Source organism: Canis lupus, unplaced genomic scaffold, assembly GCF_011100685.1.
Source record: "Canis lupus familiaris isolate Mischka breed German Shepherd unplaced genomic scaffold, alternate assembly UU_Cfam_GSD_1.0 chrUn_S1763H1960, whole genome shotgun sequence".
Classification (NCBI taxonomy): Eukaryota; Metazoa; Chordata; class Mammalia; order Carnivora; family Canidae; genus Canis; species Canis lupus.
Window position 1 is genome coordinate 304 of NW_023330616.1, and position 72,089 is coordinate 72,392.

At 47.9% G+C, this 72,089-nt stretch overlaps 1 long non-coding RNA gene and 1 pseudogene across 1 annotated transcript; both read right to left on the minus strand.

The window, feature by feature from the left end:
* Positions 1-4,032: 4,032 nt before the first annotated feature.
* On the minus strand, positions 4,033-7,276 carry LOC119878637 (annotated as a pseudogene).
* A 2,157-nt stretch (positions 7,277-9,433) lies between these two features.
* LOC119878638 lies at positions 9,434-35,620 on the minus strand. The gene is made up of 5 exons (XR_005387033.1): positions 35,546-35,620; positions 33,192-33,268; positions 25,259-25,335; positions 17,361-17,437; positions 9,434-9,512 (listed from the first exon to the last, which is right to left on the minus strand). It is a non-coding gene; the product is annotated as an uncharacterized LOC119878638 (long non-coding RNA).
* Positions 35,621-72,089: the final 36,469 nt, after the last annotated feature.

The window sequence follows — 72,089 nt, forward strand, 5'->3', positions numbered from 1 at the left end:
GCGCAGCGGTTTGGCGCCTGCCTTTGGCCCAGGGCGCGATCCTGGAGACCCGGGATCGAATCCCACGTCGGGCTCCCGGTGCATGGAGCCTGCTTCTCCCTCTGCCTGTGTCTCTGCCTCTCTCTCTCTCTGTGACTATCATAAATAAATAAAAATTAAAAAAAAAAATAACATTTTCTTTTCCCTAGCTCACTTCATTGTAAGATACATATTAATCTACTGGTTATATCATCGGTAAGGTTCCAATCAACAGTGGGCTACTAACTAACAGTCAAGTTTTGGCAGAATCAAAAATTATACGTGGATTTTCAGCTGTGCTGGGGGATGCTGTCGGGACCCCTAATCCCCACGTTGCGGGGAGGTCAGCTATATTCTAGTGAATTTGTAGTTCTTTACGGTATTACACTGTCCAATTTTGTCACTTCTACAAAAACCTGAAGCAGAGAATACAATGTTCATTGAAACCTGTTTCAGTAACTAAATTTGAGCTACTGTTGATGAAATTGAGTACTGTATATTTCCTGTTATGAGAGTATCTCATGCGCACGCATGCACACACACCATCCCTACAGAGCCTTGTGTGCCACTCGATGCCAGAGAAACTTCCCTGTTTTATCCACAAAGTTCACATTTCCAAAGCCAACCAACAGCACTGCACACATGGACTAGCGGTAATAGAAGTGAGGGATGTCTCGGTCCAGTTAGACCAGAGGAGTGGCAAACATTGTTGCCGCCAAAACCAACGGAAAACCTATTTACAAATATGACGGTCACAAATGACACTTCCCTACAAAACAAAAGTGGCACATCCTGCTGTCTTGTCCAAACTCTCTGTGGCCACAACCAATCGAGAGCTTCCAGCTTTCCTGCACTTGCTTGCTTCCCTTACGTTTGTCACCTCAGATACATGACTTTTCTTTTTTGCAGCTCAGGTTTTGATTTTTTGGTAACTTCTAAAACTTTCTAAGGTTTGGTTGTATTGATTTCTTCAAAGAATATTAAAACTTTCTAGCTAAGGATCTCCTACAAATGACTGTGTTGTCTTTACTTCAAATAATTAATAAACTTCCTTTGTACTTAAGAGTCATTAGGCACACACACACACACACACACAAGAGTCATTAGGCACCATGACAACCCACTGGTTAGTTCTCAACATTTTGCAATTCAGATCACTAGTCAGCTTTCTTCCTGGTCTTCAGACCTGCTTCAATACAACAGGGAAGTATAAAAACAACTTTCATCAGTGAAAAATCCCTAGGAGTTCAGGATTGTTGCACTCTAATGGATACATGGAAGCAAATGTGTATTTCTAGAAATCAATGAATTTATGACTATAAAATATACAGCACCTGTAAATTGAAGAGCTTCTTCCTCAAAAATATAGCCAATAAAAAAGACAGTGCATACATACAAAAAAGCCTTAAATAATAGGGAGGAAAATAAGTAGAACATGTTAAAAAGCTGGCCAAATGAGAGAGGCATCCTGCCTCTCAGGATGGTTTCCTTATCTTTTACTGCATTTTATAAATGTCATAAAATAATGATGATTTTTTTATTGGAGTTCAGTTTGCCAACATATAGCATAACACCCAGCACTCATCCCATCAAGTGTCCCCCTCAATGTTCGTCACCCAGTCACCCCACACACCCCCCCTACCTCCTTTTCTTCCACCCCTTGTTCATTTTCCAGAGTGAGGAGTCTGTCATGTTCTGTCTCCCTTTCTGATATTTCCCACTCATTTTTTCTCCTTTCCCCTTTATTCCTTTTCACTATTTTTATATGCCCCAAAAGAATGAGACATTATAATGTTTGCCCTTCTCCGATTGACTTACTTCACTGAGCGTAATACCCTCCAGTTCCAAATGATGACTATTTTACAGGAGAAAAAAACACTTTTTTTTTAAATTAAGAGGTATCACACTGGGAGAATCCTTTCAATGACTGGGAAAAAAATACGGTCACACAATACAGTTTGCGAACAGCAGACATATACAATGCCTGTTGTCAACTTTCTCCATCATTAACCCCATGACAAAACTCTTTTAAAAGTACAAGGGGAGGCTACAGAAGGAGTTGCTTCCACCTGTATTCCTGTTTGCAGTTTCTTCCTCATGTTTGTCAAGACAGAAAGAAGCATTTTTTTCTTTTCTTGCTTTTAAGTCTTTAGTTTAAAAAAAAAAGGCAAACCTATAGGATTTTCAATTTTTGGTGACAGTCATGGAAATCTGGAGACTCATGAGTTCTACGACTAGGGTTTCTGAACTGAAATTAAGAATTCAAGGATTACAGTTAAAGTCTCAGAGCAAAAGATATGAGGCTGAGTATTTTTCAACGAAAGCCCAAAGAGAAAAACAGAGGCTGACGACAGAGAAGAGCTGTGACATAAACCACAGATGATGTCGGAATTGTGATTTCTGTTAAATCTTGCCATGTATGCATGGATGTATGTACAGATACACACACATAGATCTCCGACAGTTCTTGTTCCTCAACGGTTATGCTCAAGGTTTGGTGGGGGGGGAACCATCATTCTTTGTCTTGGGATATTTTGCTTACTTTTTGCTATGAATGGACATAGAAAATTAAGTATAAAGATAATTTACAGATTTCAATTATAAAAGAAAATATCAGCTTTTTAGTCCATAAAATCCAGACACCTACTGATAAAGCATCCTAGGAGAATCATCACTAGAAAAGTCCAATGGGACACACGGAAAAACTGCACGTTAACTACTTCCAAAGACAAAATTATTTTCACACTTTCTAGAGGTATTCAATATTTAATGTTGATGCCTGATGGAAAGGTCTTAAGTACTACAAACACTCAGACATTGTAGAAAAGGATGTAGTACTGCCACGTCTACCATCAATTCTATCTAAATAAGTGCTATTTTATGGTGTTAGTTATTACTGTATATAAAAGTATTGAAGACCAAGATTCTTTGGACATATTCTTACAGTTTCCCCAAATGTGTAAGATGGCAATAGGACTTTTTTGAGCATTTATTTTTTCCCTCCTGATTCACTAGCACCTCTCAAAAATAAGCTCTAGAGAATCATGAAGTCCATTCAATAATTTCCTACTAAACACCCTAAATTACATATAAGACCACCATGATGATATAGATCTACTCAGATTGTCAAGGAATTATTTAACTTAGATTATGAGCAGCTACATTTACCAGTGCTTCCAGTCTGGGACCTCATTTCTAAGTGTGTGAGTTGGTTCTCCTGTTTCCATAATAACCAATTTAACAATCAGCTTGGCAGTCAACTACTTTAGAGGTAGTTTCATTAATGTTAGCCCTCTTCTCATTTATACATGAATCGACTGATACTGTGGGACTACTTATTTTTCTAATATACTTGTAAAAGGGCTCTGAATTCAAAGTAACAAACCTTCTGGAAGAATTAGCTCAGGCTCTTTTGTTTAAACTCAATCTTTTCCTTGTAGAACCTCAATGTATATTTTAGAATTTTCTTCCAATACTTTAGGACTCACTTAAAGTTCTAGTCCTAATATGACAATCTCCTTTTGTTGCTGCAAGGACCTAGAAATGCAACAAAGTTATGAGCTAGAAGTTTTTCAGTTTTTGAATGTCAGTAAAAACCAAAAAGAAAGGAAACAATTAAGAAATTCAAGAAATTAAATTGGAATACAAAGTGGTCTTCATTTCACAGGACTCCCTCTATCGTTAATCCTCACGAGAATGAAGGAAGCTACTCCCTTACTGTATAATGAAAATCGTGATTTTTGTAATGCTTTTTCCAAATCAAAAAGCTCTCAAAACTAGTTCTTTCTCTCTCCTCTTTCCTGGTTTTGGGTAAAAGACTATTCTTAGTAGATGATCTGGTACATAATGAGCACTGCTGGTTGGCTGCACACACACGTACAACAACATGAACCCAACAAGTAGACAAACATCACTCTCCTTTCATGGCATTTGTCGTTTCTAATGGCTGAGTAATATTCCATTGTATCATAGACCACAGATTCTTGTTGTTGTTGTTGTTGTTTTCTCAACTTTATTGAGGTGGTGGGGGGAGTCAGGGAAGGAAGAGGTGTGGACTTGAAGGTTTTTGTTTTTTTAATGCAAAATAATTTATTTTGTGTTTGATACCAGATGAGACGATAAGGGTGATGGTGCTCATGCCCATACGCCGGCTCCAGGTGAAGTGCTCTAGGCTTCGGGCTCACTCTGCTACCTAAGAAGGTCTTTCTCAGCTTTAGCTCTACACAATGCTTGTGACTCAGCGCCTTGCAGGTTTGGGCATTATGGAAACTTTCACAGACTTGCTGAAGGGGATGGTGCCCTCGATGCTGGTTTCCACCTGGGGTGACACTTCGCCACCGTCAATCCAGGGGGATTTGGGAATGCGGGAATTGGAGTTGTAGGCCAGCAGCAGCCTCACATCCACCTGGCATGGTTCTGTCCAGGCAGTATGGGAGGGGTACACCTGAGTGATAAGCCGGTGGCGCCCTGGGCCAGGATTCTGCAAGTCTGCCGGCTTAGGATGAATCATCTGAGCCTGGCCATCTGGATAGAAGACCTGGACCTTCACAGCACTCTGAGGGTCCTGGACATTTTCCAGGGTCACATCGACATGCAGGGCCACAACCAATCCAGATGTAAACTGCAAGGGGTTGTCTGACTCACCTGCTGGCTCAATGATGCTGGCTGAAGTGTGTGGATCTGCTCTGGAAGGGGGAGGTGCAAGAAGGTACTCTGCCTCAGCATGGTCCGTAGAATTTTGACCACTTCCACAGGTTTGGATGTCATGAGTCGGGGCATAAGGTCAAGAAGTTTGTCCACAAAGCTGTCCTTTAGGTGGGGCAAATCCGCAATAAAACACCTCTGAAAAAAGTCCACTTCCTGTAAAAAGTTTTGACACATCCCAAATAAGGGGTCAACTCCTCGAGTAGTCCGTGCTGTTACTATAAGTTGCAAGGCTTTGGCCTGCAGCCTCAGGTGATGTATAATCACCACCTGTTTATTCTCCACACCACTGTACATGAACTCCATTTGGTAGGTCTCTTCCATGATCTGTTTTGCTGCTGTGGAGGCCAAGTCACTCTGCTTCAAATATAAAGGGGCAGCCACATTCCAGAGCTTTTCTTGCAAGGCCTTGAGGAGAAGAAGCTGACACCAAAGATAGGTAGCCGAGAACTCCTGGCAGCGACTCCTGCTAGTTCAGACTGAAGTTCTCCACGTTTTTGAAGATCCTGGATGGTGAACTCCAGCAGCTTCTGGGTTCCCTGAGGGTTCCGGTGCTCTGAAGACTGTACACCCTTTCAGAGCTCTGCTGCAGGAACTGATGGGACGGGTCCTCATGGGGCGCAATACCGGGAGAAATGGCCGATGACACTAGTTTTCTACCTGGTAACCTTAAGGCAGGAACAAGATGAGAAAGACTGTCTCAGAGGTAGGCATAATGCCTGAAGGTATGATCTGAGAACAGTGCTGGCATTGTTGAACAGGTTTTAGCAGCATTAAAAATAAGAACCAAAACTGCAATGTAAGCTGGTTCATCCATGTCTGGTTCAGCTGTGTCAAAAAATGGATGGGTGCTCAGGAGCTCTGGCACCAAGGGAAGCACCAGGGTTGGATGCCGACTTCCCAGAAACTTCAAGCACTTCCATATAGAGTCCCTATCAGTAGGGTACTTGGTTAAATTTTTCAGCAGCTCCGCCAGTGCAAGATGAATCCCTTCTTTAGTCGAAACATTAGTACAGCATAAAAGTTCATGAAGAGCCTCTCGAATATCTCTGGATGAATCCTCTAACACAGCCAGGACAGTGTCAAGCTGATCCTCTCGGAGAGTGATATTATTAGAAATTTTTCTCATGCTGTGTATGGGCTGCAGATGTACTTCCTCAATTTCATCATTAAACATGTCAACCAGGAAATCAGGGCGGCACTTCTCCGCAAAAGAAGGTGAAGATTGGGCCAGCACGCAGAGAGCCTCCACAGCAGCAATGAGGACCTCATACATCTCATCTTCCAATCCCTGAACAAAGGCTCCACAAGCTCCTGACTCAATCAAGTTCACAGCTCCTGTATCTATTTCTTCTTTGGGAGCATCACCTCCTCACTTTCTGCCACTGGAAAACTCTCCTGACCTGTAAAGTTCCTTGGCATGTTCATGTGCAGTGCATTTTCTCCTGAGATCGGACATGAGCTTCTTGTCGAGTGTTTGCTCCAGGAAATGAGAACTGACTTGTTCCATTGAGCCCAACAGCTTTGCAGCCTGAACTCGAACCACCCAGGAGCCATCATTGACCATGGGGCAAATTTTTCCAAATGCATCACCAACTAAGCGAATTTCTTCATTAGAAGAAGGAATGGGGACAACGCTTTCAGGATAGAGCTGACTGACAACCCAGATAAGTTGGACTGCAGCACTGCGCCCTTGTTCATAGTCATCAGACAACAATTTACAGGCCTGATTATAAATTGCTTGGTGTAATTTCAGTCCTCTCTCATGAAGCTGCAACATGGCTTTTATAGCTGCTGTTCTGACACGTGGGTCTTGGTCACTGAAGTAATCCCCTATCATCTTCTGGACATCTCTGACAGCTAGGCCTTCTCCATCTTTTGTGACACTTTTCTCCAAAGAGCCAAGATTGCCAAGTAATTGCAGGCACTTATTTCTTACACCATGAGACGTATCTGTGAGGTGCTTGCAGGCTACATCAACTAATCCCATCTGGATAGCTTGATTCTCTGGGAGTCTGGTGCCAGTTGCAAGCAAGCTGTCCAACAGTTGAGCAAGGACTTGATGAGACTTTTCATTCTGCAGGATGTTAATGGCATCATCCATAATGCAGTCTGGTGAAAATCCTGCAGTCTTTGATAATAAACCCAACAATGATGCAATTTTCAGTCTCACAGATGGATCATTCTCCATAATAATGTTCCAAGAGAATCCTAACTACTCCTTCCACACTTTCTGCTTCAACAGGCTTTCTGGCAAACTGGAGTAGATACTGCAAAGCATCCGCTGGGAAGGGAGCTTTACACAGATCTACGTGGAGTGCTGCAGATTTACTTGGTTTTGTCAATCGCAGTTTCTTGGTTGCAATTTCCTCCTGTTGTTGCTGGACCTCCTTAGTGAATTCGTCGTACACTCGTTTCTTTAGGTGAGCCGCCATGACTTCCCGCCAGACCACAGCTTCTTGATCCATCATCTTTCGATGGACACCGAGGTTCCTTCCACAGTTTGGCTATTGTGGACATTGCTGCTATAAACATTGGGGTGCAGCTGTCCCGGGTATTATGCTGAGTGAAAACAGTCAATCGGAAAAGGACAGACATTATATGGTCTCATTCATTTGGGAAATATAAAAATTAGTGAAAGGGAATAAAGGCAAAGGAGAGAAAATGAGTGAAAGTATCAGTGAGGGTGACAAAACAGGAGACACCTAACTCTGGGAAACAAACAAGGGGTAGTGGAAGGGGAAGTGGGTGGGGGTGGGTGACTGGGTGATGGGCAATGAGGGGGGCACTTGGCGGGATGAGCACTGGGTGTTGTGCTATATGTGGACAAATTGAACTCCAATAAAAAATTAAAAATTCTGGGGATCCCTGGGTGGCGCAGCGGTTTGGCGCCTGCCTTTGGCCCAGGGCGCGATCCTGGAGACCCGGGATCGAATCCCACATCGGGCTAGCGGTGCATGGAGCCTGCTTCTCCCTCTGCCTGTGTCTCTGCCTCTCTCTCTCTCTCTCTCTCTCTCTCTCTCTGTGACTATCATAAATAAATAAAAATTTAAAAAAAAAATTAAAAATTCAAAAAAAAAAAGAAAATGGGCCCTTTATGTAAAATAAGCAAACATTTAACTGATGTATTCAGTAGGTCCAATAAATGGAAATGTATGACACTAAAAAAAAAAAAAAAACCAGGGAAATCTTCAGGGTTCTAAAGTATGTCATTGTTTTTCAAAAGATATCCGAGTGATATAAACAGGAACACCACAAGTACAGAAGTAAAAGCTGCTGAAGGCACAGATACGAACAATTTCACTACTATGTTAAATGCCGTAGATCATCATGAGAAAGATTTAAATGCATCAGTAAATAAGAATCTTTAAGTTTTGGACACAGTTTTTTTTTTTTAACATAAGCAAATATGCAATAATGTATTTCAAATGTGAAAAAGTACCTGTACCCATGGCCACCCTGGAGGAAGAGCATGCCAAGGGGCATGCTATCGGGATCCCCCACATGACAGAGCAGCCACCTGCCTCAGTGAAGCAACCGACTTCGGCCACTGAGCAACATCCTAAACGAAATCAAGAGCCCGCCAGAGCTACTACACTGGGGCAAGCTGAAACTTATGGGCCTGAGCAGTTTGAGCCGGGCATGGCAGTTGGTGCTGAGTGCATGGCCCGAGCCGAGAAGCTAGCTGCTGAGGCCAAGTCAATTTACAAGGCAGTCACACCTCTGATTCACTGTCCCGACCTGGAGGAGCCACCTACACACTTGGCCACCCTGCAACAAGAGCTCCCCCAGGTGCCCACTATCAATGTCCCCGGCATGCCATGCCAAAGGAATCACCTGCCTCAGTGCAGCAACCAGCTTTGGCCCCTGAGCAACATCATGTCAGCAGCCCACCCCAGCTCTGAAGGTGGGGCCTGATGAAGCTTCTGGGCCTGAGGTGATCGAGCTGGGCAGGGCTGTCGGTGCTGAGTGCTTGGCCAGAGTAGAGATACCAGCTGCTGAGTTGAAGCCAATGCATGAGGTGGTCAAATCTCTGATTCACTCTCCCAACAAGGAGGACCCACGTGCAATCTTGGCCACCCTCGCAGTAGATCATGTCCCAGCGCATGCTATCAGGGTCTGCCACATGCCGGAGCAACCACTCGTCTCAGTGGAGCAAATAGTGTCCACCCCTGTGCAATATCCTGAACCACCTCAACAACTGGCCCCAGCTCCTACCTTGGGGCCTGCTAAAGCTTCAGGGCCAGAGGTGATTGAGCTGGTCATGGCTCGAGCCGAGAAGCCAGCTGCTCAGACCAAACCAATGCATGTGGTGGTAACACCTCTGACTCACTGTTCCGACATGCAAGAGCTACCTGTACCCGTGGCCACCCTGGAGGAAGAGCACGCCCAGGTGCATGCTATCGGGTTCCCGCACATGCCGGAGCCGCCACCTGCCTCAGTGGAGCAAATGACTTTTGCCACTGAGCAACATCCTGAACCAAATCAAGAGCCTGCCAAAGAGACTACAGTGAGGCCAGCTGAAGCTTCTGGAGATGGAATACTTCCAAACTCGTTCTATGAGACCAGCATCACCTTAAGTCCAAAAGCAGACAAAGACCCCACCCGACCAAAAAGGAGTTATAGACCAATGTCTCCGATGAACATGGATGCAAACGTTCTCAACAATATACGACCCAATAGGATCCAACGGTACATTGAGAAGTTACTCACCGTGACCAGGTAGCATTTATCCCCGGGATGCAAGGCTGGTTCAACACTTGTCAAACACTCCATGTGACTGATCAGATCTGCAAGAGAAAAAACGAGAACCAGATGATCCTCTCAATAGATGCAGAGAAAGCATTTGACAAAATACGGCATCCATTCCTGATCCAAACGCTTCAGAGTATAGGGATAGAGAGAACATTCCTCAGCATCTTCAAAGCCATCTATGAAAAGCCCGCGGCAAATTATCATTCCCAAGGGGGAAATGCTGGGAGCCTTTCCCCGAAGAAGATCAGGAACGAGACAGGGATGTCCACTCTCATCACTGCAATTCAACATAACACTAGACGTCATAGCCTCAGCAATCAGGCAACAAAAAGAAATAAAAGGCATTCAAATCGGCCTAGAAGAAGTCAAACTCTCCCTGTTCACAGATGACATGATACCATACACCTGGAAAACCCAAAAGACTCGACCCCAAGACTGCTAGAACTCATACAGCAAATTCGGCAGTGTGACAGGGTACGAAATCAATGCCCAGAAACCAGTGGCCTTTCTACACGCTAACGATGAGACTGAAGAAAGAGAAATTAAGGAGTCAACCCCATTTGGGATGGCACCCGAAAGCATGCGCTACCTAGGAATAAACCTAACCAAAGAGGTCAAGGATCTCTATCCGAAAAATGACAGAACACGTCTGAAAGAGACTGAGGAAGACACAAAGAGATGGCAAACTATTCCATGCTCATGGATCCGAAGAATGAATATTGGGAAAACGTCAACGTGACCCAGGGCAATTTACACAATGCAATCCCTATCAAAATACCATGGACTCTCTTCAGAGAGCTGGAACAGATCATCTGAAGATTTGTGTGGAATCAGAAAGGACCCCGAATGGCCACAGGAAGAGTAGCCAAGAAAACCACAGCGGGGGGCAGTACAATGCCGGATTTCAGGTTGCACTGCAAAGCTGTGCTCACCAAGACAGTGTGGTACAGGCACAAAAACAGACACATCCATCAATGGAACAGAAGAGGAATCCAGAAGTGGACCCTCCACTCAGTGGTCAAGACCACATATTCGACCAAGCAGGAGAGACCATCCACTGGAAAAAAAGACAAGTCTCTTCCATAAATGCCACTGGGAATGCTGGACAGCCACATGCAGAGGAGTGAACCTGGACCACTGTCTCACACCAGACACAAAGATAAACTCAAAATGGATGAAAGATGTAAATGTGAGATTAGATTCCATCAAAACCCTAGGGGAGATCACAGGCAACACCTTCCCGAACTTGGCCACAGCAACTTCATGCAAGATACACCCACAAAGGCCAGAGAAACAAAAGCAAAGATGAACTATTGGGACTTCATCGGGATGAGAAGCTTCCGCACAGCCAAAGAGACACTCAACAAAACCAACAGACAACCTCCAGAATGGGAGAAGCTACGTGCAAATGACCCGTCGATAAAGGGCCAGCATCCACGATCTCTAAAGAACCCATTCAACTCAACAGCAGAGAAACCAACCATCCAATCCGGAAATGGGCAAAAGACACGAACCGAAATGGCACAGAGCAAGACGTCGACGTGGCCGACAAGCCCATGAGAAAATGCGCCGCATCACTGTTATTTCCATCAGGGAAACACACGTCAAAAGCACAACGAAATCCCACCTTACACCGGTGAGAATGGGGAACATTGGCCAGACAGGAAACCACAAATACTGGACAGGATGTGCAGAAAGGGGAACGATTTCAAAATTCAACAATTTCAGAGGTAGCCATATTCACCTGAAAGGGACCAAGGGGGAGGGGGGCATGCTGCCGGCCAGGCTGGGGAGCTTAGGGAGGGACCTGAGAGCGGGGAGGGGTGGGGGGAGGAGGAACAGCCAAGGGCCTTGGGGGGCCTGGGGGGGGGCCCAGCAGCCCAGGCCCTCAAGCCACCGCCCCAAGGCCCTGCCCTGACATCGCAAGGTGCCTGCATCCTAACCCCTCTGAGCAGCCGCGGATGGGTTCGGCGGCACCTCCCCCCCCGGTGGAGGGGCCCCACACCCTCCCTGAGCCGCTCCTGTGAGACCTGACCTGACACGTAGGAGGCCCCGCCGCCGCCCCCCCCGAGAACAGGTGCCACCACTCCTCCCCCGCGCAGCCCTCTGCCCGGCACCCTGGCGGCCCAAAGGGTGTCCGCCGGGCTCGCCACGGGGGCGCCTCCATGCGGCCCCCAAGACTCACTGTCCCCCTCCGGTCCCTCCCAGGCACCCGCCGCGCCACCAGCGAGGGCCAGATGCCTCTCGCACAGCCACCCCGGGGCCCGTCACGCCTCCCGGGGCCCACGCTGACCTGCGCGCCGGGGGCCGAGGCCTGCAGAGCCGCTGCCGCGAGCCCGGAGCGCGGGGAACCGCGGGGAACCCCGGGGAACCGCGGGCCTGGACTGGGGGCGCGGCCGCGCAACCTCCTGCCGTGCCCAGGTCGCCGCATCTGCGCACAGCTCCTCCTGCGGCCACGCCCCGGCCCCCTTCAGGTCACGCTCGGGCTCAGGCGCCTGGGCAAGCTCCCGCCCCGCCCCCCCACGCCCCCCGCAGACCTGCCACACAGAGGCCCGCCCTCCGCGGAGCCTACAGGGGACCCGAGACCGCCTCTGCCTCCCCCCGCTAGTCTAGTCGGGGCGCCGGGGCCGAGGCCTTGCGCCCCGGCTCAGTCCCGAGGGACACCTGCTCACGGAGGCACGGAGCCTCTCTCTGGCTCTGTGTCTCCATCCCTGTCCCTCCGTCCCGGTCTCTGTCTCTCCCTCACTGTCTCCCTCGCTCTCCCTCCCGGTCTGGCCCTGTCTCCCTCCCAGTCTCTCTGCCTCTGCCCCCACCCCCATCTCTCTCTCTCTCCCTCTCGCCCTCCCAGTCTCTGTGTCCCTCCCAGTCTTTCTTCTCTTACTGCCTATCATGGCCTGTCCCTCGCTGTCTCTCTCTCCCTGTCTCTGTGCCTACCTTCTTGTCTCTCGGACTCTCACTTGTCTCCCTCCCTGTCTCATTCTCTCCATCCTGTCTCTGTCTCGCTGTCTCCTCCCTCCCTGTCTCTGACTCTCCCCTCCTGTCTCTCGGTCTCCCTCCCTGCACCTTGGTCTCTCCCCTCTGTCTCATCTCTCCCTCTCTGTCTCTTGGTCTGTCTGTCCCTCCCTGTCTCTGGATCCTTCCTTCCCTGTCCTGTGTCTCTCCCCCATCTCGATCTCTCACCCCCGTCGTCTCAGTCACTCCTCCCTGTCTCCATCTCTCTCTCCCTCCCTGTCTCTCGGTCTCCCCCTCGCTTTCTCTCCGTCTCCCTGCCCACCTCTATCTATCTCTCCCTCCCTGTCTCTGTCCATCCCTCCACTTCTGTCTCTCCTTCCCTGCCTCGGTCTCTCCATCCCTGTCTCTCGCCACCCGTCTCCATCTGTCCCTCCCTGTCTGTGTGTCTCCATCCCTGTCTCTCTCTCATCCTGTCTCTCGGCCTCTCCCTCACTGTATCTCGGTCTCCCTCCATGGCTCTGGCTCTCACTCCCTGTCTCTCTGTCTCCCCCTGCCTGCTCTCTGTCTCCCCCTCCTGTCTCGGTCTCCCCTCCCTGTCTCTGGGTCTGTCCCTCCCTGTGTCTCGGTCTCCCTCCCTCTCTGTCTCTCCCACGGTGTCTAGATCTCACCCTCCTTCTCTCTGTGTCTCGGTCTCTCCCTCCCAGGCTCTCGGTGTCTCCCTACCTGTTTCCCTGCCTCTCCCTGCCTGTCTTTCTGTATCTCCCTCGCTGTCTCTGTCTCTCCATCCCTGTCTCTCTGACTCTCCTTCCCTGTGTCTGTGTCTGTCTCTCCCCGCTGCCCCATCTCAGTCTGTCCCCGCCCTGCCCCCCACCCCGTCTCCTCTCCCGCCCTCTCTCTGACTCTCGCTCCCTGTCTCGCCGACTCTCCCTTCCTGTGTCTCTGTCTCTCTTTGCGTCTCTGTCTCTCTGCCAGTCTCTGTGTGTCTCCCTTCGTGTCTCCCAGTCTCTCACTCCGTCTCGTTCTCTCCATCCTGTCTCTGTGTTCCCCTCTCTGTGTCTCAGTCTCCCTCCCTTTCTCTCTGACTCTTCCTCCCTGTCTCTCAGTGTATCCCTCCCGGGCTCTCGGTGTCTCTCTGTCTCTGTCTCTCCCTCCCTGTCTCTCTGACTCTCCTTCCATGTCTGGCTCTCTCCCTCCCTTCCTCATTCTTCCTCCTTGTCTCGGTCTCTCCCTCACCATCTCTCTGTCTCTCCCTCCCCATCCCTATCTCTCCCTCCCTGTCTGTGTCCCCCCCGTGTCTGTCCATCCCTCCAGTTCTGTCTCTCCTTCCCTCTCCACGTTAATGAAACAAAGGATGAGAACCGTAGGATTCTCTCAATAGATGCAGAAAAAGCATTTGACCAAATAGACCATCCTTTCATGATGAAACCTTCTGCTGGGTACGCATACTGGGAAAAAAACCTCAATTATCATAAAACCCATGTACAAACGACCCAGAGAGGGAACGTGCTCTTCATTGGGAAAAACCTGGAGCTTTTCCCTTAAGGTCAGGAACACGACAGGGTGTCCACCCTCACTCTCGTTCGGCAGAATAGTAGTGGTCCTCGCTTTCCCAGCGACATTCCGAAACAGAAAAAAAAGGCATCCGGATCGGCAAAGAAGTCACTCTCACTCTTCACAGAGGACATGACACTCTATGTGGGAAACCTCACACAATCACTAGACTAGATCGTACGTAAGGGATCTATCCAACAAGACGACCTAACTAACGATCGTGGGTATCTATGCCCTGAATGTGGGAGTTGCCACGGATATCAATCAATCGCTAAGCAAAGTTAAGACATACTTAGATAATAATACCCTTTTACTTGGAGACTCGAATACGGCGCTTTCTGCAATTGACAGGTCTTCCAGGCACAGCATCTCCAAAGAAACAAGAGCACTAAAGGATACAGTGGACCAGGTGGATCTCACAGATATTTACAGAACTTTACATGCAAATGCAACTGAATTCACATTCTTCTCAATTGCACGTGGAACTGTGTCCAGAAGAGACCACATACTGGGTCACAAATCAGGTCATAATCGATACCAAAACTTTGGGATCGTCCCCTGCATATTTTCAGCCCATAATGCTCTGAAACTAGAGCTCAACCACAAGAAGTTTGCAAGGATTTCAAACACGTGCAGGTTAAGGACCATCCTGCTAAAAGGTGAAAGGGTCAACCAGGACATCAGAGAAGAATTAAGAAAATTCACGGAAACCAATGAGAACGAAGATACACCAACCGTTCAGAATCTCTGGGATACAGCAAAAGCGGTCCCAAATAGGGGAAACATCGCAATACAAGCATCAATCCAAACACTGGAAAGAACTCAAATACGAAAACTAACCTGGCACCTAAAGGAGCTGGAGAAGGACCAGCAAATGAAACCTTCACCCAGCAGAACGACGGTTAATAAAAATTCGAGCAGAACTCAATGAAATAGAGAGCAGAAGAACTGAGGAAACACATCCACAAAACCAGGTGGTGGACCTCTGAAAGAACCAATAAGAAGAGAAAAACCATGAAGCCAGCCTTATTAAAAGAAGAGAGAAAAGACTCCAATTAACAAAAACACGAATGAGAAAGGAGAGATCACCACCACCACGTAGGAAATACAAGCGATCTGAAAAACTCATCCTGAGCAGCTATACGCCAATAAATTGGGCAATCGAGAAGAAACGAACGCATTTCCGGAAAACCACAAACTACCAAAAACGGAACAGGAAGACACAGAAAACCCCAACAGGTCAATATCCAGGGAGGAAATTAAAGCAGTCATCATCAAAGACCTCCCAGGACACAAAAGTCTAGGGCCGGGTGGCTTCCTGAAACACTGTGGAACACGTCGGAAAGAAACTGAGGAAGACACAAAGAGATGGAAAAGGGTTCCACGCTCCTGGGTTGGAAGAATTGATATTGGGGAAAATGTCAACGTGACCCAGGGCAATATACACAACTAATGCAATCCCTGTCAGAAATAGCACGGACTCTCTTCAGAGAGCTGGAGCAAGTCCTCTGAAGGCTGGTGTGGAATGCGAAAAGACCCCGAACGGCCACGGGAAGAGTCGCCAAGAAAACCACTGCGGGGGCAGCACAATGCCGGATTTCACGTTGTGCCACGAAGCTGTGACGGGCAAGACAGTGGGATACTGGCACAAAAACAGACACGCCGATCAATGGAACAGAAGAGAGCATCCAGAGGTGGACCCTCAACTCTATGGGCAACTAATATTCAGCCAGGCAGGAAAGACCATGCACGGGGAAAAAGAAAAGACAGTCTCTTCAATAAATGCTGCTGGGAACACTGGACAGCCACACGCAGAAGAATGAAACTGGACCATTCCTCTCACACCATACACAAGGATAAACTCAAAATGGATGAAGGATCTCAATTTTGCAAGACAAGAGTCCATCAAAATCCTAGGGCAGGACAAAGGCAACAACACCCTTCTTGAACTGGGCCACAGCAACTTCGTAGAAATGACATCAGCCACGAAGGCCAGAGAAACAAGAGCGAAGAAAAGGATTGCTGGGACTTCACCAAGATGAGCAGGTTCCACACAGCAAAAGAAACACCCGACAAAACTCAAAGCCAACCCACAGAGTGGGAGAAGACATGTGCAAATGACCCTGTCAGGTAAAGGGCCAGTATCCAAGATCTCTGAAGAACTTCTGCAACTCCACAGCAAAGAGACCAACGATCCAATCCGGAAGACGGGCAAGAGACATGAATGGAAATGTCACAGAGGAAGACTAGGCATGGCCGACAAGCACGTGAGACAATGCTCCGCATCACTGGCCGTCAGGGAGATATGGGTCAAAAGCACCACGAGATCCCACCTGACACACCAGCGACTGCGGTGAACGTTAACAAGATAGGAAACAGCGAAGGTCGGCGAGGATGTGGCGAAAAGGGAACCCTCTTGCACTGCTGGTGGGAATGTGACCTGATGCAGCCACGCCTGGAAAACCGTGTGCAGGTGCCTCAGAGAGGTAACAACGGATCTGCCCTGCGATCCAGCATGGGGGTGCACTGGTGGAGATGTACCCCAAAGATACAGATGCGGGGAAACACCGGGACACGTGCACCCTGAGGTTTCGAGTTGCAATGCCCACGATAGCCACACTGCGGAAGGAGCCTCGGTGCCCATCGAAAGATGAATGGATAAGGAGGGCGAGTGGTCTCTGTACACGATGGAAGATTACTCAGCCATCAGAAACGACAAACACCCACCATTTGCTTCGATGTGGATGGAACCAGAGGGTATTATGGCTGAGTCAAAGAAAAAGAAGGCAGTCGGCGAAGGACAAACATTCTATGGTCTCGTTCTTTTGGGGAGTATGAAAAAAATAGTGAAAGGGAACAGAGGAGAAAGAAGAAAAAAATGAGTGGGAGATGGCAGAAAAGGAGACAGAACAGGAGAGACTCCTAACCCTGGGAAATGAACAAGGGGTGGAAGAAAGGGAGGAACGCGGGGGGCGGGGTTGACTGGGTGACGGGCACAGAGGGGGGCACTTGATGCGATGAACACTGGGGGAGTTACACTCGATGTTGGCAAAATGACCTCCAATAAGAAAGAAACCTATAAACAAACACACAAACCTCCCAAGACACAAAAGTCCAGGGCCAGATGGCTTCCCAGGGGAATTCTATCCAGCGCTTCAAGAAGAAAGACTACCTATGCTACTAAAGCTGCTCCGAAAGATAGAAAGAGATGGAATACTTCCAAGCTCGTTCTTGGAGGCCAGCATCACCTTAACTCCAAAACCCAAGACCCCAAAAGGGGACAATGCTGGACCGATGTCCCTGATTAAGGCGGACGCACACCTTCTCCACAAGATATGAGCCAACAGGATCCGACGGGACATGATTAAGAAGTTACTCACCACGACCCAGTGGGGTTAATCGCCAGGGTGCAAGGCTGCTTCAGCACTCGGAGAACACTCGATGGGCTTCATCAGATCTGCAAGAGAGAAAACAAGAACCAGATGATCCTCTCAAGAGACGCAGAGGAAGCATTTGACAAAATACGGCATCCATGGCAGATCCAAACCCTTCAGAGTACAGGGATAGAGGGAACGTCCCTCAGCATCTTCAAATCCATCTACGAAAAGCCCGTGGCAAATTATCATCCACAATGTGGAAACACTGGGAGCCTTTCTTCGAACATCAGGAACGAGAGACAGGGATGTCCACCCTCACCACGTCTTCTCAACATACTACTAGACATCTCGGCCTCAGCAATCAAGCGACAGAAAAAATAAAAGGCATTCACATTGGCAAAGAAGTAGTCAAACTTGCCCTCTTCACCGATGGCATGCATGGTACTGTACCCGGAAAACCCAAAAGACTCCACCCCAAGATCGTAGAACTCATACAGCAAATTCGGCAGCGTGGCAGGATCCTAAATCTATGCCAAGAAATCAGTCACCTCTCTATACGCCAACGATGACTCTGAAGAAAGAGAAATTAAGGAGTCGGTTCCAGTGACAACTGCACCCAAAAGCATGAGATACCCAGGAATACACCTAACCAAAGAGGTAAAGGATCTCTACCCGAAAAACCACGGAACACATCTGAAAGAAATTGAGGAGGACACTAAGAGATGGAAAACTATCCCATGCTCCTGGATTGGAAGAATTCATATATTGGGAAAATGTCAACGTGACTGACCCAGGGCAATTTACACATTGATTGCAATCCCTATCATCAAAAATACCAAAGGCTCCCTTCAGAGAGTCGCCACAAATCATCTGAAGATTAGTGTGGAATCAGACAAGACCCCGAATGCCCAGGGCAATATTAGAAAAGAAAACCACAGCTGGCGGCATCACAACGCCGGACTTCAGGTTGTGCTACAAAGCTGTGCTCATCAAGACAGTGTGCTACTAGCAGAAAAACAGACACACGGATCAATGGGACAGAAGAGAGAAATCCAGAAGTGGACCCTCAACTCTACGGTCAGGACCATATATTCGACCAAGCAGGAGAGACCATCCACTGGAAAAAAGACAGCCTCCTCACTAAAGGCTGCTGGGAACGTTGGACAGCCACATGCAAAAGAATGAAACTGGACCATTCTCTCACACCATACACAGAGAAAACTCAAAATGGATGAAAGATGTAAATGTGAGATGAGATTCCTCAAAACCCTAGGGGAGAACACAGGCAACGTCCTTCCCGAACTTGGCCACAGTAACTTCTTGCAAGATACACCCGTGAAGGCCAGAAAACAAAAGCAAAGATGAACTATTGGGACTTCATCGGGATGAGAAGCTTCCGCACAGCCAAAGAGACACTCAACAAAACCAACAGACAACCTCCAGAATGGGAGAAGCTACGTGCAAATGACCCGTCAGATAAAGGGCCAGCATCCACGATCTCTAAAGAACCCATTCAACTCAACAGCAGAGAAACCAACCATCCAATCCGGAAATGGGCAAAAGACACGAACCGAAATGGCACAGAGCAAGACGTCGACGTGGCCGACAAGCCCATGAGAAAATGCGCCGCATCACTGTTATTTCCATCAGGGAAACACACGTCAAAAGCACAACGAAATCCCACCTTACACCGGTGAGAATGGGGAACATTGGCCAGACAGGAAACCACAAATACTGGACAGGATGTGCAGAAAGGGGAACGATTTCAAAATTCAACAATTTCAGAGGTAGCCATATTCACCTGAAAGGGACCAAGGGGGAGGGGGGCATGCTGCCGGCCAGGCTGGGGAGCTTAGGGAGGGACCTGAGAGCGGGGAGGGGGTGGGGGGAGGAGGAACAGCCAAGGGCCTTGGGGGGCCTGGGGGGGCCCAGCAGCCCAGGCCCTCAAGCCACCGCCCCAAGGCCCTGCCCTGACATCGCAAGGTGCCTGCATCCTAACCCCTCTGAGCAGCCGCGGATGGGTTCGGCGGCACCTCCCCGAGCCCCGGTGGAGGGGCCCCACACCCTCCCTGAGCCGCTCCTGTGAGACCTGACCTGACACGTAGGAGGCCCCGCCGCCGCCCCCCTCCGAGAACAGGTGCCACCACCCCCCCCGCGCAGCCCTCTGGCCCCACCCTGGCGGCCCAAAGGGTGTCCGCCGGGCTCGCCACGGGGGCGCCTCCATGCGGCCCCCAAGACTCACTGTCCCCCTCCGGTCCCTCCCAGGCACCCGCCGCGCCACCAGCGAGGGCCAGATGCCTCTCGCACAGCCACCCCGGGGCCCGTCACGCCTCCCGGGGCCCACGCTGACCTGCGCGCCGGGGCCGAGGCTGCAGAGCCGCTGCCGCGAGCCCGGAGAGCGGGGAACCGCGGGAACCGGGGAACCGCGGGGAACCGCGGGCCTGGACTGGGGGCGCGGCCGCGCAACCTCCTGCCGTGCCCAGGTCGCCGCATCTGCGCACAGCTCCTCCTGCGGCCACGCCCCGGCCCCCTTCAGGTCACGCTCGGGCTCAGGCGCCTGGGCAAGCTCCCGCCCCGCCCCCGCCACGCCCCCCGCAGACCTGCCACACAGAGGCCCGCCCTCCGCGGAGCCTACAGGGGACCCGAGACCGCCTCTGCCTCCCCCCGCTAGTCTAGTCGGGGCGCCGGGGCCGAGGCCTTGCGCCCCGGCTCAGTCCCGAGGGACACCTGCTCACGGAGGCACGGAGCCTCTCTCTGGCTCTGTGTCTCCATCCCTGTCCCTCCGTCCCGGTCTCTGTCTCTCCCTCACTGTCTCCCTCGCTCTCCCTCCCGGTCTGGCCCTGTCTCCCTCCCAGTCTCTCTGCCTCTGCCCCCACCCCCATCTCTCTCTCTCCTCGCCCTCCCAGTCTCTGTGTCCCTCCCAGTCTTTCTTCTCTTACTGCCTATCATGGCCTGTCCCTCGCTGTCTCTCTCTCCCTGTCTCTGTGCCTACCTTCTTGTCTCTCGGACTCTCACTTGTCTCCCTCCCTGTCTCATTCTCTCCATCCTGTCTCTGTCTCGCTGTCTCCTCCCTCCCTGTCTCTGACTCTCCCCTCCTGTCTCTCGGTCTCCCTCCCTGCACCTTGGTCTCTCCCCTCTGTCTCATCTCTCCCTCTGTCTCTTGGTCTGTCTGTCCCTCCCTGTCTCTGGATCCTTCCTTCCCTGTCCTGTGTCTCTCCCCCATCTCGATCTCTCACCCCCGTCGTCTCAGTCACTCCTCCCTGTCTCCATCTCTCTCTCCCTCCCTGTCTCTCGGTCTCCCCCTCGCTTTCTCTCCGTCTCCCTGCCCACCTCTATCTATCTCTCCCTCCCTGTCTCTGTCCATCCCTCCACTTCTGTCTCTCCTTCCCTGCCTCGGTCTCTCCATCCCTGTCTCTCGCCACCCGTCTCCATCTGTCCCTCCCTGTCTGTGTGTCTCCATCCCTGTCTCTCTCTCATCCTGTCTCTCGGCCTCTCCCTCACTGTATCTCGGTCTCCCTCCATGGCTCTGGCTCTCACTCCCTGTCTCTCTGTCTCCCCTGCGTCTCTGTCTGTCCCTCCGGTTCTCGGTCTCTCCCTCCCTGTCTCTGGGTCTGTCCCTCCCTGTCTCTCGGTCTCCCTCCCTCTCTGTCTCTCCCACGGTGTCTAGATCTCACCCTCCTTCTCTCTGTGTCTCGGTCTCTCCCTCCCAGGCTCTCGGTGTCTCCCTACCTGTTTCCCTGCCTCTCCCTGCCTGTCTTTCTGTATCTCCCTCGCTGTCTCTGTCTCTCCATCCCTGTCTCTCTGACTCTCCTTCCCTGTGTCTGTGTCTGTCTCTCCCGCTGCCCCATCTCAGTCTGTCCCCGCCCTGCCCCCCACCCCGTCTCCTCTCCCGCCCTCTCTCTGACTCTCGCTCCCTGTCTCGCCGACTCTCCTTCCTGTGTCTCTGTCTCTCTTTGCGTCTGTCTCTGCCAGTCTCGTGTGTCTCCTTCGTGCCAGTATCGTATCGTTTCTCTGTCTCTGTGTCTATCGTCTTCCCTTTCTCTCTGACTCTTCTCCCTGTATCTCAGTGTATCCTCCCGGGCTCTCGGTGTCTCTCTGTCTGTCTGTCTCTCCCTCCCTGTCTCTCTGACTCTCCTTCATGTCTGGCTCTCTCCCTCCCTTCCTCATTCTTCTCCTTGTCTCGGTCTCTCCCTCACCATCTCGCTGTCTCTCCCTCCCCATCCCTATCTCCCTCCCTGTCTGTGTCCCCCTCCCTGTGTCTGTCCATCCCTCCAGTTCGGTCTCTCCTTCCCTCTCCACGTTAATGAAACAAAGGATGAGAACCGTAGGATTCTCTCAATAGATGCAGAAAAAGCATTTGACCAAATAGACCATCCTTTCATGATGGAAACCTTCTGCTGGGTACGCATACTGGGAAAAAAACCTCAATTATCATAAAACCCATGTACAAACGACCCAGAGAGGGAACGTGCTCTTCATTGGGAAAAACCTGGAGCTTTTCCTTAAGGTCAGGAACACGACAGGGTGTCCACCCTCAACACTCTCGTTCGGCAGCAGAATAGTAGTGGTCCTCGCTTTCCCAGCGACATTCCGAAACAGAAAAAAAAGGCATCCGGATCGGCAAAGAAGTCAACTCTCACTCTTCACAGAGGACATGACACTCTATGTGGGAAACCTCACACAATCACTAGACTAGATCGTACGTAAGGGATCTATCCAACAAGACGACCTAACTAACGATCGTGGGTATCTATGCCCTGAATGTGGGAGTTGCCACGGATATCAATCAATCGCTAAGCAAAGTTAAGACATACTTAGATAATAATACCTTTTACTTGGAGACTCGAATACGGCGCTTTCTGCAATTGACAGGTCTTCCAGGCACAGCACTCCAAAGAAACAAGAGCACTAAAGGATACAGTGGACCAGGTGGATCTCACAGATATTTACAGAACTTTACATGCAAATGCAACTGAATTCACATATTCTCAATGCACGTGGAACTTTGTCCAGAAGAGACCACATATGGGTCACAAATCAGGTCATAATCGATACCAAAACTTTGGGATCGTCCCTGCATATTTTCAGCCCATAATGCTCTGAAACTAGAGCTCAACCACAAGAAGTTTGCAAGGATTTCAAACACGTGCAGGTTAAGGACATCCTGCTAAAAGGTGAAAGGGTCAACCAGGACATCAGAGAAGAATTAAGAAAATTCACGGAAACCAATGAGAACGAAGATACAACCAACCGTCAGAATCTCTGGGATACAGCAAAAGCGGTCCCAAATAGGGGAAAGACATCGCAATAAGCATCAATCCAAACACTGGAAAGAACTCAAATACGAAAACTAACTGGCACCTAAAGGAGCTGGAGAAGGACCAGCAAATGAAACCTTCACCCAGCAGAAGACGACGGTTAATAAAAATTCGAGCAGAACTCAATGAAATAGAGAGCAGAGAACTGAGGAAAACATCCACAAAACCGGTGGTGGACCTCTGAAAGAACCAATAAGAGAGAGAAAAACCATGAAGCCAGCCTTATTAAAAGAAGAGGAAAAGACTCCAATTAACAAAAACACGAATGAGAAAGGAGAGATCACCACCACCACGTAGGAAATACAAGCGATCTGAAAAACTCATCCTGAGCAGCTATACGCCAATAAATTGGGCAATCGAGAAGAAACGAACGCATTTCGGAAAACCACAAACTACCAAAAACGGAACAGGAAGACACAGAAAACCCCAACAGGTCAATATCCAGGGAGGAAATTGAAATTAAAGCAGTCATCATCAAAGACTCCCAGGACACAAAAGTCTAGGGCGGGTGGCTTCCTGAAAACACTGTGGAACACGTCGGAAAGAAAATGAGGAAGAACACAAAGAGATGGAAAAGGGTTCCACGCTCCTGGGTTGGAAGAATTGATTGGGGAAAATGTCAACGTGACCCAGGGCAATATACACAACTAATGCAATCCCTGTCAGAAATAGCACGGACTCCTTCAGAGAGCTGGAGCAAGTCCTCTGAAGGCTGGTGTGGAATGCGAAAAGACCCCGAACGGCCACGGGAAGAGTCGCCAAGAAAACCACTGCGGGGGCAGCACAATGCCGGATTTCACGTTGTGCCACGAAGCTGTGACGGGCAAGACAGTGGGATACTGGCACAAAAACAGACACGCCGATCAATGGAACAGAAGAGAGCATCCAGAGGTGGACCCTCAACTCTATGGGCAACTAATATTCAGCCAGGCAGGAAAGACCATGCAGGGGAAAAAGAAAAGACAGTCTCTTCAATAAATGCTGCTGGGAACACTGGACAGCCACACGCAGAAGAATGAAAACTGGACCATTCCTCTCACACCATACACAAGGATAAACTCAAAATGGATGAAGGATCTCAATTTTGCAAGACAAGAGTCCATCAAAATCCTAGGGCAGGACAAAGGCAACAACACCCTTCTTGAACTGGGCCACAGCAACTTCGTAGAGAAATGACATCAGCCACGAAGGCCAGAGAAACAAGAGAGAAGAAAAGGATTGCTGGGACTTCACCAAGATGAGCAGGTTCCACACAGCAAAAGAAACACCCGACAAAACTCAAAGCCAACCCACAGAGGGGAGAAGACATGTGCAAATGACCCTGTCAGGTAAAGGGCCAGTATCCAAGATCTCTGAAGAACTTTCGGCAACTCCACAGCAAAGAGACCAACGATCCAATCCGGAAGACGGGCAAGAGACATGAATGGAAATGTCACAGAGGAAGACTAGGCATGGCCGACAAGCACGTGAGACAATGCTCCGCATCACTGGCCGTCAGGGAGATATGGGTCAAAAGCACCACGAGATCCCACCTGACACACCAGCGACTGCGGTGAACGTTAACAAGATAGGAAACAGCGAAGGTCGGCGAGGATGGTGGCGAAAAGGGAACCCTCTTGCACTGCTGGTGGGAATGTGACCTGATGCAGCCACGCCTGGAAAACCGTGTGCAGGTGCCTCAGAGAGGTAACAACGGATCTGCCCTGCGATCCAGCATGGGGGTGCACTGGTGGAGATGTACCCCAAAGATACAGATGCGGGGGAAACACCGGGACACGTGCACCCTGAGGTTTCGAGTTGCAATGCCCACGATAGCCACACTGCGGAAGGAGCCTCGGTGCCCATCGAAAGATGAATGGATAAGGAGGGCGAGTGGTCTCTGTACACGATGGAAGATTACTCAGCCATCAGAAACGACAAACACCCACCATTTGCTTCGATGTGGATGGAACCAGAGGGTATTATGGCTGAGTCAAAGAAAAAGAAGGCAGTCGGCGAAGGACAAACATTCTATGGTCTCGTTCTTTTGGGGAGTATGAAAAAAATAGTGAAAGGGAACAGAGGAGAAAGAAAGAAAAAAATGAGTGGGAGATGGCAGAAAAGGAGACAGAACAGGAGAGACTCCTAACCCTGGGAAATGAACAAGGGGTGGAAGAAAGAAAGGGAGGAACGCGGGGGGCGGGGTTGACTGGGTGACGGGCACAGAGGGGGCACTTGATGCGATGAACACTGGGGGAGTTACACTCGATGTTGGCAAAATGACCTCCAATAAGAAAGAACCTATAAACAAACACACAACCTCCCAAGACACAAAAGTCCAGGGCCAGATGGCTTCCCAGGGGAATTCTATCCAGCGCTTCAAGAAGAAAGACTACCTATGCTACTAAAGCTGCTCCGAAAGATAGAAAGAGATGGAATACTTCCAAGCTCGTTCTTGGAGGCCAGCATCACCTTAACTCCAAAACCCAAGACCCCAAAAGGGGACAATGCTGGACCGATGTCCCTGATTAAGGCGGACGCACACCTTCTCCACAAGATATGAGCCAACAGGATCCGACGGGACATGATTAAGAAGTTACTCACCACGACCCAGTGGGGTTAATCGCCAGGGTGCAAGGCTGCTTCAGCACTCGGAGAACACTCGATGGGCTTCATCAGATCTGCAAGAGAGAAAACAAGAACCAGATGATCCTCTCAAGAGACGCAGAGGAAGCATTTGACAAAATACGGCATCCATGGCAGATCCAAACCCTTCAGAGTACAGGGATAGAGGGAACCCTCAGCATCTTCAAATCCATCTACGAAAAGCCCGTGGCAAATTATCATCCACAATGTGGAAACACTGGGAGCCTTTCTTCGAACATCAGGAACGAGAGACAGGGATGTCCACCCTCACCACGTCTTCTCAACATACTACTAGACATCTCGGCCTCAGCAATCAAGCGACAGAAAAAATAAAAGGCATTCACATTGGCAAAGAAGTAGTCAAACTTGCCCTCTTCACCGATGGCATGCATGGTACTGTACCCGGAAAACCCAAAAGACTCCACCCCAAGATCGTAGAACTCATACAGCAAATTCGGCAGCGTGGCAGGATCCTAAATCTATGCCAAGAAATCAGTCACCTCTCTATACGCCAACGATGACTCTGAAGAAAGAGAAATTAAGGAGTCGGTTCCAGTGACAACTGCACCCAAACAAGCATGAGATACCCAGGAATACACCTAACCAAAGAGGTAAAGGATCTCTACCCGAAAAACCACGGAACACATCTGAAAGAAATTGAGGAGGACACTAAGAGATGGAAAACTATCCCATGCTCCTGGATTGGAAGAATTCATATATTGGGAAAATGTCAACGTGACTGACCCAGGGCAATTTACACATTGATTGCAATCCCTATCATCAAAAATACCAAAGGCTCCCTTCAGAGAGCGCACAAATCATCTGAAGATTAGTGTGGAATCAGACAAGACCCCGAATGCCCAGGGCAATATTAGAAAAGAAAACCACAGCTGGCGGCATCACAACGCCGGACTTCAGGTTGTGCTACAAAGCTGTGCTCATCAAGACAGTGTGCTACTAGCAGAAAAACAGACACACGGATCAATGGGACAGAGAGAAATCCAGAAGTGGACCCTCAACTCTACGGTCAGGACCATATATTCGACCAAGCAGGAGAGACCATCCACTGGAAAAAAGACAGCCTCCTCACTAAAGGCTGCTGGGAACGTTGGACAGCCACATGCAAAAGAATGAAACTGGACCATTCTCTCACACCATACACAGAGAAAACTCAAAATGGATGAAAGATGTAAATGTGAGATGAGATTCCATCAAAACCCTAGGGGAGAACACAGGCAACGTCCTTCCCGAACTTGGCCACAGTAACTTCTTGCAAGATACACCCGTGAAGGCCAGAAAACAAAAGCAAAGATGAACTATTGGGACTTCATCGGGATGAGAAGCTTCCGCACAGCCAAAGAGACACTCAACAAAACCAACAGACAACCTCCAGAATGGGAGAAGCTACGTGCAAATGACCCGTCAGATAAAGGGCCAGCATCCACGATCTCTAAAGAACCCATTCAACTCAACAGCAGAGAAACCAACCATCCAATCCGGAAATGGGCAAAAGACACGAACCGAAATGGCACAGAGCAAGACGTCGACGTGGCCGACAAGCCCATGAGAAAATGCGCCGCATCACTGTTATTTCCATCAGGGAAACACACGTCAAAAGCACAACGAAATCCCACTTACACCGGTGAGAATGGGGAACATTGGCCAGACAGGAAACCACAAATACTGGACAGGATGTGCAGAAAAAGGGGAACGATTTAAAAAACAATTTCAGAGGTCAACAGAGGAAAGGGAGGAGGGGGCGAGGGGGGAGGGGGGCAGGTGGGGCAGGCTTAGGGAGGGACCTGAGGCGGGGAGGGGGGGGGGGGAGGAGGAGCCAGCCAAGGGCCTTGGGGGGGGGGGGGGCCCAGCAGCCCAGGCCCTCAAGCCACCGCCCCAAGGCCCTGCCCTGACATCGCAAGGTGCCTGCATCCTAACCCCTCTGAGCAGCGCGGATGGGGTTGCGGCGGCCGGCCCCGGTGGAGCGGTGGAGGGGCCCCACACCTCCCTGAGCCGCTCCTGTGAGACCTGACCTGACACGTAGGAGGCCCCGCCGCCGCCCCCCCTCGAGAACAGGTTGCCACACTCCTCCCCCGCGCAGCCCTCTGCCGGCACCCTGGCGGCCCAAAGGGTGTCACGGGGCTCGCCACGGGGGCGCCTCCATGCGGCCCCCAAGACTCACTGTCCCCCTCCGGTCCCTCCAGGCACCGCCGCGCACCAGCGAGGGCCAGATGCCTCTCGCACCACACCCCGGGGCCCGTCACGCCTCCGGGGCCCACGCTGACTGCGACCTGCGGCCGGGGGCGGGCGAGGCCGGAGCGCTGCCGCTGAGCCGCGGAGCGCGGGGAACGGGGGAAGGGCGCGGGCCTGGGACTGGGGGCGGCGGCCACGCGCAACCTCCTGCCGTGCCCAGTCGGCATCTGCGCACAGCTCCTCCTGCGGCCACGCCCCGGCCCCTTCAGGTCACGCTCGGGCTCAGGCGCCTGGGCAAGCTCCCGCCCCGCCCCCGCCCCCCCCCGCAGACCTGCCACACAGAGGCCCGCCCTCCGCGGAGCCTACAGGGGACCCGAGACCGCCTCTGCCTCCCCCCGCTAGTCTAGTGGGCGCCGGGGCCGAGGCCTTGGCCCCGGCTCAGTCCCGAGGGACACCTGCTCACGGAGGCACGGAGCCTCTCTCTGGCTCTGTGTCTCCATCCCTGTCCCTCCGTCCCGGTCTCTGTCTCTCCCTCACTGTCTCCCTCGCTCTCCCTCCCGGTCTGGCCCTGTCTCCCTCCCAGTCTCTCTGCCTCTGCCCCCACCCCCATCTCTCTCTCTCCCTCGCCCTCCCAGTCTCTGTGTCCCTCCCAGTCTTTCTTCTCTTACTGCCTATCATGGCCTGTCCCTCGCTGTCTCTCTCTCCCTCTCTGTGCCTACCTTCTTGTCTCTCGGACTCTCACTTGTCTCCCTCCCTGTCTCATTCTCTCCATCCTGTCTCTGTCTCGCTGTCTCCTCCCTCCCTGTCTCTGACTCTCCCCTCCTGTCTCTCGGTCTCCCTCCCTGCACCTTGGTCTCTCCCCTCTGTCTCATCTCTCCCTCTCTGTCTCTTGGTCTGTCTGTCCCTCCCTGTCTCTGGATCCTTCCTTCCCTGTCCTGTGTCTCTCCCCCATCTCGATCTCTCACCCCCGTCGTCTCAGTCACTCCTCCCTGTCTCCATCTCTCTCCCTCCCTGTCTCTCGGTCTCCCCCTCGCTTTCTCTCCGTCTCCCTGCCCACCTCTATCTATCTCTCCCTCCCTGTCTCTGTCCATCCCTCCACTTCTGTCTCTCCTTCCCTGCCTCGGTCTCTCCATCCCTGTCTCTCGCCACCCGTCTCCATCTGTCCCTCCCTGTCTGTGTGTCTCCATCCCTGTCTCTCTCTCATCCTGTCTCTCGGCCTCTCCCTCACTGTATCTCGGTCTCCCTCCATGGCTCTGGCTCTCACTCCCTGTCTCTCTGTCTCCCCCTGCCTGTCTCTCGGTCTCTCCTCCCTGTCTCTGGGTCTGTCCCTCCCTGTCTCTCGGTCTCCCTCCCTCTCTGTCTCTCCCACGGTGTCTAGATCTCACCCTCCTTCTCTCTGTGTCTCGGTCTCTCCCTCCCAGGCTCTCGGTGTCTCCCTACCTGTTTCCCTGCCTCTCCCTGCCTGTCTTTCTGTATCTCCCTCGCTGTCTCTGTCTCTCCATCCCTGTCTCTCTGACTCTCCTTCCCTGTGTTGTGTCTGTCTCTCCCCGCTGCCCCATCTCAGTCTGTCCCCGCCCTGCCCCCCACCCCGTCTCCTCTCCCGCCCTCTCTCTGACTCTCGCTCCCTGTCTCGCCGACTCTCCCTTCCTGTGTCTCTGTCTCTCTTTGCGTCTCTGTCTCTCTGCCAGTCTCTGTGTGTCTCCCTTCGTGTCTCCCAGTCTCTCACTCCGTCTCGTTCTCTCCATCCTGTCTCTGTGTTCCCCTCTCTGTGTCTCAGTCTCCCTCCCTTTCTCTCTGACTCTTCCTCCCTGTCTCTCAGTGTATCCCTCCCGGGCTCTCGGTGTCTCTCTGTCTCTGTCTCTCCCTCCCTGTCTCTCTGACTCTCCTTCCATGTCTGGCTCTCTCCCTCCCTTCCTCATTCTTCCTCCTTGTCTCGGTCTCTCCCTCACCATCTCGTCTCTCCCTCCCCATCCCTATCTCTCCCTCCCTGTCTGTGTCCCCCTCCCTGTGTCTGTCCATCCCTCCAGTTCTGTCTCTCCTTCCCTCTCCACGTTAATGAAACAAAGGATGAGAACCGTAGGATTCTCTCAATAGATGCAGAAAAAGCATTTGACCAAATAGACCATCCTTTCATGATGGAAACCTTCTGCTGGGTACGCATACTGGGAAAAAAACCTCAATTATCATAAAACCCATGTACAAACGACCCAGAGAGGGAACGTGCTCTTCATTGGGAAAAACCTGGAGCTTTTCCCTTAAGGTCAGGAACACGACAGGGTGTCCACCCTCAACACTCTCGTTCGGCCAGCAGAATAGTAGTGGTCCTCGCTTTCCAAGCGACACAGTCCGAAACAGAAAAAAAGGCGATCGGATCGGCCAAAGAAGTCATAATCTCTCACTCTTCACAGAGGACATGACACTCATGTGGGAAACCTCACACAATCCACTAGACTAGATCGTACGTAAGGGATGCTATTCCAACAAGACGCCTACCTAACTGATTCGTGGGGTAATCTGATGCCCTGAATGTGGGAGTTGCCACGGTATAGTCAATCAAGTCGCTAAGGCATAGAGTTAAGACATACTTAGCTAATAATACCCTTTTACTTGGAGACTCGAACTACGGCCGCTTTTCTGCAATTGACAGGTCTTCCCGGCACCAGCAATCTCCACAAGAAAAAGAGCACTAAAGGATACAGTGGACCAGGTGGATCTCACAGATATTTACAGAACTTTACATGCAAATGCAACTGAATTCACATTCTTCTCAATTGCACGTGGAAACTGTGTCCAGAAGAGACCACATACTGGGTCACAAATCAGGTCATAATCGATACCAAAACTTTGGGATCGTCCCCTGCATATTTTCAGCCCATAATGCCTCTGAAACTAGAGCTCAACCACAAGAAGTTTGCAAGGATTTCAAACACGTGCAGGTTAAGGACCATCCTGCTAAAAGGTGAAAGGGTCAACCAGGACATCAGAGAAGAATTAAGAAAATTCACGGAAACCAATGAGAACGAAGAGAAGATACGACCAAACCGTTCAGAATCTCTGGGATACAGCAAAAGCGGTCCCAAATAGGGGAAAGACATCGCAATACAAGCATCAATCCAAACACTGGAAAGAACTCAAATACGAAAACTAACCTGGCACCTAAAGGAGCTGGAGAAGGACCAGCAAATGAAACCTTCACACCAGCAGACGACGACGGGTTAATAAAAATTCGAGCAGAACTCAATGAAATAGAGAGCAGAAGAACTGAGGAAACACATCCACAAAACCAGGTGGTGGACCTCTGAAAGAACCAATAAGAGAGAGAAAAATCCATGAAGCCAGCCTTATTAAAGAAGAGAGAAAAGACTCCAATTAACAAAAACACGAATGAGAAAGGAGAGATCACCACCACCACGTAGGAAAATACAAGCGATCTGAAAAACTCATCCTGAGCAGCTATACGCCAATAAATTGGGCAATCGAGAAGAAACGAACGCATTTCCGGAAAACCACCAAACTACCAAAAACGGAACAGGAAGACACAGAAAACCCCAACAGGTCAATATCCAGGGAGGAAATTAAAGCAGTCATCATCAAAGACCTCCCAGGACACAAAAGTCTAGGGCCGGGTGGCTTCCTGAAACACTGTGGAAACACGTCGGAAGGAAACTGAGGAAGACACAAAGAGATGGAAAAGGGTTCCACGCTCCTGGGTTGGAAAGAATTGATAATTGGGGAAAATGTCAACGTGACCCCGGGCAATATTACACAACTAATGCAATCCCTGTCAGAAATAGCACGGACTCTCTTCAGAGAGCTGGAGCAAGTCCTCTGAAGCTGTGGGAATGCGAAAAGCCCCGAACGGCCACGGGAAGGGTCGCCAAGAAAACCACTGCGGGTGGCAGCCACAATGCCGGATTTCACGTTGTGCCACGAAGCTGTGACGGGCAAGACAGTGGGATACTGGCACAAAACAGACACGCCGATCAATGGAACAGAAGAGAGCATCCAGAGGTGGACCCTCAACTCTATGGGCAACTAATATTCAGCCAGGGCAGGAAAGACCATGCACGGGGAAAAAGAAAAGACAGTCTCTTCAATAAATGCTGCTGGGAAACACTGGACAGCCACACGCAGAAGAATGAAACTGGACCATTCCTCTCACACCATACACAAGGATAAACTCAAAATGGATGAAGGATCTCAATTTGCAAGACAAGAGTCCATCAAAATCCTAGGGCAGGACAAAGGCAACAACACCCTTCTTGAACTGGGCCACAGCAACTTCGTAGAAATGACATCAGCCACGAAGGCCAGAGAAACAAGAGCGAAGAAAAGGATTGCTGGGACTTCACCAAGATGAGCAGGTTCCACACAGCAAAAGAAACACCGACAAAACTCAAAGCCAACCCACAGAGTGGGAGAAGACATGTGCAAATGACCCTGTCAGGGTAAAGGGCCAGCATCCAAGATCTCTGAAGAAACTTCGGCAACTCCACAGCAAAGAGACCAACGATCCAATCCGGAAGACGGGCAAGAGACATGAATGGAAATGTCACAGAGGAAGACTAGGCATGGCCGACAAGCACGTGAGACAATGCTCCGCATCACTGGCCGTCAGGGAGATATGGGTCAAAAGCACCACGAGATCCCACCTGACACACCAGCGACTGCGGTGAACGTTAACAAGATAGGAAACAGCGAAGGTCGGCGAGGATTGTGGCGAAAAGGGAACCCTCTTGCACTGCTGGTGGGAATGTGACCTGATGCAGCCACGCCTGGAAAACCGTGTGCAGGTGCCTCAGAGAGGGTAACAACGGATCTGCCCTGCGATCCAGCATGGGGGTGCACTGGTGGAGATGTACCCCAAAGATACAGATGCGGGGAAACACCGGGACACGTGCACCCTGAGGTTTCGAGTTGCAATGCCCACGATAGCCACACTGCGGAAGGAGCCTCGGTGCCCATCGAAAGATGAATGGATAAGGAGGGCGAGTGGTCTCTGTACACGATGGAAGATTACTCAGCCATCAGAAACGACAAACACCCACCATTTGCTTCGATGTGGATGGAACCAGAGGGTATTATGGCTGAGTCAAAGAAAAAGAAGGCAGTCGGCGAAGGACAAACATTCTATGGTCTCGTTCTTTTGGGGAGTATGAAAAAAATAGTGAAAGGGAACAGAGGAGAAAGAAGAAAAAAATGAGTGGGAGATGGCAGAAAAGGAGACAGAACAGGAGAGACTCCTAACCCTGGGAAATGAACAAGGGGTGGAAGAAAGGGAGGAACGCGGGGGGCGGGGTTGACTGGGTGACGGGCACAGAGGGGGGCACTTGATGCGATGAACACTGGGGGAGTTACACTCGATGTTGGCAAAATGACCTCCAATAAGAAAGAAACCTATAAACAAACACACAAACCTCCCAAGACACAAAAGTCCAGGGCCAGATGGCTTCCCAGGGGAATTCTATCCAGCGCTTCAAGAAGAAAGACTACCTATGCTACTAAAGCTGCTCCGAAAGATAGAAAGAGATGGAATACTTCCAAGCTCGTTCTTGGAGGCCAGCATCACCTTAACTCCAAAACCCAAGACCCCAAAAGGGGACAATGCTGGACCGATGTCCCTGATTAAGGCGGACGCACACCTTCTCCACAAGATATGAGCCAACAGGATCCGACGGGACATGATTAAGAAGTTACTCACCACGACCCAGTGGGGTTAATCGCCAGGGTGCAAGGCTGCTTCAGCACTCGGAGAACACTCGATGGGCTTCATCAGATCTGCAAGAGAGAAAACAAGAACCAGATGATCCTCTCAAGAGACGCAGAGGAAGCATTTGACAAAATACGGCATCCATGGCAGATCCAAACCCTTCAGAGTACAGGGATAGAGGGAACGTCCCTCAGCATCTTCAAATCCATCTACGAAAAGCCCGTGGCAAATTATCATCCACAATGTGGAAACACTGGGAGCCTTTCTTCGAACATCAGGAACGAGAGACAGGGATGTCCACCCTCACCACGTCTTCTCAACATACTACTAGACATCTCGGCCTCAGCAATCAAGCGACAGAAAAAATAAAAGGCATTCACATTGGCAAAGAAGTAGTCAAACTTGCCCTCTTCACCGATGGCATGCATGGTACTGTACCCGGAAAACCCAAAAGACTCCACCCCAAGATCGTAGAACTCATACAGCAAATTCGGCAGCGTGGCAGGATCCTAAATCTATGCCAAGAAATCAGTCACCTCTCTATACGCCAACGATGACTCTGAAGAAAGAGAAATTAAGGAGTCGGTTCCAGTGACAACTGCACCCAAAAGCATGAGATACCCAGGAATACACCTAACCAAAGAGGTAAAGGATCTCTACCCGAAAAACCACGGAACACATCTGAAAGAAATTGAGGAGGACACTAAGAGATGGAAAACTATCCCATGCTCCTGGATTGGAAGAATTCATATATTGGGAAAATGTCAACGTGACTGACCCAGGGCAATTTACACATTGATTGCAATCCCTATCATCAAAAATACCAAAGGCTCCCTTCAGAGAGTTGCCACAAATCATCTGAAGATTAGTGTGGAATCAGACAAGACCCCGAATGCCCAGGGCAATATTAGAAAAGAAAACCACAGCTGGCGGCATCACAACGCCGGACTTCAGGTTGTGCTACAAGCTGTGCTCATCAAGACAGTGTGCTACTAGCAGAAAAACAGACACACGGATCAATGGGACAGAAGAGAGAAATCCAGAAGTGGACCCTCAACTCTACGGTCAGGACCATATATTCGACCAAGCAGGAGAGACCATCCACTGCAAAAAAGACAGCCTCCTCACTAAAGGCTGCTGGGAACGTTGGACAGCCACATGCAAAAGAATGAAACTGGACCATTCTCTCACACCATACACAGAGATAAAACTCAAAATGGATGAAAGATGTAAATGTGAGATGAGATTCCATCAAAACCCTAGGGGAGAACACAGGCAACGTCCTTCCCGAACTTGGCCACAGTAACTTCTTGCAAGATACACCCGTGAAGGCCAGAAAACAAAAGCAAAGATGAACTATTGGGACTTCATCGGGATGAGAAGCTTCCGCACAGCCAAAGAGACACTCAACAAAACCAACAGACAACCTCCAGAATGGGAGAAGCTACGTGCAAATGACCCGTCAGATAAAGGGCCAGCATCCACGATCTCTAAAGAACCCATTCAACTCAACAGCAGAGAAACCAACCATCCAATCCGGAAATGGGCAAAAGACACGAACCGAAATGGCACAGAGCAAGACGTCGACGTGGCCGACAAGCCCATGAGAAAATGCGCCCCATCACTGTTATTTCCATCAGGGAAACACACGTCAAAAGCACAACGAAATCCCACCTTACACCGGTGAGAATGGGGAACACTTGGCCAGACAGGAAACCACAAATACTGGACAGGATGTGCAGAAAGGGGAACGATTTCAAAATTCAACAATTTCAGAGGTAGCCATATTCACCTGAAAGGGACCAAGGGGGAGGGGGGCATGCTGCCGGCCAGGCTGGGGAGCTTAGGGAGGGACCTGAGAGCGGGGAGGGGGTGGGGGGAGGAGGAACAGCCAAGGGCCTTGGGGGGCCTGGGGGGGCCCAGCAGCCCAGGCCCTCAAGCCACCGCCCCAAGGCCCTGCCCTGACATCGCAAGGTGCCTGCATCCTAACCCCTCTGAGCAGCCGCGGATGGGTTCGGCGGCACCTCCCCGAGCCCCGGTGGAGGGGCCCCACACCCTCCCTGAGCCGCTCCTGTGAGACCTGACCTGACACGTAGGAGGCCCCGCCGCCGCCCCCCTCCGAGAAACAGGTGCCACCACTCCTCCCCCGCGCAGCCCTCTGCCCGGCACCCTGGCGGCCCAAAGGGTGTCCGCCGGGCTCGCCACGGGGGCGCCTCCATGCGGCCCCCAAGACTCACTGTCCCCCTCCGGTCCCTCCCAGGCACCCGCCGCGCCACCAGCCAGGGCCAGATGCCTCTCGCACAGCCACCCCGGGGCCCGTCACGCCTCCCGGGGCCCACGCTGACCTGCGCGCCGGGGGCCGAGGCCTGCAGAGCCGCTGCCGCGAGCCCGGAGCGCGGGGAACCGCGGGGAACCGCGGGGAACGCGGGAACCGCGGGCCTGGACTGGGGGCGCGGCCGCGCAACCTCCTGCCGTGCCCAGGTCGCCGCATCTGCTGCACAGCTCCTCCTGCGGCCACGCCCCGGCCCCCTTCAGGTCACTGCTCGGGCTCAGGCGCCTGGGCAAGCTCCCGCCCCGCCCCCGCCACGCCCCCCGCAGACCTGCCACACAGAGGCCCGCCCTCCGCGGAGCCTACAGGGGACCCGAGACCGCCTCTGCCTCCCCCCGCTAGTCTAGTCGGGGCGCCGGGGCCGAGGCCTTGCGCCCCGGCTCAGTCCCGAGGGACACCTGCTCACGGAGGCACGGAGCCTCTCTCTGGCTCTGTGTCTCCATCCCTGTCCCTCCGTCCCGGTCTCTGTCTCTCCCTCACTGTCTCCCTCGCTCTCCCTCCCGGTCTGGCCCTGTCTCCCTCCCAGTCTCTCTGCCTCTGCCCCCACCCCCATCTCTCTCTCTCTCCCTCGCCCTCCCAGTCTCTGTGTCCCTCCCAGTCTTTCTTCTCTTACTGCCTATCATGGCCTGTCCCTCGCTGTCTCTCTCTCCCTGTCTCTGTGCCTACCTTCTTGTCTCTCGGACTCTCACTTGTCTCCCTCCCTGTCTCATTCTCTCCATCCTGTCTCTGTCTCGCTGTCTCCTCCCTCCCTGTCTCTGACTCTCCCCTCCTGTCTCTCGGTCTCCCTCCCTGCACCTTGGTCTCTCCCCTCTGTCTCATCTCTCCCTCTCTGTCTCTTGGTCTGTCTGTCCCTCCCTGTCTCTGGATCCTTCCTTCCCTGTCCTGTGTCTCTCCCCCATCTCGATCTCTCACCCCCGTCGTCTCAGTCACTCCTCCCTGTCTCCATCTCTCTCTCCCTCCCTGTCTCTCGGTCTCCCCCTCGCTTTCTCTCCGTCTCCCTGCCCACCTCTATCTATCTCTCCCTCCCTGTCTCTGTCCATCCCTCCACTTCTGTCTCTCCTTCCCTGCCTCGGTCTCTCCATCCCTGTCTCTCGCCACCCGTCTCCATCTGTCCCTCCCTGTCTGTGTGTCTCCATCCCTGTCTCTCTCTCATCCTGTCTCTCGGCCTCTCCCTCACTGTATCTCGGTCTCCCTCCATGGCTCTGGCTCTCACTCCCTGTCTCTCTGTCTCCCCCTGCCTGTCTCTCGGTCTGTCCCTCCCGGTCTCTCGGTCTCTCCCTCCCTGTCTCTGGGTCTGTCCCTCCCTGTCTCTCGGTCTCCCTCCCTCTCTGTCTCTCCCACGGTGTCTAGATCTCACCCTCCTTCTCTCTGTGTCTCGGTCTCTCCCTCCCAGGCTCTCGGTGTCTCCCTACCTGTTTCCCTGCCTCTCCCTGCCTGTCTTTCTGTATCTCCCTCGCTGTCTCTGTCTCTCCATCCCTGTCTCTCTGACTCTCCTTCCCTGTGTCTGTGTCTGTCTCTCCCCGCTGCCCCATCTCAGTCTGTCCCCGCCCTGCCCCCCACCCCGTCTCCTCTCCCGCCCTCTCTCTGACTCTCGCTCCCTGTCTCGCCGACTCTCCCTTCCTGTGTCTCTGTCTCTCTTTGCGTCTCTGTCTCTCTGCCAGTCTCTGTGTGTCTCCCTTCGTGTCTCCCAGTCTCTCACTCCGTCTCGTTCTCTCCATCCTGTCTCTGTGTTCCCCTCTCTGTGTCTCAGTCTCCCTCCCTTTCTCTCTGACTCTTCCTCCCTGTCTCTCAGTGTATCCCTCCCGGGCTCTCAGTGTCTCTCTGTCTCTGTCTCTCCCTCCCTGTCTCTCTGACTCTCCTTCCATGTCTGGCTCTCTCCCTCCCTTCCTCATTCTTCCTCCTTGTCTCGGTCTCTCCCTCACCATCTCTCTGTCTCTCCCTCCCCATCCCTATCTCTCCCTCCCTATCTGTGTCCCCCTCCCTGTGTCTGTCCATCCCTCCAGTTCTGTCTCTCCTTCCCTCTCCACGTTAATGAAACAAAGGATGAGAACCGTAGGATTCTCTCAATAGATGCAGAAAAAGCATTTGACCAAATAGACCATCCTTTCATGATGGAAACCTTCTGCTGGGTACGCATACATGGGAAAAAAACCTCAATTATCATAAAACCCAGGTACAAACGACCCAGAGAGGGAACGTGCTCTTCATTGGGAAAAACCTGGAGCTTTTCCCTTAAGGTCAGGAACACGACAGGGTGTCCACCCTCAGCACTCTCGTTCGGCAGAATAGTAGTGGTCCTCGCTTTCCCAGCGACATTCCGAAACAGAAAAAAAAGGCATCCGGATCGGCAAAGAAGTCAAACTCTCACTCTTCACAGAGGACATGACACTCTATGTGGGAAACCTCACACAATCACTAGACTAGATCGTACGTAAGGGATCTATCCAACAAGACGACCTAACTAACGATCGTGGGTATCTATGCCCTGAATGTGGGAGTTGCCACGGATATCAATCAATCGCTAAGCAAAGTTAAGACATACTTAGATAATAATACCCTTTTACTTGGAGACTCGAATACGGCGCTTTCTGCAATTGACAGGTCTTCCAGGCACAGCATCTCCAAAGAAACAAGAGCACTAAAGGATACAGTGGACCAGGTGGATCTCACAGGTATTTACAGAACTTTACATGCAAATGCAACTGAATTCACATTCTTCTCAATTGCACGTGGAACTTTGTCCAGAAGAGACCACATACTGGGTCACAAATCAGGTCATAATCGATACCAAAACTTTGGGATCGTCCCCTGCATATTTTCAGCCCATAATGCTCTGAAACTAGAGCTCAACCACAAGAAGTTTGCAAGGATTTCAAACACGTGCAGGTTAAGGACCATCCTGCTAAAAGGTGAAAGGGTCAACCAGGACATCAGAGAAGAATTAAGAAAATTCACGGAAACCAATGAGAACGAAGATACAACCAACCGTTCAGAATCTCTGGGATACAGCAAAAGCGGTCCCAAATAGGGGAAAGACATCGCAATACAAGCATCGATCCAAACACTGGAAAGAACTCAAATACGAAAACTAACCTGGCACCTAAAGGAGCTGGAGAAGGACCAGCAAATGAAACCTTCACCCAGCAGAAGACGACGGTTAATAAAAATTCGAGCAGAACTCAATGAAATAGAGAGCAGAAGAACTGAGGAAACACATCCACAAAACCAGGTGGTGGACCTCTGAAAGAACCAATAAGAGAGAGAAAATCCATGAAGCCAGCCTTATTAAAAGAAGAGAGAAAAGACTCCAATTAACAAAAACATGAATGAGAAAGGAGAGATCACCACCACCACGTAGGAAATACAAGCGATCTGAAAAACTCATCCTGAGCAGCTATACGCCAATAAATTGGGCAATCGAGAAGAAACGAACGCATTTCCGGAAAACCACAAACTACCAAAAACGGAACAGGAAGACACAGAAAACCCCAACAGGTCAATATCCAGGGAGGAAATTAAAGCAGTCATCATCAAAGACCTCCCAGGACACAAAAGTCTAGGGCCGGGTGGCTTCCTGAAACACTGTGGAACACGTCGGAAAGAAACTGAGGAAGACACAAAGAGATGGAAAAGGGTTCCACGCTCCTGGGTTGGAAGAATTGATATTGGGGAAAATGTCAACGTGACCCAGGGCAATATACACAACTAATGCAATCCCTGTCAGAAATAGCACGGACTCTCTTCAGAGAGCTGGAGCAAGTCCTCTGAAGGCTGGTGTGGAATGCGAAAAGACCCCGAACGGCCACGGGAAGGGTCGCCAAGAAAACCACTGCGGGGGCAGCACAATGCCGGATTTCACGTTGTGCCACGAAGCTGTGACGGGCAAGACAGTGGGATACTGGCACAAAAACAGACACGCCGATCAATGGAACAGAAGAGAGCATCCACAGGTGGACCCTCAACTCTATGGGCAACTAATATTCAGCCAGGCAGGAAAGACCATGCACGGGGAAAAAGAAAAGACAGTCTCTTCAATAAATGCTGCTGGGAACACTGGACAGCCACACGCAGAAGAATGAAACTGGACCATTCCTCTCACACCATACACAAGGATAAACTCAAAATGGATGAAGGATCTCAATTTTGCAAGACAAGAGTCCATCAAAATCCTAGGGCAGGACAAAGGCAACAACACCCTTCTTGAACTGGGCCACAGCAACTTCGTAGAAATGACATCAGCCACGAAGGCCAGAGAAACAAGAGCGAAGAAAAGAATTGCTGGGACTTCACCAAGATGAGCAGGTTCCACACAGCAAAAGAAACACCCGACAAAACTCAAAGCCAACCCACAGAGTGGGAGAAGACATGTGCAAATGACCCTGTCAGGTAAAGGGCCAGTATCCAAGATCTCTGAAGAACTTCTGCAACTCCACAGCAAAGAGACCAACGATCCAATCCGGAAGACGGGCAAGAGACATGAATGGAAATGTCACAGAGGAAGACTAGGCATGGCCGACAAGCACGTGAGACAATGCTCCGCATCACTGGCCGTCAGGGAGATATGGGTCAAAAGCACCACGAGATCCCACCTGACACACCAGCGACTGCGGTGAACGTTAACAAGATAGGAAACAGCGAAGGTCGGCGAGGATGTGGCGAAAAGGGAACCCTCTTGCACTGCTGGTGGGAATGTGACCTGATGCAGCCACGCCTGGAAAACCGTGTGCAGGTGCCTCAGAGAGGTAACAACGGATCTGCCCTGCGATCCAGCATGGGGGTGCACTGGTGGAGATGTACCCCAAAGATACAGATGCGGGGAAACACCGGGACACGTGCACCCTGAGGTTTCGAGTTGCAATGCCCACGATAGCCACACTGCGGAAGGAGCCTCGGTGCCCATCGAAAGATGAATGGATAAGGAGGGCGAGTGGTCTCTGTACACGATGGAAGATTACTCAGCCATCAGAAACGACAAACACCCACCATTTGCTTCGATGTGGATGGAACCAGAGGGTATTATGGCTGAGTCAAAGAAAAAGAAGGCAGTCGGCGAAGGACAAACATTCTATGGTCTCGTTCTTTTGGGGAGTATGAAAAAAATAGTGAAAGGGAACAGAGGAGAAAGAAGAAAAAAATGAGTGGGAGATGGCAGAAAAGGAGACAGAACAGGAGAGACTCCTAACCCTGGGAAATGAACAAGGGGTGGAAGAAAGGGAGGAACGCGGGGGGCGGGGTTGACTGGGTGACGGGCACAGAGGGGGGCACTTGATGCGATGAACACTGGGGGAGTTACACTCCGATGTTGGCAAAATGACCTCCAATAAGAAAGAAACCTATAAACAAACACACAAACCTCCCAAGACACAAAAGTCCAGGGCCAGATGGCTTCCCAGGGGAATTCTATCCAGCGCTTCAAGAAGAAAGACTACCTATGCTACTAAAAGCTGCTCCGAAAGATAGAAAGAGATGGAATACTTCCAAGCTCGTTCTTGGAGGCCAGCATCACCTTAACTCCAAAACCCAAGACCCCAAAAGGGGACAATGCTGGACCGATGTCCCTGATTAAGGCGGACGCACACCTTCTCCACAAGATATGAGCCAACAGGATCCGACGGGACATGATTAAGAAGTTACTCACCACGACCCAGTGGGGTTAATCGCCAGGGTGCAAGGCTGCTTCAGCACTCGGAGAACACTCGATGGGCTTCATCAGATCTGCAAGAGAGAAAACAAGAACCAGATGATCCTCTCAAGAGACGCAGAGGAAGCATTTGACAAAATACGGCATCCATGGCAGATCCAAACCCTTCAGAGTACAGGGATAGAGGGAACGTCCCTCAGCATCTTCAAATCCATCTACGAAAAGCCCGTGGCAAATTATCATCCACAATGTGGAAACACTGGGAGCCTTTCTTTGAACATCAGGAACGAGAGACAGGGATGTCCACCCTCACCACGTCTTCTCAACATACTACTAGACATCTCGGCCTCAGCAATCAAGCGACAGAAAAAATAAAAGGCATTCACATTGGCAAAGAAGTAGTCAAACTTGCCCTCTTCACCGATGGCATGCATGGTACTGTACCCGGAAAACCCAAAAGACTCCACCCCAAGATCGTAGAACTCATACAGCAAATTCAGCAGCGTGGCAGGATCCTAAATCTATGCCAAGAAATCAGTCACCTCTCTATACGCCAACGATGACTCTGAAGAAAGAGAAATTAAGGAGTCGGTTCCAGTGACAACTGCACCCAAAAGCATGAGATACCCAGGAATACACCTAACCAAAGAGGTAAAGGATCTCTACCCGAAAAACCACGGAACACATCTGAAAGAAATTGAGGAGGACACTAAGAGATGGAAAACTATCCCATGCTCCTGGACTGGAAGAATTCATATATTGGGAAAATGTCAACGTGACTGACCCAGGGCAATTTACACATTGATTGCGATCCCTATCATCAAAAATACCAAAGGCTCCCTTCAGAGAGTCGCCACAAATCATCTGAAGATTAGTGTGGAATCAGACAAGACCCCGAATGCCCAGGGCAATATTAGAAAAGAAAACCACAGCTGGCGGCATCACAACGCCGGACTTCAGGTTGTGCTACAAAGCTGTGCTCATCAAGACAGTGTGCTACTAGCAGAAAAACAGACACACGGATCAATGGGACAGAAGAGAGAAATCCAGAAGTGGACCCTCAACTCTACGGTCAGGACCATATATTCGACCAAGCAGGAGAGACCATCCACTGGAAAAAAGACAGCCTCCTCACTAAAGGCTGCTGGGAACGTTGGACAGCCACATGCAAAAGAATGAAACTGGACCATTCTCTCACACCATACACAGAGATAAAACTCAAAATGGATGAAAGATGTAAATGTGAGATGAGATTCCCTCAAAACCCTAGGGGAGAACACAGGCAACGTCCTTCCCGAACTTGGCCACAGTAACTTCTTGCAAGATACACCCGTGAAGGCCAGAAAACAAAAGCAAAGATGAACTATTGGGACTTCATCGGGATGAGAAGCTCCCGCACAGCCAAAGAGACACTCAACAAAACCAACAGACAACCTCCAGAATGGGAGAAGCTACGTGCAAATGACCCGTCAGATAAAGGGCCAGCATCCACGATCTCTAAAGAACCCATTCAACTCAACAGCAGAGAAACCAACCATCCAATCCGGAAATGGGCAAAAGACACGAACCGAAATGGCACAGAGCGAGACGTCGACGTGGCCGACAAGCCCATGAGAAAATGCGCCGCATCACTGTTATTTCCATCAGGGAAACACACGTCAAAATCACAACGAAATCCCACCTTACACCGGTGAGAATGGGGAACATTGGCCAGACAGGAAACCACAAATACTGGACAGGATGTGCAGAAAGGGGAACGATTTCAAAATTCAACAATTTCAGAGGTAGCCATATTCACCTGAAAGGGACCAAGGGGGAGGGGGGCATGCTGCCGGCCAGGCTGGGGAGCTTAGGGAGGGACCTGAGAGCGGGGAGGGGGTGGGGGGAGGAGGAACAGCCAAGGGCCTTGGGGGGCCTGGGGGGGCCCAGCAGCCCAGGCCCTCAAGCCACCGCCCCAAGGCCCTGCCCTGACATCGCAAGGTGCCTGCATCCTAACCCCTCTGAGCAGCCGCGGATGGGTTCGGCGGCACCTCCCCGAGCCCCGGTGGAGGGGCCCCACACCCTCCCTGAGCCGCTCCTGTGAGACCTGACCTGACACGTAGGAGGCCCCGCCGCCGCCCCCCTCCGAGAACAGGTGCCACCACTCCTCCCCCGCGCAGCCCTCTGCCCGGCACCCTGGCGGCCCAAAGGGTGTCCGCCGGGCTCGCCACGGGGGCGCCTCCATGCGGCCCCCAAGACTCACTGTCCCCCTCCGGTCCCTCCCAGGCACCCGCCGCGCCACCAGCGAGGGCCAGATGCCTCTCGCACAGCCACCCCGGGGCCCGTCACGCCTCCCGGGGCCCACGCTGACCTGCGCGCCGGGGGCCGAGGCCTGCAGAGCCGCTGCCGCGAGCCCGGAGCGCGGGGAACCGCGGGGAACCGCGGGGAACCGCGGGCCTGGACTGGGGCGCGGCCGCGCAACCTCCTGCCTTGCCCAGGTCGCCGCATCTGCGCACAGCTCCTCCTGCGGCCACGCCCCGGCCCCCTTCAGGTCACGCTCGGGCTCAGGCGCCTGGGCAAGCTCCCGCCCCGCCCCCGCCACGCCCCCCGCAGACCTGCCACACAGAGGCCCGCCCTCCGCGGAGCCTACAGGGGACCCGAGACCGCCTCTGCCTCCCCCCGCTAGTCTAGTCGGGGCGCCGGGGCCGAGGCCTTGCGCCCCGGCTCAGTCCCGAGGGACACCTGCTCACGGAGGCACGGAGCCTCTCTCTGGCTCTGTGTCTCCATCCCTGTCCCTCCGTCCCGGTCTCTGTCTCTCCCTCACTGTCTCCCTCGCTCTCCCTCCCGGTCTGGCCCTGTCTCCCTCCCAGTCTCTCTGCCTCTGCCCCCACCCCCATCTCTCTCTCTCTCCCTCGCCCTCCCAGTCTCTGTGTCCCTCCCAGTCTTTCTTCTCTTACTGCCTATCATGGCCTGTCCCTCGCTGTCTCTCTCTCCCTGTCTCTGTGCCTACCTTCTTGTCTCTCGGACTCTCACTTGTCTCCCTCCCTGTCTCATTCTCTCCATCCTGTCTCTGTCTCGCTGTCTCCTCCCTCCCTGTCTCTGACTCTCCCCTCCTGTCTCTCGGTCTCCCTCCCTGCACCTTGGTCTCTCCCCTCTGTCTCATCTCTCCCTCTCTGTCTCTTGGTCTGTCTGTCCCTCCCTGTCTCTGGATCCTTCCTTCCCTGTCCTGTGTCTCTCCCCCATCTCGATCTCTCACCCCCGTCGTCTCAGTCACTCCTCCCTGTCTCCATCTCTCTCTCCCTCCCTGTCTCTCGGTCTCCCCCTCGCTTTCTCTCCGTCTCCCTGCCCACCTCTATCTATCTCTCCCTCCCTGTCTCTGTCCATCCCTCCACTTCTGTCTCTCCTTCCCTGCCTCGGTCTCTCCATCCCTGTCTCTCGCCACCCGTCTCCATCTGTCCCTCCCTGTCTGTGTGTCTCCATCCCTGTCTCTCTCTCATCCTGTCTCTCGGCCTCTCCCTCACTGTATCTCGGTCTCCCTCCATGGCTCTGGCTCTCACTCCCTGTCTCTCTGTCTCCCCCTGCCTGTCTCTCGGTCTGTCCCTCCCGGTCTCTCGGTCTCTCCCTCCCTGTCTCTGGGTCTGTCCCTCCCTGTCTCTCGGTCTCCCTCCCTCTCTGTCTCTCCCACGGTGTCTAGATCTCACCCTCCTTCTCTCTGTGTCTCGGTCTCTCCCTCCCAGGCTCTCGGTGTCTCCCTACCTGTTTCCCTGCCTCTCCCTGCCTGTCTTTCTGTATCTCCCTCGCTGTCTCTGTCTCTCCATCCCTGTCTCTCTGACTCTCCTTCCCTGTGTCTGTGTCTGTCTCTCCCCGCTGCCCCATCTCAGTCTGTCCCCGCCCTGCCCCCCACCCCGTCTCCTCTCCCGCCCTCTCTCTGACTCTCGCTCCCTGTCTCGCCGACTCTCCCTTCCTGTGTCTCTGTCTCTCTTTGCGTCTCTGTCTCTCTGCCAGTCCCTGTGTGTCTCCCTTCGTGTCTCCCAGTCTCTCACTCCGTCTCGTTCTCTCCATCCTGTCTCTGTGTTCCCCTCTCTGTGTCTCAGTCTCCCTCCCTTTCTCTCTGACTCTTCCTCCCTGTCTCTCAGTGTATCCCTCCCGGGCTCTCGGTGTCTCTCTGTCTCTGTCTCTCCCTCCCTGTCTCTCTGACTCTCCTTCCATGTCTGGCTCTCTCCCTCCCTTCCTCATTCTTCCTCCTTGTCTCGGTCTCTCCCTCACCATCTCTCTGTCTCTCCCTCCCCATCCCTATCTCTCCCTCCCTGTCTTTGTCCCCCTCCCTGTGTCTGTCCATCCCTCCAGTTCTGTCTCTCCTTCCCTCTCCACGTTAATGAAACAAAGGATGAGAACCGTAGGATTCTCTCAATAGATGCAGAAAAAGCATTTTACCAAATAGACCATCCTTTCATGATGGAAACTTTCTGCTGGGTACGCATACAGGGAAAAAAACCTCAATTATCATAAAACCCAGGTACAAACACCCAGAGAGGGAACGTGCTCTTCATTGGGAAAAACCTGGAGCTTTTCCCTTAAGGTCAGGAACACGACAGGGTGTCCACCCTCAGCACTCTCGTTCGGCAGAATAGTAGTGGTCCTCGCTTTCCCAGCGACATTCCGAAACAGAAAAAAAAGGCATCCGGATCGGCAAAGAAGTCAAACTCTCACTCTTCACAGAGGACATGACACTCTATGTGGGAAACCTCACACAATCACTAGACTAGATCGTACGTAAGGGATCTATCCAACAAGACGACCTAACTAACGATCGTGGGTATCTATGCCCTGAATGTGGGAGTTGCCACGGATATCAATCAATCGCTAAGCAAAGTTAAGACATACTTAGATAATAATACCCTTTTACTTGGAGACTCGAATACGGCGCTTTCTGCAATTGACAGGTCTTCCAGGCACAGCATCTCCAAAGAAACAAGAGCACTAAAGGATACAGTGGACCAGGTGGATCTCACAGATATTTACAGAACTTTACATCCAAATGCAACTGAATTCACATTCTTCTCAATTGCACGTGGAACTTTGTCCAGAAGAGACCACATACTGGGTCACAAATCAGGTCATAATCGATACCAAAACTTTGGGATCGTCCCCTGCATATTTTCAGCCCATAATGCTCTGAAACTAGAGCTCAACCACAAGAAGTTTGCAAGGATTTCAAACACGTGCAGGTTAAGGACCATCCTGCTAAAAGGTGAAAGGGTCAACCAGGACATCAGAGAAGAATTAAGAAAATTCACGGAAACCAATGAGAACGAAGATACAACCAACCGTTCAGAATCTCTGGGATACAGCAAAAGCGGTCCCAAATAGGGGAAAGACATCGCAATACAAGCATCGATCCAAACACTGGAAAGAACTCAAATACGAAAAACTAACCTGGCACCTAAAGGAGCTGGAGAAGGACCAGCAAATGAAACCTTCACCCAGCAGAAGACGACGGTTAATAAAAATTCGAGCAGAACTCAATGAAATAGAGAGCAGAAGAACTGAGGAAACACATCCACAAAACCAGGTGGTGGACCTCTGAAAGAACCAATAAGAGAGAGAAAATCCATGAAGCCAGCCTTATTAAAAGAAGAGAGAAAAGACTCCAATTAACAAAAACACGAATGAGAAAGGAGAGATCACCACCACCACGTAGGAAATACAAGCGATCTGAAAAACTCATCCTGAGCAGCTATACGCCAATAAATTGGGCAATCGAGAAGAAACGAACGCATTTCCGGAAAACCACAAACTACCAAAAACGGAACAGGAAGACACAGAAAACCCCAACAGGTCAATATCCAGGGAGGAAATTAAAGCAGTCATCATCAAAGACCTCCCAGGACACAAAAGTCTAGGGCCGGGTGGCTTCCTGAAACACTGTGGAACACGTCGGAAGGAAACTGAGGAAGACACAAAGAGATGGAAAAGGGTTCCACGCTCCTGGGTTGGAAGAATTGATATTGGGGAAAATGTCAACGTGACCCAGGGCAATATACACAACTAATGCAATCCCTGTCAGAAATAGCACGGACTCTCTTCAGAGAGCTGGAGCAAGTCCTCTGAAGGCTCGGTGTGGAATGCGAAAAGACCCCGAACGGCCACGGGAAGAGTCGCCAAGAAAACCTACTGCGGGGGCAGCACAATGCCGGATTTCACGTTGTGCCACGAAGCTGTGACGGGCAAGACAGTGGGATACTGGCACAAAAACAGACACGCCGATCAATGGAACAGAAGAGAGCATCCAGAGGTGGACCCTCAACTCTATGGGCAACTAATATTCAGCCAGGCAGGAAAGACCATGCACGGGGAAAAAGAAAAGACAGTCTCTTCAATAAATGCTGCTGGGAACACTGGACAGCCACACGCAGAAGAATGAAACTGGACCATTCCTCTCACACCATACACAAGGATAAACTCAAAATGGATGAAGGATCTCAATTTTGCAAGACAAGAGTCCATCAAAATCCTAGGGCAGGACAAAGGCAACAACACCCTTCTTGAACTGGGCCACAGCAACTTCGTAGAAATGACATCAGCCACGAAGGCCAGAGAAACAAGAGCGAAGAAAAGGATTGCTGGGACTTCACCAAGATGAGCAGGTTCCACACAGCAAAAGAAACACCCGACAAAACTCAAAGCCAACCCACAGAGTGGGAGAAGACATGTGCAAATGACCCTGTCAGGTAAAGGGCCAGTATCCAAGATCTCTGAAGAACTTCTGCAACTCCACAGCAAAGAGACCAACGATCCAATCCGGAAGACGGGCAAGAGACATGAATGGAAATGTCACAGAGGAAGACTAGGCATGGCCGACAAGCACGTGAGACAATGCTCCGCATCACTGGCCGTCAGGGAGATATGGGTCAAAAGCACCACGAGATCCCACCTGACACACCAGCGACTGCGGTGAACGTTAACAAGATAGGAAACAGCGAAGGTCGGCGAGGATGTGGCGAAAAGGGAACCCTCTTGCACTGCTGGTGGGAATGTGACCTGATGCAGCCACGCCTGGAAAACCGTGTGCAGGTGCCTCAGAGAGGTAACAACGGATCTGCCCTGCGATCCAGCATGGGGGTGCACTGGTGGAGATGTACCCCAAAGATACAGATGCGGGGAAACACCGGGACACGTGCACCCTGAGGTTTCGAGTTGCAATGCCCACGATAGCCACACTGCGGAAGGAGCCTCGGTGCCCATCGAAAGATGAATGGATAAGGAGGGCGAGTGGTCTCTGTACACGATGGAAGATTACTCAGCCATCAGAAACGACAAACACCCACCATTTGCTTCGATGTGGATGGAACCAGAGGGTATTATGGCTGAGTCAAAGAAAAAGAAGGCAGTCGGCGAAGGACAAACATTCTATGGTCTCGTTCTTTTGGGGAGTATGAAAAAAATAGTGAAAGGGAACAGAGGAGAAAGAAGAAAAAAATGAGTGGGAGATGGCAGAAAAGGAGACAGAACAGGAGAGACTCCTAACCCTGGGAAATGAACAAGGGGTGGAAGAAAGGGAGGAACGCGGGGGGCGGGGTTGACTGGGTGACTGGGCACAGAGGGGGGCACTTGATGCGATGAACACTGGGGGAGTTACACTCCATGTTGGCAAAATGACCTCCAATAAGAAAGAAACCTATAAACAAACACACAAACCTCCCAAGACACAAAAGTCCAGGGCCAGATGGCTTCCCAGGGGAATTCTATCCAGCGCTTCAAGAAGAAAGACTACCTATGCTACTAAAAGCTGCTCCAAAGATAGAAAGAGATGGAATACTTCCAAGCTCGTTCTTGGAGGCCAGCATCACCTTAACTCCAAAACCCAAGACCCCAAAAGGGGACAATGCTGGACCGATGTCCCTGATTAAGGCGGACGCACACCTTCTCCACAAGATATGAGCCAACAGGATCCGACGGGACATGATTAAGAAGTTACTCACCACGACCCAGTGGGGTTAATCGCCAGGGTGCAAGGCTGCTTCAGCACTCGGAGAACACTCGATGGGCTTCATCAGATCTGCAAGAGAGAAAACAAGAACCAGATGATCCTCTCAAGAGACGCAGAGGAAGCATTTGACAAAATACGGCATCCATGGCAGATCCAAACCCTTCAGAGTACAGGGATAGAGGGAACGTCCCTCAGCATCTTCAAATCCATCTACGAAAAGCCCGTGGCAAATTATCATCCACAATGTGGAAACACTGGGAGCCTTTCTTCGAACATCAGGAACGAGAGACAGGGATGTCCACCCTCACCACGTCTTCTCAACATACTACTAGACATCTCGGCCTCAGCAATCAAGCGACAGAAAAAATAAAAGGCATTCACATTGGCAAAGAAGTAGTCAAACTTGCCCTCTTCACCGATGGCATGCATGGTACTGTACCCGGAAAACCCAAAAGACTCCACCCCAAGATCGTAGAACTCATACAGCAAATTCGGCAGCGTGGCAGGATCCTAAATCTATGCCAAGAAATCAGTCACCTCTCTATACGCCAACGATGACTCTGAAGAAAGAGAAATTAAGGAGTCGGTTCCAGTGACAACTGCACCCAAAAGCATGAGATACCCAGGAATACACCTAACCAAAGAGGTAAAGGATCTCTACCCGAAAAACCACGGAACACATCTGAAAGAAATTGAGGAGGACACTAAGAGATGGAAAACTATCCCATGCTCCTGGACTGGAAGAATTCATATATTGGGAAAATGTCAACGTGACTGACCCAGGGCAATTTACACATTGATTGCGATCCCTATCATCAAAAATACCAAAGGCTCCCTTCAGAGAGTCGCCACAAATCATCTGAAGATTAGTGTGGAATCAGACAAGACCCCGAATGCCCAGGGCAATATTAGAAAAGAAAACCACAGCTGGCGGCATCACAACGCCGGACTTCAGGTTGTGCTACAAAGCTGTGCTCATCAAGACAGTGTGCTACTAGCAGAAAAACAGACACACGGATCAATGGGACAGAAGAGAGAAATCCAGAAGTGGACCCTCAACTCTACGGTCAGGACCATATATTCGACCAAGCAGGAGAGACCATCCACTGGAAAAAAGACAGCCTCCTCACTAAAGGCTGCTGGGAACGTTGGACAGCCACATGCAAAAGAATGAAACTGGACCATTCTCTCACACCATACACAGAGATAAAACTCAAAATGGATGAAAGATGTAAATGTGAGATGAGATTCCCTCAAAACCCTAGGGGAGAACACAGGCAACGTCCTTCCCGAACTTGGCCACAGTAACTTCTTGCAAGATACACCCGTGAAGGCCAGAAAACAAAAGCAAAGATGAACTATTGGGACTTCATCGGGATGAGAAGCTTCCGCACAGCCAAAGAGACACTCAACAAAACCAACAGACAACCTCCAGAATGGGAGAAGCTACGTGCAAATGACCCGTCAGATAAAGGGCCAGCATCCACGATCTCTAAAGAACCCATTCAACTCAACAGCAGAGAAACCAACCATCCAATCCGGAAATGGGCAAAAGACACGAACCGAAATGGCACAGAGCAAGACGTCGACGTGGCCGACAAGCCCATGAGAAAATGCGCCGCATCACTGTTATTTCCATCAGGGAAACACACGTCAAAAGCACAACGAAATCCCACCTTACACCGGTGAGAATGGGGAACATTGGCCAGACAGGAAACCACAAATACTGGACAGGATGTGCAGAAAGGGGAACGATTTCAAAATTCAACAATTTCAGAGGTAGCCATATTCACCTGAAAGGGACCAAGGGGGAGGGGGGCATGCTGCCGGCCAGGCTGGGGAGCTTAGGGAGGGACCTGAGAGCGGGGAGGGGGTGGGGGGAGGAGGAACAGCCAAGGGCCTTGGGGGGCCTGGGGGGGCCCAGCAGCCCAGGCCCTCAAGCCACCGCCCCAAGGCCCTGCCCTGACATCGCAAGGTGCCTGCATCCTAACCCCTCTGAGCAGCCGCGGATGGGTTCGGCGGCACCTCCCCGAGCCCCGGTGGAGGGGCCCCACACCCTCCCTGAGCCGCTCCTGTGAGACCTGACCTGACACGTAGGAGGCCCCGCCGCCGCCCCCCTCCGAGAACAGGTGCCACCACTCCTCCCCCGCGCAGCCCTCTGCCCGGCACCCTGGTGGCCCAAAGGGTGTCCGCCGGGCTCGCCACGGGGGCGCCTCCATGCGGCCCCCAAGACTCACTGTCCCCCTCCGGTCCCTCCCAGGCACCCGCCGCGCCACCAGCGAGGGCCAGATGCCTCTCGCACAGCCACCCCGGGGCCCGTCACGCCTCCCGGGGCCCACGCTGACCTGCGCGCCGGGGGCCGAGGCCTGCAGAGCCGCTGCCGCGAGCCCGGAGCGCGGGGAACCGCGGGGAACCGCGGGAACCGCGGGGAACCGCGGGGAACCGCGGGAACCGCGGGGAACCGCGGGCCTGGACTGGGGGCGCGGCCGCGCAACCTCCTGCCGTGCCCAGGTCGCCGCATCTGCGCACAGCTCCTCCTGCGGCCACGCCCCGGCCCCCTTCAGGTCACTGCTCGGGCTCAGGCGCCTGGGCAAGCTCCCGCCCCGCCCCCGCCACGCCCCCCGCAGACCTGCCACACAGAGGCCCGCCCTCCGCGGAGCCTACAGGGGACCGAGACCGCCTCTGCCTCCCCCCGCTAGTCTAGTCGGGGCGCCGGGGCCGAGGCTAAGAATGCATTTAACCAAGGAGGTAAAAAACCTATACTCTGAAAACAATAAAACACTGATGAATGAAACTGAAAACAAAACAAATGGAATGATAGGCCCTGCTTATGGATCAGAGGAATTAATATTTTCAAAATGTCCTTACTACCCAAAGCAATCTACAGATGTAACACAATCCAAATCAAAATACAAATAGTACTCTTCACAGAAGGCAAACAAATAATGCTAAAATTTATATGGGACCACAGAACATCCCAAATAGCCAATGTAATTTTTTTTCCTGGTTTGGAAGATCCATTTTTAATTTTATATTTAAATTAAATTAATTGGAAGAGGCTAGATGGCAAAAGGGGAGGGATCTTCCTTTCATCTCGTCCCCTTATTTAGCTAGATAACTCTCAAATCATCCTGAAAACTATGTATTCAACCTGAGATGTAAGGAAAGAATGGCTGGAACAATACAAATAGAAAAGTGAGGGGATCCCTGGGTGGCTCAGTGGTTTGGCGCCTGCCTTTGGCCCAGGGCGCGATCCTGGAGTCCCGGGATCGAGTCCCACATTGGGCTCCTGTCATGGAGCTTGCTTCTCCCTCTCACTATGTCTCTGCCTCTCTCTCTCTCTCATAAGTAAATAAATAAATCTAAATCTTAAAAAAACAAATAAAAAAGTGACCATTTTTTGCAAGGTAGGAGTGTGGAGAAGAGAAACGGAGGGGCCATACTGGAAGATAAATAGTGTGGGGGTGTGGAGGAGCCTATGTAAGCTGGTACTGGAAAGTGATGTGACCCTGGAGCTCAAAATTGTGACCTTTAGAAATATGCTCCTGTGAGAGACTTCCCTGCCTGAAAGATACTCAGTGGTGAAGTGGGGGCAGAATTAAAGGTGGGACAGTGGGGTATCAATATCCCTGGAAGTGCAGAAAGAACAGGAGTGTCTCAGCTGGCAGGAATTACAAGCATTGCTGCAGGGAAACAGCTTTAAATGACTGAACCAGGGAGGGGACCCTCAGCTTGTTTTGCCCTAAACAAGGAACCAAGGCTGGCTTGGGTGACTGCTCTGGGTGTTGGGCCCCTGAAAAGGATGGGAACGCAGCAACCCTCCGTCTTCTTTCAGGAAAGGCAGAGCGGGTGCACACTCAACCAGATGAACACTCTGTGAACACTCCTGCAATGGACAGAAACAGGATGACCCTCTCCTTCCTCTAGGAGGGGGCGTGCAGTTGCATGCACTAGCGGGGGGAGCTCTCCCTGCCAGAGCCCTGCAAATCACACAAATCAGTGTCCCTCCATCTTCCCCCTGGAGGATGTGAGTGGGTGGGCACCATAGCAGTCTGTAGAGTTTGGCACACACCACGATCTTTCAGCTCTGGGGTTGGAGATGGGGGCCAGTCATTTTTATTTCCACCCTCTGAAGTGGTGTGGAAAGCCTTCAGGGAACAAAAGCCACACACAGCAAACAGCTTATACTGAGCCCAGCTCCCTGGCAAGGGGTGGGCAACTCTGCCCAGGCACAGACACCTGAGAACCAGCACAGCACACCTCCCAGACCCCAGAATACTGGCTGAAAGAACACGGGAACAGCAAGTTTACTGACCAACCAGGACTGGAAAACTCCAGTGGGAGGGTAAAATAATATACAGAAAGAACTCAAGGTTTTCTCTTATGATTTGTTGGTCTTTCAGTTCAAAATTTTACTTTTTTTCTTTTTTCCCATTTCAACTAGTTTTTTTAATCCACTTTTTCTTTTTAAATCTTTTTTTAAACTTTCATATTTTACAATTACATGTTACAGATATGTTTTTCATTTTTGGCTTCCTTTGACTCTATTCAATTTCGTTTTTATAAAATATATGTAATATATATAATAAATATATATTTATAAAATATATATATATATATTTGTTTGTTTTCTTTATAACTTTAGAATTTAGTATCTTCTAACATATAGACCAAAATACACAGGACCAAGTGGATCACCCTGTTTTTTCCACTGTGAGGTTATATTCTCTCCTCCCCTTTTTTCTTTTCTTTTCTTTTTTTTTTGTGTGTGTGTGTGTGTGTGTGTGTTTCTTTGTCTTTTTTCTTTTCTTTCCTGGTTCCTAACCTCTTCAGATTCTTCTAGTGTGTATTTTGCTTGGGTCATTGTTGAAAATTTTAGTTCTGTTGACTCATACAGCCATTTTTCCCTGGACAAAATGACTAGAAGGAGGAATTCACAACAAAAGTAAGAACAAGAGGGAATATTCTCTGCCACAGATCTAATGGATATGAATTTAAGTAAAATATCAGATGGAATTCAGGATAACAATTATAAAGTGATTAGCTGGACTTCAAAAAAAGCATAAAAGACTCTAGAGATTCTCTTACTGCAGAAATGAGATCTAATAAGGCCAAATTTTAAAATACTCTGAGATGCAGTCTAAACTGGTTGCTCTAACAGCTAGGGTAAATAAGGCAGAAGAGAGAAAAAGTGACATAGAAGACAAGTTGATGGAAGAAAGTTAGCTGAAGAAAAGAGAGAAAAACAACTAATAGCCCATGAGGAGAGGCTCCTCATGGGCATAAATAATGCTATTTAAAAAAACAAAGATCTGAATTATTGGAATTCCTGACACACAGCGCGTGGGAATGAGGGGGAGGCAGGGGATATATTTGAGACAATCATAACTGAGAACTTTCCTAATCTGGGGAAGGAAACAGGCATTCATATCCAAAAGGTAGAGAGGACCCCTCCTAAAATCAATAAAAATAGATCAACACCCTGACATAGAATAATGAAGCTTGAGAATTTCAGAGATAAAGGGAAAATCCTGAAAGCAGGTCCAGAAAGAGATTCCTAACATACAGAGGGAGAAATATCAGATTGACAACAGACTTCTCCACAGAGACCTGGCAGTCCAGAACGGGCTGGCATGATATATTCAGTATACCAAATGAGAAAAACATGCAGCCAAGAATACTGAATCCAGCAAGGATTGTCATTCAGAATGGAAGGAGAGATGAAGAGCTTCCAAGACAGACAGAAACTGAAAGAATATGTGACCACAAAGCCAGCCCTGAAAGTAATATTAAGGGGGATTCTGTAAGCAAAGAGAGACCAAGAGTAACACAGACCAGAAAGAAACGGAGATAATCTGCAGAAACAGGGATTGTACAGGTAATACAATGGCACTAAATTCATATCTTTCAATAGTTACTCTAAACATGAATGGGCTACATGCTCCAGTTAAAAGATACAGGGTATCCAGATTAGATTTAAAAAAAAAAAAGCAAGACCATCCATAAGCTCTTTAAGAGAGACTCATTTTAGACCTAAATGTATCTGTAGACTGAAAATGAGGGGGTGAAGAACCATGTATCATGCAAATGGATATCAAAAGAAAGCTGGGATATCAATCGTCGTATCAGATAAATTAGATTTTATTTATTTATTTTTAAGATTTATTTATTTATTTATTTATTTATTTATTTACTCAGAGAGAGAGAGAGAGAGAGGCAGAGACACAGGCAGAGGGAGAAGCAGGCTCCACGCAGGAAGCCTGACATGGGACTCGATCCCAGGTCTCCAGGATCACACCCCAGGCTGCAGGCAGCGCTAAACCACTGCACCGCCGGGGCTCCCAATAAATTAGGTTTTAAACCAAAGACTGTACGAAGAGATATAAAGGGGCGCTATATCATACTTAAAAGGTCTATACAACAAGAAGATCTAACAATTGTAAATATTTATGCTCCTAATTGGGAGCAGCCAATTATATTAACCAATTAATAACCAAAGTAAAGAAACACATGTAAGAAACATCAATCTCCTTTTTCTTAAGTACTACAGCAAACACTAGTGATTTGGTTTTTGACACAGACAAGATACGTTTATCTCCACTACAATAAGCAGGAAGATACAAGGCTCATATACTAGCATAGGAACTAGGACCCTGAATATATGACTTCCTACCCATGTCTAGTAAATAAAGCAATAGCTACCTAACATCTTGAGGTTCTGTGGGAAAATGAGAGCTGCAGAGATTATTAATAATCTTGCATTTCTAAGAGGAAATGTAATAAGCTCATTTTTCCTTAAGAGTTCTTCATCTAAACCATCAGAGACTCCTATAAACAAGCCAAATCCTCTGATTTGTCACTGAGGAAAAATAATGTGGTTTTTTTTTTTTGGAAAAAGAAATGTTTAAGAATTTTGCTACTCAAGCAATAGGGAAGATTATAAAGAAGAAACAAAAAGCACCTGAAACCTATAATTGTTAATATTTTGGTGACTATCCTTGCCCAAATATCCCCATTTATTCATTAATTCAGTAAATGATTTTTGAGTGCCTACTGTGTGCCATGGGACACAAAGCCTATGTCCTCAAGATGTTTATATTCTAGTCATATGCCAGGTGGTAATAGATGCTCTAAAGAAAAGTAAAGAAGGGTATTAGTATCAGAGATGTTATTTTGGGTAGGGTTGTCAGGAAAATCCTTTTTAAAGAGTGACATTTAAGCAGAAGTATGGAGGAGAGGGCAGGAAGATGGAGATGGCAAAGGGGATTGCAAAAGTACGAAAGTTGTGAGGTGACATGGCATTCGGCACATCCAAGGAATAGTGAAGACAAGTGTAGCTGGAGTGTCCTGAGGGAAGGGAGAGAATGACCTGAGATTAGAGAAGCTACAGGGGCCAGATTCTACTCTGAGTGAGATGGAAAGTACTATCATGTACTATCATGTACTCAGAGAGTACTATCCTGACAGTACTCATCAGAGAAGGATCTGATTTAGCTTTTCAAATAATCACTCGGGCTGTGTGCAGAGTGCCGCATGAAGGCAAGCATGGAAGAGGGAAATGAGAAAGAAGATTCTAAAGGGAATCCAGGGGAAGAGCTGATGTTTGGACTTGGGTGGGAGCGGTGGAAGTAGTATATACACAGACCTATACATAGACATATATGTCAATTATTATTATTTTTTTATATGTCAATTATTTTACATGAATGGGACCATGTATATGCTGAATGTGTTCTTTAAACTTTTCTTGTGTACTCCTTTTTCTTTTATTTTCCTGTTCCCTAGTCCTCCGTCCCACGCTCCACACTCCTCCCTTCCAGTAACCAATGTAAGAAGCCAGCCATTTATGCAACCTTTCACATTTCTCTCCATTTCAGAAATCATCCATGGAGGACTGTTGTTTAATGTCTTGCTTTATGAAAACTGAACTATATTATCTTATTTTACTGTGTGAATTGCTAATACCTTTGCTTACTTTTCTATTTGGTTAGTTGTCTTTTTCTTACTTGGTAGGCACATTATAAGTATTGATTCTTTTTTGTGTTTTGTTTTCCTTTATCATATGAATTCCATAACCCTGACCTCCAAGCTCCTATGTGATCACCTCCTCCCTAGAATGACCTAGAACCCTAGATGGTAGAAGCTTCCTGGGGCTACTGATCTCTGGTTATTCTAACGCTCCCTTCTTTGTCTTCTCATCATTCCCATCACTGAGTAAACCAATTCCCTACTTTAAATTTCCTATATTTTCTTGGTTGAGCCCCGATACTCTTCAATAGTATTTATCCTGTGCCTCGATCAGAGGAAAAGCTAAAATATTTTTTTAAGCAATGATTATCATGGACGGCCTCCCACACTTCAGCAAATTAGTGGGAACTGTTCATTCTTACTTATTCAACACCCCATGCATCATAATCAACCAAACAGTGTTGACTGAGTATCACTCAATCACCACCTCGAAAAATACAGTGTCAAGTTTCCCCATCACCACAATGCTGGTACCATCTTCTTAGGGGCCAAAAGGCAGACCACCCCAGGATGGATAGCTACTTTGAGTTAAAATGCAATCAAAATGTAGAAGATTCAGGAAAAGTTCATCTCCCCCACAACTGACTAAAAATACTTTAGATAGACACCCTGCTCCAGGAAGAGAGCTATCATCAGAGCTAACTACAGTACACTACAAACTAGATACCATAGACAGGAAAGAACATAGCAGGGCCTGTTTGATCAAAGTCCTTTCTGTCCCACTGTTTCTGAGTGATAAACAACAGTTTACCAAACATCAATCCTCTTATGTCTTCCTGAGAATTGCATTCCTTCCCTTTGAAGTACCAGATCCCTATCTCTTTTTTCTTAGTTCAGAATGACTTATATATACCTCCCTTGGTTTGACTATCTTTGGTATTTCCGACTGTGTGGATTCTCCATATGTAGGAAATTAAATTTTATTTTCTTCTATTAATCTGTCTCATGTCAAGTTGATTTTAACCCACCTAGAATAACCTACTAGGGAACAGAAAATTCTTGCTCCATAACACCTCATTAATAGATTCTGAGGATTCCAGATTTAGTTCAAAATTTCTCTGTCCTCCTTCATTGCCATTCAGAAACATTTTTTCACCTAGGACTCTACTGAACATATTGGTTATTAAGGTTTTTTTTTTCTCCTTTGACCTTCATGGTTTCTACCACCCAAACTCAACTGTCAACATTTATTAAGTGACTGAGCAAGTATCTAGTGAGAGTCCAATATCTGCCAAGTACTATGCAAAACACAAGCCAGGTCCACCAAGAGATAGTACTTCAGGGATCTCAGCAATTTGGCAATTATAATGCAATGTGATAAAGGATATTTTGAGATGACTGATGTCTCAGTCATAAAGCAAAAACGGCAGAATTTTGAGATGACTCCCTAGATCCCCTACCCTTGGTCTACACACACAGTATGATCCCTTCCCGCTTAAGTATGGGCAGAATTTGTGAATATGATGGGAAAGTCACTTCCATGGTGATTTAATGTTACATAAGCTCCTATTTTAGCAGATTCCCTGCTGGCCCTGAAGTGCCACAACACCGTGTTGTAGAGGGCCACATGGTAAGGACTTGAGTTGAGAGTAGGTCCCAACCTACAGCTATGAAAGAAATAGGAACTTCAGTTCGACAGCTGCAAGGAAACAAATTCTTCCAACAAGCTAAGGAAGCCTGGAAGCCTAATTTCCCTGGTCAAGTCTCCAGATGAAGACACAGCTGGCCAACATCCTGATCTTAGCCTTAGTTCCTGAGCAGAGTGTCCAGGATACCTAAGGCACAAAAACTGTGAGAAAAGAAATTTTGTTGTTTTAAGCTGCTACATTTGTGGTGATTTGTTACAAAGCACTACATAAAGAAAACAAACTTCACAGGGGTAAGAGGAGGATATTAGTAGTACACACAGGAAAAGACCTAACCAGTCTATGGTCAGGGATGGCTTTTTCAGAAAGACCTAACACTGAGACCTGAAGACTTTGGGAGTTAGTTTAAGCAAACAGGAGGGGAATGGGGAGGGGATGGATAGAGAGGTATTCCAGATAGAGAATCCAGGAAGTGTGGTGGGGTAGAGGGAGGGGGAGAAAGAGGGAAAGAGGGAGAAAGAGAAACACAGACCATAAACTCTTCTTTGAACCTCTGGTAGTTTGCTAATTACCTTGAATCTAAACCATACTTAAACCACATTCTTTAGGACTCTTCACACTAGGTTTTTACCCTGCCCAACCACTCCCATCCCATTCTATGCTTTAGCCCAAAACCTTCATTGGTGCTAGGAAAGATCTGTGCATTTATTTTGCAACTCCTATCCCAGAAATTGCCATATTAAATATCCTAGGTGCAGAAAACAGCTTCTTTGACTCAACAACAGGTCTGCCTCATGTGTTTCACATAACAAGTGCTTTATCATCTCCAGGATGCTATCATATAGTACTTCCTTAGTCTCTACCCAAGACCCCATGCCTCACTCCCAACAACAGTGCACTTTGTAATACCCGTGTGCACCTCTGTTCACAGTATCCCTGGCTACATAGTCTCTTCTTCGACTTTTCCAAGGTTAGGGCCATGTCCGGTTGATGCTTTGTCTTGTTTTCGCGTGTTATCATATCGTTAACTGCTGCCTGGCTGCTTTACTTTCTTGTGAGAAAGCCTTAATGACATCTGAGCTATTCAAAGAAGAATGAAAGCTCTCACCCAGAGCCCCCAGACCACTCTTCAGATCTTCCTTTTTCATGGGGTATTTTTATGGTTTGGAGATATGGACAATGGGCTAGGAATTCATTTGTTTTGTTATCAGTCAAGTGTAAGTATAGCTAAGTTTTCCTGAGTGTGTATGACATGCCCAGCATTGTGTAAAATATTTTCCATGGATTACCTTGTCCCGTGCTCACAGCAGACCTACAGATATGTGTAGTAATATTTTCCTCACTATAGAGACAGGGTAACTAAAGCCTGGTAGGTAGCAAAGCAGGGATGCCAGCTTCAGCACACTGTTTGTCTAGAGCCCAGGGGTTCAACCACTATTCCATGATGTTTCTTCAGTCTCAACCTGATCATTACCCCCTCCCAGAGGTCAGCCATGATCACAGAGGCAACCAAATAATGTTGGGACTAGGAAGCTGTCCCCTCCCCAGAGGGTTATATATTCTGCAACAGAGCTGGGACCTGAATTGAGACTGCTTGGATTTTTCCACAGTTCTGCCATTGATCAACTTTGTGATCTTAATCCCTTAGCCTCAGTTACTTCATCTGTAAAATGGAGTCCATAATAACCATCTCACAGGGTAGCCATAAGAATTCAATAAGATGATGCACATAAAGTGTTTATTCCCAGAACTGGCAGTTTGTAAGCACTCAGGAAAAATGTGATTACTATTATTCTGGTCCTCAAGGGAAGTAAAGCAGATACAAACTACTTCACTTAATGCACTTCCTACTGGTTGAAAAAGCAAAATCCCTCGAATCAGGCATTTCTTTCTTTTTTTAATTTATTTATTCATGAGAGACAGAGAGGAAGACAGAGGCAGAAGCAGGCTCCATGCAGGAAGCCTGACGCAGGACTCAATCCCAGGTCTCCAGGATCACACCCTGGGCTGAAGGTAGATGCTCAACCGCTGAGCCACCCAGGGATCCCCCTAAGCACATATGGTGAAAATTGAAATGTTCCTTTGAAACACTATCTTAACATTATTTAAATTATTAATAATAGCCAGAGGGAAGGCAGACTATAAATGAGTATCATTATGTTTCTGATTTTGAATGGTGAACATTAAATTACATTGTTGTAAACTGAAATATTTCAGTTGATTCCCAAATTCCCAATAACTCTTCAATAGGGTAAAGAGGATGGTGTTTAAGAGAGAGGCTCAAAAAGCAGCTGCAAACCCAATATATCAGAGAGGAACAGTATATTCAGGACAGGAGGTGGGACTGGCTCTTTCACTATTTTCACTGTAGCTAATGAAAGGTAAACCCCAAAATGTTCAGAGCTCTAGGACTTTTCAGATAAACACTGGAAATGGTGAGTATGATTCATGTCCAAGATTGATTTACTGAAAAATACAGATGTGGAGAGAAAATTTCAGCATTTTAATCTTTGCTAAATATGGTCTCCTTGAAATACAGTGGGGAAGGTCTCAACTGCAAGCCAAGAGATGTGGGCTCCAGTGCTGGCTCCTCCTTAACTAGCTGTGTGGTCTTGGCAAGCTGCACCATCTCACTAGGCTTAGCATCCTTATCTTTAAAAAAGAGAAGATGAGGAGCCCTGACTGCAGGACCCGACACACTCCCTCTAGCTTGAATATTCAATGGAATAAAGGACTTAGTATCTTTATTTATTTTTGGTGTTTCTTATTTTTAAAGTGGATGATCACCTTTGAAAGCATAAATCTTAAATAAAATAAAATATGGATTTGAGGCACCTTAGAAAGGCATCTTGATGGCCACTGGCTGGAAAAAAATAGATTGCAACCAGCAGCTGGGGTCAATACAAAATTAAATGACACAGCAAGAGTATTCAAATATTTTCCGAGGCATAGAAGGCATAGAAATAGACCTTTCAGAATTTTCATTTTTAAAATCATAACTATTTCAAAAGGTGCACGGTTAGTAACCATGTAAAAAATAATGTGTAGCATGTTATAAATAAAACATATCTTACATGGAAACCTCAATTATAGAAAGTAAAGGCTACTTATGAATTATTTTCAGACATTCAAGTTAAACTATAATTGATAACAGCCCAAATTTCCAATTAACTTATGTTTCAAAATAGTATACCATTTTTAAAATAGGCTTCAATATAGTCATACTTCTGTAATTCCTCTGGATATTCTTGCTTCAGAGAGCTGTGCAGGGATCCCTGGGTGGCGCAGCGGTTTAGCGCCTGCCTTTGGCCCAGGGCGCGATCCTGGAGACCTGGGATCGAATCCCACGTCGGGCTCCCGGTGCATGGAGCCTGCTTCTCCCTCTGCCTGTGTCTCTGACTCTCTCTCTCTCTCTCTGTGTGTGACTATCATAAATAAATAAAAATAAAAAATAAAATAAAAAATTTTAGACAGAGAGCTGTGCAAATCCAGAGAAACAGACTAACCCTTCATACCCCAGTTTCACACATGAAATGGGAATATTAACAGCAATGCCGTACACAGTCCCTCAAACCTTCAGAGAAGAGTAATATGTTCCACTAAGCTAGACTGGAAGCCGGCATTGGAAGGACTTGTCAATGGTCTAGTGGAAAGCCATTTCAAAACTGATGAAATAGCATTTCCCTTGGTAACTCATGGGAATTTTACTGGTATCCTACAAAATCTCTGACTCCTGGTTTATGAATCAAATTTTTATTTTCTGTTGCTGTTGACAGTGTTATGTCTTTTGTTTTACTTTTGTTTTGGTCTTCCTTCTCCCAGAAACTATGATTTATGAGCAGATGTGTTAGTTTGCAAGCATATCTTGAAGCTATAACTTTCTTACCACTTTCTTTCTGTCAGAAGATGATCTAATCCTTGAGTCAAACTGTATTACAAACACCTAATCTTATTCTGGTCCTGATGAAATCAAACACTTCGGAAATATGTCTCAAGTCCTTAGATCTGTCCTCTCTGCATTCCTCAAGATACATAAACTAAATTGCCAAACTTCTACCAAGAGAGTTGGTAAACAAGAGAAGAAAGGTAGTCAACAAGTGAGAGGGTAAGCAAATCAAAGAGAGTCTACACAAGGAGAACACACAGACACAAGCACATGCATATGTACACATGGATACTTACCTATGTTTTGTTTGTTTTTTTTTACCAAATGCCACATTTAGGAAGTATCAGGAAATTATATATAGGTTATATCCATGGTACATATGGGATTACTATTCTGCAGTTACCCTCAGTAAATGGTAATTGTGTGTCTTCTAGGTGGTCTTGACAAAACTGATCTCTGAATGGAAGGAGCTGTCTTCCAACATGGGTGATCTGCTGCTTTGGAGCTTTTACTTTGATTGCTCTGAGAAGTTTAATAGTCATTTAGTCAACCCTCAAGTACTCACTGAGCAAGCTCTAACTAAATACATTGTGATTTGAGTGCTGAGATTAGTGAGATATTGCTCCAGGGAAATTGAGGTTTTGAGTGTTTCTAGGGCAACAGTTCATCTCTCCCAGCAGCAAGTCTGTTGATAATAAAGGGATGGGAATATTGAAACCCTTTTAAATTAAAGAAACACCATATTTGAAGATTAAAGTCAATGGAGAGATGCAAGCAAACATACACTAATGATAGAAAGAAATACGCTGTTTAAGTAATGACATAGTTACTCAGAACAGAAATTGAGAAAAATTCACTTGATTAAATGTTTGGGTAATTTTGGTTTGGTTTTGCCCATTACTTTCTGAGGTTTTTCAATAGAGTTTCATTATTGATCTGCCTATAGCTACCTAGGCTAGCTCTGTTGCTAGCCCTGATAGCATCAGAGAGGAGTCTGGGGGCAGAGCTGTAAAGTATTTAAGCAAATATATAGAACAAAGGCAACTATTTCTTTGCCTTTCTTTTTTCTGTTTCGTATCATTCCACCATTCTTCTTAGAATTAATTTGCTCTCTATTATTTAATCTCCATTATTGGTAAGCCTAGAAAACAGACATTCTTCTTTAAAAGAATATTCTCAATTATAGTATTTTCTCTTTTGAAGTCTGCAAAGGCTCAGATCAGGAACCAGCAATCTCTTAGAAATGAGTGTCCTTTTTCTACTTTTTACTCATATTCCTGGTGATCAGGGGGTAGAGAAGTGGAAGACACAAGTAGCTTTGATGTCCTTAAAGGGAGGACAAAGGAAGTCTTTCCATCTTCAGGAATCCTGTTGCTTAATGCTAATATGAGTAGAGAAGATCAAATTGTTACAACTTACATAATATTTCATTAATTGATGATACTTCAGAGAGAAGCAGATATTCAAAAGGCTTTACAGAATAAAGAGGGATGCTACAGAAGGAAATCTGGGAAGAAAATTAAAGGCAACAAAATCACATAACCTATCAGCCACCAGATTAGTAATCTCCCTGGATGGGTAGTTTGTTTGTTGGTTTACTGCTTGTTTTGGTGGGAAGGGTTTAGACTATAGAGATTATGGTTTTAAGTGCCCCATATATTCAATTCAAGTAAAAAGGATAAGCTCATTTAACACTTGTCCTTGAGCCTTCAATGATAAGAAAGTTCTCAGGAAGTTTGTATCCAGGAGAAAATATAGATTCAAAGGTTTCACGGTAGGGAGAGTACTTAGTACTTAGTATATCAGTTTACCCTACCTTCTTTTTAACAAATTTACATTGTAGGTACATCATGATCTCCTTCTAACATCCACCAAGAGGCAAACCTTTTTTTTTTTTTCACCAAAGTAGCTACAGATACAGAAGTGCTTTATTTTAATAGGGTAATTTGAAAAACAGTTCCCTAAAGAATCAGAGTTTAATCTTTATATACATAGAAAAAGTGAATGGAAATTTCCAAACAGTACATTGTGTGACTGGTGACCTCTGTAACATGTATATGCTTGTTTTTCTCTTTAGAACAAATGTGTTACTTTAATATCTACTCACTAATGAGACCTGTCAATGTTTCCAACTGACAAACAGCCAATGCAGAAGGATTAGGAAGAGCACGGATTAAGAATTTCCTTGGAGGCAGAAAGAAAAATTATCATGCATGGTGTGGTTAAAAGCAACCCTTCTGGAGCCTTAAGTTTTCGGGAAAGGGAGAGTCCCCAGGGCTTTACAAAATAAATTTTAAAAAATCAAAGCCCTCCACTTGCTTTACCTATCTGAGTACCTAGGCCTCTTAAAGCCAAGGAAACAGAAATATCATTTTCTAAATTTTCTCTGATCCAATCACTCTTTTTAGAACCTCATTTTTTCTTCATTGTTCTAGAGCATTGCCATTATGCTTCTCCTGTATTTGAGCAAACAAGAACATATGAGAGAGGACTAGGCAAGTTAAAAACTATAAGTCTGTCTATCTATCTATCTATCTATCTATCTATCTATCTATCTATCTATCTATCTATTTTACTTAACTTCAATTTGCCAATATATAGTACATCATTAGTTTCATATGTAGTTTTTTTTTATTGGTGTTCAATTTACTAACATACAGAATAACCCCCAGTGCCCGTCACCCATTCACTCCCACCCCCGCCCTCCTCCCCTTCTACCACCCCTAGTTCGTTTCCCAGAGTTAGCAGTCTTTACGTTCTATCTCCCTTTCTGATATTGCCCACACATTTCTTCTCCCTTCCCTTATATTCCCTTTCAGTATTATTTATATTCCCCAAATGAATGAGAACATATAATGTTTGTCCTTCTCCGACTGACTGACTTCACTCAGCATAATACCCTCCAGTTCCATCCACGTTGAAGCAAATGGTGGGTATTTGTCATTTCTAATAGCTGAGTAATATTCCATTGTATACATAAACCACATCTTCTTTATCCATTCATCTTTCGTTGGACACCGAGGCTCCTTCCACAGTTTGGCTATCGTGGCCATTGCTGCTATAAACATCGGGGTGCAGGTGTCCCGGCGTTTCATTGCATTCATATGTAGTTTTTAATAATTCACAGTTGCATATAACCCCCAGTGCTCATACAAGCCCTTTAAAAAAAGATGACAACTCAGTAAAGATTACTGGATTATGTTCTTTAGTAAATCTATTTCTTGGCTATTCCTAAAAAGAAAAGGTCACACCCAAGGACCATGTTAGAATAAATTTATTTGAAAGCACTCCTTATCAGCTGCCAATTAAAAATATTCTCAAGCAGCAAAGAATTTAATCAACATAGACCTTCTGAGACCCAGGCCTGAGATGATGAAAGGAATGAATAAAGTTAAGAAGCTTTTACTTGTAACTTTTCATTCTGGCAGATTAAACAACTAAGTCTCTTTTCCCTAAATTATTAATAGTTCCAGGTAAGGTGGGATTAGTCAGAGGATATTTTTCATATAATTCCCAAACTCTGGCACAGGATTAGCAACATCCTTCTAATTCTTTTAATTTAAAGAATGGTGGGAAGGAGGGGGGAATAAAATCATTTAGTTATACACTGTAAACAGTCTAGCAGATAAAGAGTTTTTGTAGGGATATTTGTTTTGGTGAAATAAATTGGCACTGATGCATAGAAACTGATTTGAGGGAAAAGGGATACCAAAGAAGACACACTCCAAGAATATAAATTAAAAAGTAATATAAGGAAAAGGTTTAGTGACTGGGGCAGTAAATCATTTATTTATTCATGGCCATTTATTGATATTCTACTTCCAACAACATGCTACAAATAATACTAAAATCTTTATTTTCAGAGACACATTTATTTATCTCAAAGGCTTAAGGAACTATTCATTCCATTTAATACACTTTTCCAATATATTTGGTGTAAGATTCTAAATAGAGCAAATATAGTAGAATTTTCCCATTCTTATCCCTACTATGTTTTCATTTTTTTCTAGAGGCATTTGGAGGATCCTAAGACAGAATATTTGAGGTTCCACGTCCACATTAGACAACTGATTTGACAAACTCTTAAGCTGTGAAGATCATTTTACAGTTTTTATAAATTCATCCTTGGCCAATATGCTGGAGCAGAGTCATTATGCATTGTAAGAACTAATTATTAAACTTTCAAGAGGTTTTCAAGCCAATTGACATCCCAGGGGTAGTCTGAAACTGGCCCCATGTAGGAGTATTTACATCATGTTAATTGTCAAATGCTATGAATCAGGACTTCTCTAACCCCATTTCCAGAGCTAGTTAATAAATATTTACCAGTAAGTATAAGTACACCGTTGGTCCGAGCTATTTGTTGACTTTTTCATAATATGCCAAGGAAAATAAAGCCTATCATATAATACAACTTTGACCAAAAAACCTTCTAAAATATTTTATGTTTATTTTTTGTATTAATAATTTTAAAATTTCAGGAATTGGTACTACTAAACTTAAAAACATGGGCTAGTCAAATCACATTAGATTCGGCTTCTCTGTTTTTATTTTAAAGTTGGAAATGATGTCCTTCAAAGATATATATTCATTTACTCAGACACAGTAAGTTAGTGAATTTCTCCATTCACTCTAGTCTCTTCCTGCTGTCCCACCTGTTCTGAGGAGTTAACTCTGCTGATACAGCAATTTGACATCCGAAGACACATTATTTTATAAGTAACTATATAAATGAAATATGTATATTTACATAGTCATTTGACATTACTCTGCTGAAGTAAGACAAAAAAATCAGAAGGCAATGGTCAAATCAATAGAAATTAGAATAAACAATTAAAATGCAAAAAAAAAAACCTTAGGACGAGACAGCTTCCCAGGCCCAACATTATTGGATAACTGTGCCGACCAGGGAGGACTTCCAAGACAGAGGAAGGACCAGATTGAGACCTAAAGCAACACCATGCTTTACTAAATAAGACCTGAACTCTTGGCAGTTTCTAATAGGCAACCAACACATATTTATACTGTTTGCACATCAACTTATTACAGTGTTCTCCATCTAAATTGCCATAGGAAAAATAAGGTTGTTTCATTCATTTCGGCTTCAGTTTCACATCTGGGCAAAGCACAATGCTGGTAAAGACAGCTTTTATTTTCCTGGTGAAAAATGGACCCTGGGTCTCTGCATAGGAAGTATTTAGCGCCTTTGTGGCAGTGTTCAGTTTAAGCCAGACTCCAAATGAGAGAGTCATCTGTGTTTAAACATGGAAAGGGTTCACAGTAAGGGAAGAGATCTTAAACTTTTCTCTTTTCCTGGGTGTGGCTCTTGCTTAGTATCCCTGAGGAAATGAGCTGTTAAGGGATGTGCTGCTCTGTGCATCACAGCTCTGAAAGGAGATACCTTCAAACCACCAAAGTAAACCCTCCTTTGTGGATAATTTACTAGGCTGATTAGAGCACATTTCATCACTGACCAACAGAACAGAAACAACTACGAAAGTGAAGGCTCATTCCAGAAACATCTCTGACCAAAGTTTTCTCGAGCTTTAACTTCATGGTTTTATATTTAATCATTTCAGCATTTTGCTAGTTAAACAATTCTGATATGAAATGTGAATCCCAGAAAGTGCGGTTTCATTCCACATAGCAGGAAAATTAGTAACTCCTTTTTCTCTGCCACTTGTTATCGATTCGAAAAGATCTTTCCAAATCCCCACTATTTATTCTGTTCATTAAATTGTCTTATTCCATGGTTTTTCCAGAAACTTTACCACAGTTCTAATATCTCTTTGTAAATGTTGTCTCATTTGAAATAACTGCATTAAACAAATATTCTAAACTCACTACCAAATTTAGGGCAGCAGATTCAGACTCGAGCCCTCCAGATCACTTGTCTACAATCCATATGACACATAAGAACAAAGTCTTCCAGGGGCACCTTGGTGGTTCAATGGCTCAGGTCATGATCCAGGGTCCCGGGATCGAGTCCCACATTGGGCTCCCCACAGGAGGAGCTTCTCCCTCTGCCTATGTCTCTGCCTCTCTGTCTCTCATGAATAAATAAATAGAATCTTAAAAAGGAAAAAGAACAGACTTCTAGTTCAGGCAGGGCAAGCCCTCCAGATCGCTGAACTGTTTGTTACCTCTTTGATTCACATCATCACCATTACTTACAGATTTTCTCTAAATTTGTATTAAAGAAATCAAGTATCTTTGTAAAACTGTATAATGTAGACATTATAACAGTACTAATTTTCTTTATTAAAACCCCACCTCAGTGACTTTAACTCTGAAAAGTTAAATGACAAATGTTTTTTCTTAGAACGTACCAGGTATCAGAGGTATTGCTGTTTTCGTGCAACAGTGATATTCATGAACTTGATCAATGTGTCATCATTTAAGAATCCATAAGAATAGGATATAAGCTGGTTGGTGTGGATCTGGCTGTGTCCACCACTTTTTCTTGTCTGGGAGGGCAACTGGGCAAATGCTGAATTCTCTCTACAGTGAACAGCAGGTGACCAGTAGGGACAGAAATGCAAGGGTTCCCTGACCATGTCCCATTGATTCTGAATAATTTGAGGCCACGTATTATAACACTAGAACTTAAGAGTGTCAAAGTATGAGGTGGTCTAGTCCAGACTGAATCCTAATCAAGTAAATCTCTGAATGCGCCAAGCAGAACCACCCCTTTCTGTCCTTTTTCCCAGGGATGGAAGAACTGGTGGTGGTCTTGGAAAGCACTCCAGCTCCAGCTTTAGCTCTAGTCCTAGACTCTAGGTCTATCCCTCTTATCTACGGAACCATTTTTAAACTGCTAGGAAACTCTGGTAGACCATATGGTAGACCATATACCTATATGAACTGCATATTTATATAATCACTCTCTGGATGTGTTTAGATTCTTTACTATGAAAAAGGCATTGCAAATCTCATATAGCCATCTGATGCCAGGTTAGTTCCCTGTTAGATTCCAGGAGTTTTATTAAGCAAAGGAAGAAGCCCTTCACAGTTGATCTTACCTTCACATGCTGGCATATAGTTCTAGGTATCGATATATCCCCACAGACCTAAACAACAGTTAAGTCTAGCAAAATATTATATGATGCACAGTCTTTCTTCATGTTGGCAGCAATAGTTTGGATACTGAGAATACAGTTTGTGGGGTTTTTCCTCCTGTTGTGTTACACATTTTGTCAGCAATCTGAAAATCACTATATTAACACATTTTGAACTGCTTAATCAATGCTAGTAAGTGGCACAGTCAGCCTTTTCCCTCACTACTTATACTTAATATTCTTTTTGGGTGTGTTTTCGAACGGAACAAAGAAGGATAATTCTTCCTGTTTTTCTATTTTCCTTTTCCATCCCCTGTCCTTTGGCTGCTATTTTACAAAACACTCTAATTTATAAAAGAATGGTCTCTTACAATGAAGTACAGGAATTTTAAACCCCTTAATTGCACTGTGTGTTTCAAATCTTAAAACTGAATTCTAAGTTAGTGCTCAACATTCTAAATCAACATTCCAGGAAAAATTTTTTAATCTTGCAATGATGCAAAGTATCAAGTTGAAAATCAACCAGAAGAAGACATAACATTTCCACACAATCTAGGGTTTGGTTTTTGTGTGTGTGTGTGTGTGTTCAGGTGCCTACAAGAACACTAGGGAAAGAATGTAGGCCATTTTCAGGTCACTTCAGCTTTCATTGTGCAAGATACAATCAATTCAAAAGAATTATTTTTAAAAAGAAATTCTAGCCTAGATTTTCATTTAGTGAGATATAGCATGTATATAAATATGTCAGTTTATGTCTAATTTTCCCCAAATTTATGATATTATACTTTTAATTTACGGGCTAAAAGTGGAAAAAGATTCACATTGTTTGTATTTGCTTTTGCCTGATTAATGGCAGTTATATCAGAAGGCCCTGGCCAACATTTGGGGAAAGCAGCCAAGTACACACAGACTAAGCCAAAAAGTCACTAAAGATGAGCAAGTCACAATGCACTGTCTGTGGTGGCAACCGGATACCTGCATATAAATAATTCCTCAAAATAAGAGAAAATTCACTTAAGAGAAATGCAGCTTTTTTTTAAATAAACTTTCCTCCGGTAATTGATATCTTTTTAGGAAATCCCATAAATATCCTGCTGGACATTCATGATTGTTTGGGCAGCTCATGAGGGCCATAAGTAACAGGGAGACACAGTTTTGGTTACCCTCTGTCCCACACAAAGACAAATTGGGACCCTTAAATAATGCCTTGCTTTCAAATTAATGTAAAATGTTATTACATTAACCCAGTAATCAATTAAGCTATTTTAAGAAATAATAGATTTTTTACAATAACCAGGCTTTAGTTGAATAAGCTGAGCTGAAGTGTGGCTATACTTCCAATAATACTTGGATGAATTTAACCATTTACAACTAATAAAAATAGATGAGGGGGGATCCCTGGGTGGCGCAGCGGTTTGGCGCCTGCCTTTGGCCCAGGGGCGCAATCCTGGAAACCCGAGATCGAATCCCACGTCAGGCTCCTGGTGCATGGAGCCTGCTTCTCCCTCTGCCTGTGTCTCTGCCTCCTCTCTCTCTCTCTCTGGTGTGTGACTATCATAAATAAATAAAATTAAAAAAAATAGATGAGGGACATCTGGGTGGCTCAGTAGTTGAGTATCTGACTTTGGATCAGGTCATGATCCTGGGGTCCTAGGATGGAGTCCGCATCAGGTTCCCCATAGGGAGCCTGCTTCTCCCTCTGCCTATGTCTCTGCCTCTCTCTGTGGGTCTCTCATGAATAAATAGATAAATCTTTAAAAAAATACAGATAGATGAGATTACATCAGAGCACATGGCAAATATTTCTTTTATGTAGTCTGTTTTAAAATATGTTAACTCAGTCTTTGGAATTTTAAAGACATTTTTATATCTTCTATAATATATCATTTATATGTGCACTAATACAACCATCACATTGGCACATACTCACTAGACTCTTTCTAAAGTTAGGGTTATGAATTAAAATTATTGCATTTGACCACATTAGTTGAGACAGCTCTACTTTCAGCACTTGAGCCAAAGGATCAGGAATGGCCACACAACAGAGGCAATGACTTAGGTTCAACACCTCACTGACCTTGACTCACAAGTATCTCTGACTTTATCGCCCCTCCGGTTCCATTGTCTCTGTTTAATTCCAACCTTCATTAATTATAAAATGGTCCATGACAGTAACCTCCTCTCTAGCTTCTGGGCCTCCAAACTACCCTACACTGCATAGGAATGTGGCCATTTGACACCTGTCCTTACAGCTTTGGAAATTGTTCAAATGTCAATAGCCCTTAAAGTTCAAACTCTAGTAAGTCAACAATTTTCTGTTGAGCAAATCAATTGATAAACCAACCTCTTCACAATTTGTCTCCAACCTATCTCTTTGGCCTTATGTCTAACT